At 41.0% G+C, this 70,813-nt stretch overlaps 6 protein-coding genes and 1 non-coding gene across 12 annotated transcripts; 1 reads left to right on the forward strand and 6 right to left on the reverse strand.

The window, feature by feature from the left end:
• Positions 1–1,923: 1,923 nt before the first annotated feature.
• LOC128474741 (mitochondrial peptide methionine sulfoxide reductase-like) lies at positions 1,924–6,964 on the reverse strand. Its single transcript, XM_053457135.1, has 6 exons — positions 6,871–6,964; positions 6,578–6,646; positions 5,748–5,867; positions 4,099–4,203; positions 3,402–3,508; positions 1,924–2,249 (listed from the first exon to the last, which is right to left on the reverse strand). The coding sequence occupies exons 1-6, from the start codon at positions 6,941–6,943 to the stop codon at positions 2,091–2,093; spliced, it is 633 nt and encodes a 210-aa protein (XP_053313110.1). The 5' UTR covers positions 6,944–6,964; the 3' UTR covers positions 1,924–2,090.
• A 9,568-nt stretch (positions 6,965–16,532) lies between these two features.
• Positions 16,533–18,591, reverse strand: YTHDF2 (YTH N6-methyladenosine RNA binding protein F2). The gene is made up of 3 exons (XM_053454460.1): positions 18,546–18,591; positions 18,217–18,296; positions 16,533–17,864 (listed from the first exon to the last, which is right to left on the reverse strand). The coding sequence occupies exons 2-3, from the start codon at positions 18,235–18,237 to the stop codon at positions 16,533–16,535; spliced, it is 1,353 nt and encodes a 450-aa protein (XP_053310435.1). The 5' UTR covers positions 18,238–18,296; positions 18,546–18,591.
• A 3,605-nt stretch (positions 18,592–22,196) lies between these two features.
• Positions 22,197–29,323, reverse strand: GMEB1 (glucocorticoid modulatory element binding protein 1). The gene is made up of 10 exons (XM_053454459.1): positions 29,218–29,323; positions 27,775–27,939; positions 27,290–27,369; positions 27,068–27,192; positions 26,475–26,578; positions 25,470–25,624; positions 24,924–25,055; positions 24,619–24,756; positions 24,168–24,290; positions 22,197–23,001 (listed from the first exon to the last, which is right to left on the reverse strand). The coding sequence occupies exons 2-10, from the start codon at positions 27,900–27,902 to the stop codon at positions 22,472–22,474; spliced, it is 1,515 nt and encodes a 504-aa protein (XP_053310434.1). The 5' UTR covers positions 27,903–27,939; positions 29,218–29,323; the 3' UTR covers positions 22,197–22,471.
• A 2,852-nt stretch (positions 29,324–32,175) lies between these two features.
• On the reverse strand, positions 32,176–32,311 carry LOC128476054 (U11 spliceosomal RNA). Its single transcript, XR_008347081.1, has one exon. It is a non-coding gene; the product is annotated as a U11 spliceosomal RNA (small nuclear RNA).
• Positions 32,312–32,739: 428 nt separating this feature from the next.
• Positions 32,740–40,853, forward strand: TAF12 (TATA-box binding protein associated factor 12). 2 transcript variants are annotated; one of them, XM_053454461.1, is made up of 7 exons: positions 32,749–32,816; positions 32,938–33,019; positions 35,322–35,582; positions 36,141–36,218; positions 36,317–36,431; positions 37,252–37,340; positions 40,567–40,853. In XM_053454461.1, exons 2-7 carry the CDS (start codon positions 32,951–32,953, stop codon positions 40,600–40,602), a joined length of 648 nt encoding a protein of 215 aa, XP_053310436.1. In that variant the 5' UTR covers positions 32,749–32,816; positions 32,938–32,950; the 3' UTR covers positions 40,603–40,853. The 2 variants fall into 2 exon arrangements, with proteins under 2 accessions (XP_053310437.1, XP_053310436.1); XM_053454462.1 differs by lacking the exon at positions 32,938–33,019 and having other exon boundaries at positions 32,740–32,816.
• Positions 40,854–41,055: 202 nt separating this feature from the next.
• LOC128473678 (ras-related protein Rab-39B-like) lies at positions 41,056–41,971 on the reverse strand. Its single transcript, XM_053455928.1, has 2 exons — positions 41,757–41,971; positions 41,056–41,458 (listed from the first exon to the last, which is right to left on the reverse strand). The coding sequence occupies exons 1-2, from the start codon at positions 41,969–41,971 to the stop codon at positions 41,056–41,058; spliced, it is 618 nt and encodes a 205-aa protein (XP_053311903.1).
• Positions 41,972–45,630: 3,659 nt separating this feature from the next.
• On the reverse strand, positions 45,631–69,140 carry PHACTR4 (phosphatase and actin regulator 4). 5 transcript variants are annotated; one of them, XM_053454466.1, is made up of 14 exons: positions 68,999–69,102; positions 67,884–68,020; positions 62,308–62,363; positions 54,864–55,010; positions 53,946–54,026; positions 53,739–53,846; positions 53,365–53,649; positions 52,183–52,651; positions 50,551–50,786; positions 50,211–50,417; positions 49,367–49,428; positions 47,683–47,820; positions 46,830–46,906; positions 45,631–46,748 (listed from the first exon to the last, which is right to left on the reverse strand). In XM_053454466.1, the coding sequence occupies exons 2-14, from the start codon at positions 67,934–67,936 to the stop codon at positions 46,733–46,735; spliced, it is 1,935 nt and encodes a 644-aa protein (XP_053310441.1). In that variant the 5' UTR covers positions 67,937–68,020; positions 68,999–69,102; the 3' UTR covers positions 45,631–46,732. The 5 variants fall into 5 exon arrangements, with proteins under 5 accessions (XP_053310441.1, XP_053310440.1, XP_053310439.1 ...); XM_053454465.1 differs by having other exon boundaries at positions 54,864–55,013; XM_053454464.1 differs by lacking the exon at positions 67,884–68,020 and having other exon boundaries at positions 68,999–69,140.
• Between the last annotated feature and the right edge of the window lie 1,673 nt (positions 69,141–70,813).

Here is a 70,813-nt window from a genome sequence, read left to right on the forward strand (position 1 = left end):
TTTTGTTGTTTCGGACAAACATATAACGTGTGTATTTTGGACATATACATATTTTTGGGCATCATTAACTAAATTGCTTGTTAGCAATAGACTCAAAGAACCGAGAACCACACTGTATTCAAATACATATGTTAGTGTTCTTGTGTGTTCATGCCCATTCATTCACATACGCACACCATTTATTTTTTCCAGTAATCCCCCCCTCCTCACATACATCCTCATCCTCCGGCTCCTGTCTCCAGTCTGTCTCTGGGCTTCATCTGGAATGCACATTCCCACAGACATATGGAGACAGACTGTTTTCTAAGTGTCCATAAATGTGTGAACATATTATTGTATTTGTGAATTTATACACATGTGTGAATTTTTGGGTCTTTTCATGTGTGTATTCCTGTGCGCGCTTGTAGGTCTGAACAGTAACGTGTTACAGCACGAGTTGAGCTTCATGTTGTTTATCTTTTCGTTTGGCTATATACTTTTGTTTGTATATATTTGCTGGGTATGTTGCTTTGTTGGCAAATATATTGATATTGCACTTCACACCTGTCACCTGCTTTGTGTCAATAAGACACACCCGGCATCACACAAGAACAGGAAATGCTAGTAGTCTTGTGTGTCCAGATCCGTAAGAATTAATGTCTTTATCTTCTACACAAACAGATCTCAAATAAATGAACCAGATGGGAAATAGTGTGTTCTCATATGTTCCCCATAAGGAATGACAAAGAACATACATAATGCACATACCAAAAAAAGGTAGGACTGATGATTCCCAAACGTTGGTGTGAGCCACTCGATGTATGAAAGTGTTGGTATGATAAATGTGTTCCATAGCTTTTTGTCTGGTGAAGACTAACAAGTCACACAAGTGTATTCTTCCTGCACACGTACTTGAGAATAAAAGATCGAATAAGAGGAAGAAGTTGCATTTGTTTAGACTATATGGATACTATAAGGCATCATTAGTTCATTTTCACTATTAGTGTGAGAATGAGTATACACTAAGTAATTCAGTCCCTTAATACATACTATAGAGCACCATTTTACATGTGCTGGTCTGCAATACAGAACATTTATATATGTGTCTTTGAACATTCATAATGTGATCACAACATTCCCCATGTTTCTCATGAATGCATTAAAAGATGCGTGCACTCAGCAGCTGGAATACAGTGTACAATACCTATGTACACAGCTCACCATGGTAAGTTACTCTGCTTTGAGTGAATGCAGACACCCGACCCATTATATGATCATACTGTTAGTATGAACCAGTGCACACGGTTCCTCCAAATACCACATACACTAGTGATGGCATGTCAATGTTAACAGTTTTGTGATGTGTGTAAGGTGCATTCATTTTACCATAGCACCAGTGATAATTCACTTTATTACTGTTCCATACTTGGCAAACATCATCAAAGGTCTACAATAGTAAGAGATGCGTTTGTACCACTAACAAAACACTGCAGGATCTGTGTATGTTCTTCTCTAGATCCAGCATTAATACGCTGAATGTGCATCCTCACATGCTTGTGTTTGCACTGATAACACCTCAATAGCATTCGTTGTTTAGTGGTTGCACAACATAGTTCCCCCGTCAGAGCTGAAACTCCCACACAGATCATCAAAACTTGAAGACACCTGCACAGCCACTCTACAGGTGTGCAGCAGGAAGTGTGTGGGTGTCAGAGATAAGTCCTCACACAGCATGTGTGCTTCCTGGATCTAGAACACTGAACATGTCATCAGCTATCTGCACTCAGGTGGCCACCCTCTATACAGATTCCAGAACTTTTATTTAACCCGCCCTCATAATGTGCCGATCAGCCAAGGGAATATATCACCCAGAGATTTCCCATAAATAAATCATGCGCAACACGTGTTGCTTAATACTAAAATTATGCAAGGAAAAATACACCATTATCAAGTTCCATTTAGTTATGAATGTATTTATTTGGCACACTTTAATAAAGGTTAGGTGCAATAGGTATGCATGCGTGAGGAGTAGATGCACCTTCACAGAGTTTCCAGACTAAATTAAAATGAAGCTCGTGGCACGTTACTCAGAGAGAATATTCTATGAACAATCACTTCCTTATGGGACAAGTTATTCCGGTTCCCTTGAGACCGCAATATCCATCTGGGTTTTTGTGTAAATATTGTTGGTGATAGTCCTCTGCATAGTAGAAGACCGGAGCAGGTCTGATTTCTGTGGTGACAGTGCCGCGGTTAGAGCTGCTGAGTTCCTGTATTAATATAATATGTCATTATTTTAAGTTTTCCAATACTACACGAATAAAACAGCTAATATTACATCTAAATAGACATTGAGACCATTCTTAGTGGGGTCGGAGGAAACCAAGTGATAACATTAAACAATACAGATGAACTGATCATAGTTTAGCAAATATATTTAAATTAATTCATATGTGGCGCTCCAAAATGAGGCGCTACAAAGGTGATCAATCAGTTCCCCATCAGAGGATGCAGGGAAATAAATAGTTTCAAGTAATCTCCACAATCAAGCGTAGAACATGAAAGCACCCTCCCTCCAAAAAAAAAATAACATTAAAATCACAATAATTAGGACAATATAGCATTGCTCAGATTATACAGTTGGCGTCTTGTGATATTGGAGGTATCAGTTGGAACAATCTGTTTCTAGCGGTCGGTGGTTGGAACAAGATTGAGAGCCATAGATTTAAGAGGCTCTTTGTGATGTCAGTGATCTCCATTGTACATAGTACTCTACAAAAAGATACTCAAATGCAGTATAGGCTGTTGATTTTGAAAATATAAAATATACACACACAAAATAACAACCCAAGGATTGCACCATTAGAACATTATATAACAGAAATATCAAATCAACGTAGAGACACACTATTCAAATAAAGCTAAAGCTGAAAAATGTTGGTGACCATAAAAAGTTTCAGCCAGGTATGACCGCCATAAAGATGACTTTCTACCTGGTACAAATAGGGTACCAATGTAGTCTTGGCTGCCATTAGGCTGTACTTTCACTTTTAAAGCAATTAAACTCCACTGAAAAATCTGAATCAAGATCACCTTTCCTCTAAAGTAACTCAGTGTTGTGTGTGGACTGCCTGTAGATTAAGACAGTAGATGTGCTCTGCTGGGATTGCTAGCCAAGCCCACCCCCTACTGGTCATGCAGCAATATGATTGCCCAAACTGGGCCTATATCTGCTAGTCTTTCTAGCAACTGGAAAAGACACAAATCACGCACAGACCAATTATTGCTTATAGGATACATGACTCCTGTCACTATATGTTTCAAAGGAAATAATAGAGAAAACATAGGTCCTCTGCTGGTGCTCGTATCGTCTGAAGAAAAGAGATGGACTTCCAAGATGCAGAAAATAAAGAACAACCTACCTTTTGGAATGCATCTCTTGAAAACAGAGCTGCTTCCATCTGCTGGTCACTATAGGTGTATATGACAGAACGATACTGAGAACCAACATCATGTCCCTGCTTCATTCCTGTCAATACAGAAATTTACAATGCCTATAAAGATAATTCACGTCTTGATATTCACTGGCATATTTCAGAACTTTCAATTCTATTAGAAATGCATAAACCACAGAGTGAAGAACGTTGTTTTAGCTCATTACTAGTGATTTTGAGTCATGACCATTGTAAGTTGTTATCACGCACACTGGTTCTCTCAGTGGTAGGGGATATTGCTCCCAGGTACTTATCTAAATATTTTCCCTGTGGCATAGAAGATCTTACACTGTCACATGTTTTCGTTTTCCTTATCTGAGTAAGGAATTGTGCTTGTAGTCTTTTGCGTAAGTGGTTGTAATTTTGGTACCCCTACTACATCCAGAGAAGGTTTAAACTGGTATACCCTGCAAAAATTATGTTCCACCGGTAACTAGTAATATGCCACCTTGTAGTATTTTGTTGAACTATACTCTTGTTATGCAGTGTCAGCCTCTGGTAGGTTTGTTGTTGTCCAAAAAGTGAAGTGAAGATGGGTGAGACACGGGGCCTCACCGTTCTAACTATTCACTCATGGCCAACGTTGGCTTCTGTCATAGGAGGAACTCATGGGATCAATACTCACCTTCTGTTGGGTCATGGTTCTCCCAAAATAACTTCAGTAATGTTACATAACTTATCACTTTTGGGTCGAACACAATCCGGACAACTTCAGCATGTGCAGTAAGACCTGTGATTGGAGAAAGAGCAGGAACAGTTGAGGTGGGCCTCAAATTCTTAGTTAGATGCTAAGACAGAACACTGTGTTTATGCATTGTCAAGATAAGACAAATGCATAGGAACCAAGTACAGAAATACCGAAGATAATTAGAGACCTGTTCTTGCACTAATGTGCGTGTGCTCTAATATTTTGTTATGCACCCTTCTCTACAAGCATCACACGGGGTGATATGCTACATTGCCAATGTATTGTTCACATGTCAATGAGCCATGGCTTTCTTGACACTACTGCACATGTCTATGAGATTGGTACTCAATTATATGAGTTTAAGTGATGGATCAATTAAATAAAAGGTGCCAATTTAGCACAAAAAATGTTCTGCCTTTCTAGTAATAGTATAAGTTGTATCCAATGTCAGGTGTATATTGCCTGTGGTCCTAAAGTTGTTTACCTCAACTCAGTTTTCCTGCCTTGTGCAAATCATAGTCCAGGGCATTGAGTGCAATAGAGTTTTAATGTTATTGTTAATTTTGGCCATCCTCCTATTGTAATAGCGGCATGGAATCTGATGGCCCTCTACAAATTTAATGTTATGTAGCCAAACAAATCTATAAAGGAATTGTTTTAAAGAGGGACTTTATATCTACTTGACATCTGTTTTTCAAGATTAGGCATCACTATCCAAAATGACCACGTATCTCTCGCCTCACTGTGATCTTCACAGTAAGAACAGTTTCATGAGGCAGTGTTGTCCTTGCAGTGTATGTACAGACTGTAGAGACTGTATGCACTACTGTAGAAACCACAGGGCCATGGTGCGAAATACTGTCCCCAGGGCCCTCCAGGTTCACCAAGCAACATGTCCGACAGTGTCTCCCTTGCCCCTAAACAGCTTGTAAGTACCACCTTTCCCCTCAGTGTCATCATTACCCCCGAAACAGCCTACATGTGCCATCTTGGCCCCCAGCTTCCCAGTGCCACAAACAGCTTATATGTGCCATCATTGTCCCCAAACAGTTGTCTGTGCCTTCTTTCTTGCCCCTTTCAAATATACACTCTGGCACATATGTATACACACACAAAAACTGCTAAGACACATACACTTATTCATAGTCACTTACACACACTTTTACACTCATTCTAACGCACACTCCATCTCACAAACATACACATCCATGCTCACACACATTTACACACTTATGCTAACACACACACTCCATCTCACACACATACACATTCATGCTCACATGCACTTTTACATAGGCATTCATTCTCACATGCACTCCTTATGTATGCTCATATACATACCCCCTTACCTCTCCTGCAGCTTTCGGTCCTGTGCTCACACATTGTGCAAGCAGCCTCGGTTTCACCTCAGTTTCATTTTTGAACTGGCTCGAGGAGACTGAAATAAGTGGTCGCAGGGGTCGTCCAGGCCCCTAGAGAGATGGGCCCCGTTGCGACCCCTGTAGTTACAGAGGAAAGAAGCAAGGTTGCAGTGTAGAAGAGGCAGATCCTTGGAAAAATGAATTTCAGCTGGGAACAGTTTTTACCTGTACATACTTCTTTATAAGTGGGATTGGGAGTATAACCTCCTGCATATCCCACCTGAGTGGAGAAGACACCATTCTGTTTCCAAAACAGTCGCTCTACACCCCAGAAACAGCCCATACCTGCAAATTAATAAATACAAGTCAGGATTTTTGAACAAGGTGGTTGTATAGAGTTTCTGGAGATGACCCCTAGAGGGGTGAGAAGAGCTTTTGGTTCCCTTTATACTAGGTTATGCATTGCCCCTGGAGTGTTGGTAGAAAAGCAAAGCCAGGAGATGTATTTTTACCTTTAAGAAGCACTACAGCGGCTCTGTATATTTTAAGATCAATTTTTATTACATTTTCTATTTACTATAATTATACACAAGGCCAAAAATCACATAAAGCAGAACATCCCAGACAGACATAACAGGAGAAAAACATCACATTACAAAAAGATATACCATAGACATACATAGTAAAATGCCATTAAGACTGTGTCAGAATTCACAGACAGAGCATGGAATTATAATCCAAAAATGCCAATATAAACCATTACAAATTAAGCCCACATCATCCATGGCTTTCACCCAGAAGAGCCATTGTCCTGTAAGGGGAGCGAATACAGAGAGAGAAAAGGTGTGTGGGGAATCTGTACTCCACAAATCACAAATTCACAAACAGATCCCATGTTTCGTAATGTATGAACCAATTTAGAGTAAGCATTACTGTGTAAAAGGTTTATATTGGATCTATTAAAGGAAAAACAATCACTATTGCAGCGAGTAGTGGAGAAATGCATGAAACGGATGCAAATATTCATTCCCATCTTAACTTGGGTTCACGCTCACCAAATAATGCCAGCTCCGTGCCCGCTGGGAATGGTTCCAGAACTGAATTCCCATTCACAGTATGTTTTGCTGCAGATAAAAATAATAATAACTCTTGCAGGGTCAATGGGTTTTTGCTTGCTCAGCTCAGTGAACTTTATCCTGGGTGTAAAGATGACGTTGGTAAAATGCAGGTAATGAAATTGCTGTTTGTCAGGTAATTGCACAATCTTCCATCACACAACACAATGAATCATTTGTTTGAGATATATTATACATTATGACTCAAGAAAAACAGCGAGTTTGGTAATTACCTGCTACCTGAAGAGCTTCAGACCGCCCTGGTAGAGCTTCATGCTCTGTGGGAAGAACAGTTTTGCTCGCCATGGCTGCAGGAAAGCCAGTGATGCTAAAGGAGGCCAGCTCGGCATATTTATAGTGGTAATTAGCTTGAGGGGACAGAGGTCACAGAAACAACTTTAATAAGTAACTTTCAAGATTTAACAGGGCCTCCTATATTGACAATACATGAAAAAACAGGGTAATTAAGTATTTTCCTCAGAATGCAAAATAGTATTGGAAATGCTATTAAAGAGATTATGGCACTCAACATAGATACACAGACAGAAGATAGAGATACTGACACTGTCCTGGAGGCATTACTCTGGGGGTTGAATGAACTTCTAGTTGCTATGGGAGATCAGATGTTTCAGGTGACCATTTGTACCCAGGGATAGGCAGTGTCCGTACAAGGACACCAGTGTCCGTGGGAAGGTTTGTGAAGGTCCATAGAACATCATTAACAGAGAGCACAGACAGCAGTCAATGTCCACCATGAGCAATGTTGGTGCCTACCCATTTGTACCCCTGACCTTTTTTTACTCTGGTATACAAGAGGTATGATCCTGCCACATAGAAAATCAATGTGAGGGTGTCACATTTTCAGTGTAGTAACTAAAGAAATTCTGTATTCTTGGCCTGTACCTTACTGTAAACATGCCCAGAGCTCTTTTACCTAGAGCCACTGCTCTCTGCAGCCCCTAAATTCCCCCCCATGGATTGAGTGAGGAAGGGAGAGAAAGCAAAGAGTGAGAGGAGTGAACATAAGTGTAGGTGGGGTAGGGGTACATTGTTATTATTTATTGTTTAATACAGTGTCATCATATTTCACAGCACTTTATAATGGGTAAACAGACTTACAGAAACAAGAGTTGAAGAGGGGGAGTGAGGAGGTGTAACTAAAACCACTATGAAGAGCTTTGAAAGTAAGAGCCAGGATTTTAAATGTGTGCAGTCAGTGAAGAGACTGACAGAGGGGAGATGTTAGTAAAGCGATGGATACGTTTTTTGTGCCATTGAATCGACTTGGCAGTAAAAGGAGCTACATGTCACAAGTGGGAGAAGACAGTTACAGCAAAATAAAAATACAAAATTAAAGGTTCATTCATCTAAATCATCAACCAGAATCGTCTATTTAAATGATGCCTTCAAATTATTAGCAGACACATATGCCTTTAGTCTGTAAGCACTATAAAGTTGACTAGGTACTTTCAAAAAGAAAGAGTCCCACAAGCACCATGAGGCCCAATACCTCTGTCCTTCTTTCTTCCTGTGATGTCTTTTTGTTCTTACAAGGTTTGCTGGGTATGGATATATCTCCTTTTCAACCACATGCTCACTTTTTAAAACAAATTGTATTGATTTCACTTTGTTTTTGCTTACTTGTCACCTTGTGGAGCTAAGTCACTAAATACTCCTTTGTTGGTGGGCGTGGGTGGGCTGTGCCCTTTGAACTGCAACCTTTCTTGAAGACTTCAGTAAGTCCCTCTTTCAAGGTGGAGGTCCTAAAAGATCTGGCTTTGGATTGGAAGCGAAGGAATTGGCTATATATCCTCATGAGAGTAGTGCACCCCAGAAGAGAAAGAATGGGGATCAAATTTCCACTATGGTCTTACCACTTTGGAACATTTATCACCATATTGACACAACAAGGGGAAGCACAATTTACTTCAGATTTCTTTGGCTTCTAGGATAAATAGCTATTACTAGATCAAGTCTGGGTAAAGCCCCACAACTGGCTGAAACTCCAACCACACTCCCTAAACCAAAAGTTACAGTCTTGGGCCATTTTGAATGGTGGGAAGCATGACATAATGTGTTTCAACATAAGGTTTAGTGCATAAATTACTACCACAATTACATGCCCAAGGAGGCCCACACAAACAGGGGTCCTAAGCATGGAAGCACTTTAACTGCCCCCTGATATTAGATACTGAATGAATGATTGGAGTGAATTAATTCATTTTTCCAATCCCCCCCAGCACTTTGCCTTGCGGGAGGTGTTTTGTCAACCCCACATCAGGTTCAGCAAGGTGTATGCACAGTTAAGCACCCCCCCCCCCCGCCAGGCCCAATTCCAGGTCTAATCCAGTGCTCCCACAGATTTCAACAGTCGCACTTTCCTGCCAGTTGACAAGAGTTGTATAGTGAAGTCAAGGAGGTGAAATCACAGTATGAATGAGCCACCCCAGTAAGCTTTTGCCCCAGATCTCATCTCAACTGTTTCCATGTAATGTATAGTTAAACCAGAAAGTGTTTCCCAAAGGCTTCTCACACATTGAATTATGCTCAGCTCATCTTGCAGGAAAAACTTTAGAGTTGTGCCTTCATAATGAGAGATGAAGTGGAAGTGAGGGAGACAACCATTCTCCGCTAAATTCCGCAAACTCTCCCCCATCATGAGATAAGCATTTCATGCACGCTAGAGGCCTTGTAAAGAATCTGTGTTGACGGTAGACAGCTGTGGTATAGCAAAACTAGCAACGGTTGATTGTGTTAAGCTGTGAATTTTAAGCTTGCAGTGTAAACTGGGCATTATGGAACACCAATCATGTGCCTATGTAACAATACATTATGTACGAGCAGTTAGGTGATATTCATAGTTACATAGGCTGAAAAAAGACGTGTCTATCAAGTTCAGCCTTTGCTGTTGATCCAAGTCACAACTTAGTTCCTAAACCCAGGCAGCGCTCTATGAAATTATACTTGATCCATTTAGAATCTCGTGCAGTATACATTACCATATATACAAATGTGCTACCCTTTATCCTGCTTATTTGCCCTTTGTTCCCTCATTTTGTTTCATACTCGACACTGGCTGGTGTAGCAGAAGACTGTAATCCTAATACTTGTTGCAGCCCAGACTAAAGTCTCAGCAGATGTTTTAGAACAGATGCGTCACTTTTCCCATAACCTACATTTTACAGTTCTATCTGCTAAGTACACTGCTCCAAAAATTAAAACGAACATCCTAGATCTGAATGAATGAACTAATCATATGACATTCTTCCGTCTTTACATAGTTGAATGTGCTGACAACAAAATCACACAAAAATTCTCAATGGAAATCAAATTTATCAACCCATGGAGGTCTGGATATGGAGTCACACTCAAAATCAAAATGGAAAACCACACTACAGGCTGATCCAACTTTGATGTAATGTCCTTAAAACAAGTCACAATGAGGCTCAGTAGTGTGTGTGGCCTCCACGTGCCCGTATGACCTCCCTACAACGCCTGGGCATGCTCCTGATGTGGTTGCGGATGGTCTCCTGAGGGATGTCCTCCCAGAACGTGAACTAAAGCATCCACCAACTCCTGGACAGTCTGTGGTGCAACGTGGCATTGGTGGATGGAGTGAAACATGATGTCCCAGATGTGCTCAATCGGATTCAGGTCTGGGGAACGGGCGGGCAGCAGAACGTTCTCCACGGCGTCTCCAGACTCTGTCACGTCTGTCACATGTGCTCAGCGTGAACCTGCTTTCATCTGTGAAGAGCACAGGGCGCCAGTGGCGAATATGCCAAACGTCCTGCACGGTGTTAGGCTGTAAGCACAACCCCCACCTGTGGACATTGGGCCCTCATACCACCCTCATGGAGTCTGTTTCTGACCATTTGAGTGGACACATGCACATTTGTGGCCTGCTGGAGGTCATTTTGCAGGGCTCTGGCAGTGCTCCTCCTTGCACAAAGGTGGAGGTAGCGGTCCTGCTGCTGGGTTGTTGCCCTCCTAAAGCCTCCTCCACGTCTCCTGATGTACTGGCCTGTCTCCTGGTAGCGCCTCCATGCTCTGGACACTACGCTGACAGACACAGCAAACCTTCTTGCCACAGCTCGCATTGATGTGCCATCCCGGATGAGCTGCACTACCTGAGCCACTTGTGTGGGTTGTAGACTCCGTCTCATGCTACCACTAGAGTGAAAGCACCGCCAGCATTCAAAAACATCAGCCAGGAAGCATAGGAACTGAGAAGTGGTCTGTGGTCACCACCTGCAGAACCACTCCTTTATTGGGGGTGTCTTGCTAATTGGCTATAATTTCCACCTGTTGTCTGTTCCATTTGCACGACAGCATGTGAAATTGATTGTCCATCAGTGTTGCTTCCTGAGTGGACAGTGTGATTGACTTCGAGTTACATTGTGTTGTTTACGTGTTCCCTTTATTATTTTGAGCAGTGTATATATATATGTAATAGTGTTTACAGAATACAATAAGCAATATATAGGTGCACAAGGGGAAAAATGCTTTTACTTTTCCTTAATTTACCTTTGCCCTACTGATACCAAGTTGCAAATCAGAAATGCTGACTCTGCCACAGTCTTCAACTCATGGGGGTTGAAATCAGTGGAAAATCTAACCTAAATATAGCTACAAAAAGCACAGATTATAGGAAGTTTAGGAGATTTGTTAACACTGATGGTCACCCTCTACATACAAGAAGGGATGTCCTCACACTAACGCAACATCTACAGCAGATTAAATTTGTTAATTAGAAATACGTATATATTGATTTGACATATGTATGGAAACCACTAGCCTCCGAATTATAATTTATATAGATAAATACAAATGCATATATCCAAGGAGACCTCAAAATGATTCAAGTTATACATTTGCTAGTCCATATAAAGAAAAAGAAAACGTCTCCAACTTGGGCCACTAGTATAGTCCTACTTCCAGTAGAGGCAGCAGCGTCCTCTGTATGTTCTTCCATCCAAACACTTTCCCCAAGTGCCCTTATCGCAATTTCAGCCTCTCTACTGGTGTTATCACATTCCACCTCTTTATCTTGTTATCCAGGATTTTACCGCATTCTATCAAGTCACTGTACTGTTTACTCACTAAAAACCCATCAATTCAGAGGCACATTCAACCTGCAACCTACTTCTCCAGTCCTGATGAGAGGAAAAAAAAAATCTGTGCTTGCCCACGTTTGAGAGACCTCCACATCATCCTCGCTACAATCAAGTGATCCCAACCCAAGAAGTTTCTCTCCTTCACCTCAACCTCCAAATAGAACAAAGGCTCAGAAGAGCGGGACAATCTCCTTCAGTAGGTTTTAATCCTATTGTTTGTCATTTTTCACCATGTCTATCCAACTGAAGTACCACTGGAGCTTTTCTTGCCTAATCTCTGACCAGGGGGTTCACATCTGAAAAGCAAAAGGTGTACAAAAATCAGACGGCAAGTCTTGCTTTCAATAAGAGATTTATTCCAGAAAAACAGATGTCTTGAATGAGTTGGGATGTAAATGATATGAATAGGGCCATCTAGATGGCTTAGTGAGAAGCTGTATTTGGATGTTGGATTTATTAACCCTGTAATTTAGGGTAGGCATTTCACCCCTTCTCCCCAAAAGCTTGGAAAGGGCTGCTTAACGCCAAAAACCATTATAAACACAAATTGATTAATCCACTGTATATTAACTGCATTTAGGATGTAGGCTTAAATGACCCTGGTAGCGATGTTAACTTTTTAATTTTTTTTTTTAAACCTTTGCCCAACTCTAAACAATCTATCCAAGAGTAAATTAAACATTATTTCTTGCGGACCTTGTCCAACCATGCTCCAGCTGTGTGGTAAACAAACCCAAAAAACCTGTATGTATACACAGTCACACAAGTATCAAATGAAAATAAATTGAAATTGCCGCAAAACATGGCAACATAGAGGAGGAGTTCCAAAATAAAATATCCAACTGCTGGAAATAAACGTGTGTATCCAATCTTGATTATTCGTATCAGTTTAGAAACCCAAGTTTTGACATATCCCAGCAATCCTGGTTTCTGTCTCTGAGGTTCAGGGTTGGGAGGCATGACCCTCGCTTTTTTTCTCCTGTATTATAAATTGATTTGGTCCCCACAAATGTGCGTTGGAATCATCTGTGGTTGATATGGTAGATGGTCCTAAAAAAAAAAAAAAAAATAAGAGGCATGATAAAATAGGTAGTTCAAAACTCACAGGAATGCAGGTTGTACATGGATGTTTATCCAGGCTTTAAACAAATCCAAAAATGATTCAACTAAAACAAACATCTATCAAACACAAAATGGTAAATTCTAAAGATATGGAACCAACCATTTAATGCAACTTTTTGGATGTCAAATGTTCATAACAAGACACAAATAAAATGTCCACATATTATATACACGGACCGTTACAGAAATAGCTACTCTTATGAACAGCACAGCAGGTTAACTTTATATGTAATAAACGGTTACAACACCTGGGTAACGGAGGTGTGAGAACAGGCAGCACTGAAGTCTTTAGTCATTGTAACCCATGCATTAGCTCCCCTCCTTAACCGCATATCAGTTTGAAAAGCCACAACATACCTTTGTGTTGGGCGTGCATCACATTGAACCCCTGTTTTAATGCAAACATTTCTATAGTGCCACCTTAAAAAGATAACTATTGCCCTTACAGGGTTTAGCATAATGATCCATTTACTAAAATGAGCTGCCCCCTTTTAGTTCAAACGCCTATTGAGTTCTGTCCCTTTGGGAGAAAGGCAAGATCATTTATAAACAGATGTTTGTTACACGACACAGGACTGGTGTGGGAAATAAAACCCAAATACCCGTTCACAGCACCATTTCCCTAGCCATATACTAAAATCTTGAATTCCCAGCATCTTACTACCCCGTCTCCCAAGGATATAGATGATGCAATCTGGTGCAAAGCATTTCCTAGTTTACCCCCCCCCAAAAAAAAAAACCAGATGGTATCACAATGATCTCATCGCATGTCAGGTCATTGGTTCTTATATGGACTATTGCATCAAAGTGTTATTTAATTAGGAAGAACACATAAGGCGTGCATGTATGATCTCAGAGTATAAAAGTTGTGGATTGGATTAAAGCTACATTTTTAATGAAACACTGAAAAACATTACATTTACAAACTCATGTGCGGATGACCACCACAAACAAGCTTGTCTGAGCCTTGTCTTTAACTCAAGAGCTGAGCATCTAAACAATTACACATTATAAAGGCTCAAGCCCAGCGAGAATCTGCTACAAGAAAGCAGGGCTAGCCCTGGAGGATAGATTCTTAAATCACTGATATCACTCAGAAATCCGCACATTAACTATGCATTATACAGGGCCAGCACACCTATTCTTGCAAGAAAAACTTCAGGTATGGCTCTTAACTCATAGCACAGTTGATCGAGCTCCTTTGTATTGCAACAGTTGTTCCAACTGTGCGAGTCTCTCGACAGATGGCTTCTTCCCGTTTCAAAGGATGAGTGATAGATCATTATGTTTTTGTAAAAGTACGATGGCTTGTTAAAATTTGAAACGGCAGCTTCACGCTCCAGGCAAAATCTGTTTGTCTTCTCATCAAAACCCATCACACAGACGTTATCGCACACGCCGTTTTCATCCACCAGCATATGACAGGTGGATTTACGCCGAAGATTTGCGCTTCAGAGGAGCTAAGCACTTTTCAGTTCCAAGCCTTGCCCTCTGCAAAAATATTTAGGGTGTGCGGCATATGCATCTTACTCACAAACCAGACAAAGACTTAATTGGATTAAAGGGACAGACTGCTGTCCCAAACACAAAGTACTTTAAATAGCATTCCTAAGTACCGTATTGGCTCGGATATAGGCCGCACCCTAAAAGTTAGGTGGTTTTTTTAAAGAAAAAAAATTCTGCGCCCCCCCCCCCCCCGAGATATGCTGCCACTCTGTCCCCAAGATGTCCCCCCCTCCCCAGAGTTACCGGTGCAGACTCCACAGGGTATGGCGGGGCCAGCGAGGGACATCTACACATCTAACGCGTATTCAACTTCCGGTGCCGGCACTTCCGCCGTGGGAAGTACCGGCAAGGAAGATTGTTCGCACAGATGTTCACCGGCAGCAGCAATGCGAGCATAAACAGCCTCCGCTGCCGGCACGTCTGCAAGATGTGCTTTAACAATCTTTACGATGCGCTTAGACAACCTCCCGTGCCGGTACTCCCCCCGTGGGAAGTGCTGGCAGGGGAGGCTGTCTGAGCGTATCGGAGTGTAGGATGCAGGTCCCCTGCACCGCTGCCGGGGATCTGAATCCTAACCTTGCTGCCAGCCCAGCGCCCCGAACTGCATGTCCCAGGCGTCGGGCGCTAGACCCCGAATATAGGCCGCACCCCCACTTTAAAGACTTAAAGTGGGGGAAAAAAGTGCGGCCTATATTCGAGCCAATACGGTATTTGCCTGTCCAAAGAATTCTTATGTACCTGCTGAAGACACTGCAGCTCGTGTGTGTGTGTGTGTGTGTGTGTGTGTGTGTGTGTGTGTGTGTGTGTGTGTAACACATTCCCTAGAACCAGAGCTGATGGTAGTACACAAACGTATTCAGCAAGTGTATTGAGCAGAAGGTGACATCATCATGTGTTAAAGGGCATACAATAGATGTCCGATCCATGAGGTGGTTACGATGAGGTTATAACACTAAATCTTACTACTGTAACCGACTACACTTACAGCTAAGTTTTGTCATTTCAAGATTCCATGTGACATTAAACATTGTGTACAAAGGCTCAAGGCTCTTGACAGGCCTAGTAAACCATGACAGGTGAGAAGAAATGAGTACAAAAGCATAGCATAAGATATAACAAATGGTGGAGCTTTGCAGATTTCAACTCACCTGATCTGAAGTGCTTTTAATTCTTTATTACCTATAAAAAAAACAAAGGAGGATTATGTACAAATTATGTATTTGTACTTGTCCAAAATGAGTCTAAATTCAAAGGTGAATATCCAGTAGAGGGGCTGCGTGCCCAGTGCTATATGGAAGACAGTGGCGATCACTTGCGCTGCTGCCCAATACAGAGTACTAAAATAAGGATTCATATAGCAACACTATAGTCATACAGAGCATAAGTCTCAGATTTGCGCCAGAAAAGACCAGATCTATGTGCACAGCCTGTTGCCTCTAATGCTACACTTTCTGGACCACCAGTAAAGAACTCCTCAACTGAAGCTAAATGCAAGGAGGGGAAAAACAAAAAGGGGGTAATTGCAATATGTGGGATGGAAAGGTATGTTTCAGAGGTTCTTGGTCAGTTTATGGTCGCTGTGTCACTTGTGCATATTTTAAAACATACCACAAGAAAATCAGTCTTTTCCTGCGGAGATGCACACCTACAGGTCTGGCCAAATCCCAGAAGCGAGGCACAGGGGCACAAAAATTACTGCTGCCTCCAAACCTATTGGTCATATATATTGATCTCTACAATAAATCCCAAATTATAGTACAGTTTTTTCTCTAGATACAGTCCTGACAGGTCAGTGTGAAGCACCTGGGATTTTAAGCTAGTCTACACCTTTACCATACACCCAAGCCAGTTCTTTACATTAACAGAGCAAAAAAAACAAGAAGCACATCTCATGTCTTGATTTCTGTATATTAACATATCTGTAGCCAGGTACATGGTAGAATCAGAAATGTTGAAGTTTTTTTAAACCTGCTTTTGTCGTTAGATATGTTGTAGATATAATAGTATAAGAACTGTACACTATCTATAATAACTGCCCATACTAGGGCATTAAACCTATATTTCATGTACAGCATCACTGTTGAATAGACTGATGGACATATCCAAGGGAAACGTCTGCTTTAAGAATTGCCATCTTTAGGCCAATAAAATCATACCTTTTTAACACTTTCCTCTTCCTCTTGTCTCTTCTCATAGTGCGAGAAGTCATCAAAGATTGAGGTGGTGTGTTTATAGCTGGCAATAATACGAAGCACCTGACGTGCCTTTTCCAGAGGGACTTCTTGTGTGTCTCGTGAATTGGTCACTGGCTTGTTCTCGTTGTTTTCTAGTCGGATGTGGCGTAGCTGCCCGTTGGGCACGTCCTTGACAAACAGCCAGCGCACATCAAATCGGCCTTTCCACTTGTCCTGTGACCACACGCCAGCACAGGTGTTATAGTCCACAGCCGAGCGCATTTCTGCTACCCCACAGAAATGACCACTGCCATTAACACTGAAGAGCAAATAGACTGGCCCCTTGCCATTAAGCGAGCGATAAGCTGCATCCAGACGCTTGTTACCATGTTCTGTGGAGCACCAAATGTTATATTTGATGGAACGGTGGATATCGTCCTCTGAATAGCTCTTGACAATAAATACTCTCCCATGTTTAGGACTACAGTCAAAATCCTTGGGATTGTAGTTGTTAACAGAACGCAACTTTTCCAAGACAGGATGCGGATCAGGAGAGGAAGCTGGAGCATTGGTCTGCTCTGTGCCTCTGTTACGTGGTGCTGACCAGCGTGTAGGAGGATGAGAGGCAGAGGGTATACAACCAGTAGACTGCTGTATGACTGGAGGTGATGGAAGTGGACAAATGGCAGAAGGCTGTGTCTTGTTCTCCCAAGTTCCAATCTCCATATTTTGCTTGATGGGCTGTGGAGGGAGCATCTTTGCAAGGTTTTGCTTTGCTGGTTTGCTGGCAATGTCAGCCCAGGAGGCCTGTTTAGGAGGAACGATAGTGGCAGGGGGCAGACCGCCAACTGGTGTTTTCAAGCCACTTTCTCCCAGTTTCAGCGCCCCCATGCTCTGTTCTAGGCTTCCCACGGCTTTGCCACCATTGAAACTGGTCTGCCCATCCAAGACAGCCCCTCCCAATGTACTTGGTGCATAAGTGTAACTGCCACCATAGCCTGAGCTGGGGGCAGATGCTCCAGGAGAGCCCCCTCCGCTGCCCCAGGCTGAAAAGTCCATGCCACTTGGAAAGAAATTAAAGCCAGGGTGTCCAAGGAAAGGAGAGCTACCCAGAGGACCAAACATTGGATCTGGAAGATAATGGGGCTCTGCATTGCTTAACTGACCATAAGAGGCCACATATGGCACAGTTGGTGGGGGATCACCTCCAGTTGACCAAGCTGCCTCACTCAGGGAGTAGGAGAAACCAATAGATGGACTGTAGTAGCTTGGAAGATATGAATCTGACAGGGCGGTGTAACCATTGTTCTTCAGTAGGAAGAGGGGGGGGGGAATAAAAAATATATATTAGACAGAAGCTAGATAAAATACTTTTAATATACTTTCATTATCAAACCGGACCCATCAAATGAACAAACTGTATGACCATTTTACCAAAACAGGTAAAAGGGATAGCGAAAAATCAACTATTATAAGCATTAATACACCCTTTGCTCTTTCTAGAGGGTTGAACGATTGTTTTTCGATAACGGATGCACTGTACACACGGAGTTTCAAAACAATCCAAAAGCTGTCTTGTATTACAGAGTGCACCGTAGAACACAAGCACGGCGGGAACTTACAATGTTTAAGTATTGAGTGCTGGTGAGTAGAATATTACCTGTCGTTCCTGTGTGTGCATATAGGGCTCAAACTCATCATCGTTCAAACCATCTTTATGATGGACAGATCCATTTTGCACTAAAGAGAGATTTCAGTAAGTTGTGATCATAAGACAGAGCATCGCGTATTTCTTGCATTTTAATTTTTGCTTCTCCCACTAATAACCTCCTTATTAATCTACACTTGGTGCCACGGGCAAAGCATGGAGTCAATATACAATGCTAAGCAATGCGCAAAACACTTAGGGAAGCAGTTCAAAAAAGAAAAACGGGCATTACTTCCCCTTAAACATTATCCACCCTGTCGCCTTTTCTTGCCGCCACTTACCTTTGTTTCCTTGGCCTTTAGGTCTCTGAAAAACAAGAGACACAGGAGTAAGATCTGAAATACGTACGCATAGAAAGACCACTAAAGGGTGTTGGGAAAAGACAGAGAAAAGGGGCAGTGCGAAATATGATTTACAGATGAAAAACTTGGGCTAGTAAAGGAAAAATGCGTGGTCCAAACAGTACTTAGTACAGCCTGTAAATATTTCGCCATACTGGTCCTTCTTGAAAATACCATATGGGATCAATACTCTCAAAAGACTAACAGGTAGACAATATATTGAAAGAGCGAGAAGGAGTCAACAACGATGGCGGGTAGAATGCACAGTAATAGGTAAGGGAGGATAATGCTCTTCGTGGGGGAAGCTATGGATGGAAGTGGATAAAGGAACAGAAGTACTCAGGAGCCTTAAATGGGATAGACACACTTTTGATGGCTGTATACGACATGAATGCAGGAAATTGAGGGTTTTGAAGCGGTGGAAGAGCTGCCAACCACAACTAACGTGGAAGAGCCATTACCAGTTGACAAGAGCACAACAGTGTTAAAAAAATGGACTTTAAATGAATGGATTGCTTGATCACTGTTAACTTTAGCCTGAGATGGAACTATAAGTTTGAGTTCTGCTAAATTAGGCTAAACTTTTGACAAGGAACACTGGTTTGGGGAAAAAAAGTGTTGTAGTATGGAAAAGTGAGTAGTAGTGCAAATGAAATGAATAAGCAGTGCCACATGTAGTGCAGAAAAGCAAGTGAAATTAAAATTTTCTAACATACACACTTAATGACTGTACTTCGAAAGGCATATTTCAGGCGAGAGGTGAAGGCTCAAGACCAACACAACTCTATGCATTAGAGGTAATCACAAAACAAAAGCGGTGGCCTATAATTCTTAGAGACTTCATCATAGGGGGTTTCAATGTGCAAATATATATGTATCAAGCGGTGTGATCACAGAATGCTTTTAAAACACATACAATCTGATGGGAAGCAACACAGAAAACGCAATTAAAATAGGGAATGCATGTAAAAGAATGAGGATCAAGAAGAGACTCAAGAAACACAGATGGTGCAGAGGAGGGCAGCCATACAAGTGTATAACAGGATGATGGGCACTAGATCAATAGGGCATTTTAAGGTGGTGCCAGGGCACAGGAAAACATGGCCAAAGGAGAAGTGATGCTTACAGGACAAGAAGAGGAAGGATACGAGGATAGAAAATGGGAGATGTGTGCCGGGTTAGTTGAGGAGGAGTTGGGGATAAGGGAAGGTGGTAAGCATGCCAAGGGGTTAGGCATGAAGGCCTCAGAGCAGGGGTGAAATGCTGCGCAATGTGGGCAAGAATGAGTGCCAACAGGAGAGGGAGGGAGACAAGGGTGCAAGGATCCGAACTGTAAAAGGAGGAGCCTGTGATCATATAGGAGAAAACATATAGGAATACAGATGGAAAGGCTGACCCAATGAAAAGGGAGCAAACTAGGGCTAGTGATTGGAGGAAGGAAGGATAAAAATATTGCAATGAGAGAGTACAAAGGAGACAGACCGCAAAATAATAAAATAAAAAAACAAAGAACAGAGCCAACTGAGAATATGTATGGATGCGAAGGCGCGCTATATAGCGGAGTGCGACAGAACTTCAAATACCGGCTCCAGAAGACTACTGGCGGACATGTCGGCGGCGAAGTGACCGAAGTAATGCAGGAGGAGCGCACCCTGAAAGCAGGAAAGGGGCGGGCGTTTCTGCGAGCATGCGCGTGCATTTAGAAGATTGGACGTAGCATCCACCTCAGCCATATTGGATTCGGGCAGGTGTTCTCATTTCCGCCCATTACGTGCAGTAATCTAATCACATACTACACCCTTCTTTCTATTCGTACGTCGTGCGAGCGTTTCTCGGATACCCAATACGTTATTTATTAGAGGAATTCAACTAGTGTGTATACAAGATATGAAGCAGAATAAAACATCCTGGATTCAGAGCTTTTGTGTAAAAAAAAAACAAAAAAAAACAAACACAAAACGGATAAATGCTTCCTTGGTGTATAACCTGGCTGTCCAGTATCCAACATGGCGCGTTAGCTCCATACGCCGCTGGCGAGACGTAAACACGTTAATATTTGCCGGGAGTGCGAAGTTTCTTTTTTGTTTTGTCAATTTTATTGATAACAGAATAATTTCTTAATCACATCACATATTAGGCCTAAAGCGGAATTGTTGTGCAAGGAGGAGCCATTGGTGCTGTAGTGTGTATGTAACCATGGTGACTACACCACTCGCTGTAGCCCACAATGTTATTTCTGTTGAAACGGGAATTGCTGCCGCCCTAGCTTTACATTTAATAAAACTAACTGTAGTCTCTAAAGAGTATGACTTCAAGGTGGGTTAATAGCTCATCATTTATATTACGTGCTGCAGCTCGGGCATTAGACACCGGTATGGTTACAGAGTAATAAGCACTATGCATGTATTAGAAACCCACTATGTGTATACATCCAGGAGCAGAATTGTCACGTGATTATTTCTTCTCATGCCCCTTAGATCATTAAACTTAGATCATATGCCTACCTTTCTGACTGCCAACATCAGGACAAGATCATCATTTAAGGGGGAGGGGGGGAGAATGCTCCTAAAGTACAATTTATTAGCTATGAATTTAAAAATAAAAGAGAAAGGAAATTGTGGATAGCCAAATAATATAATTCTAGTAGAAAAGGAACTACTAGTCAAATTATAGTCTAAATAATAATAAAAATCACCCCTCTTTTGATTCAGGGTTTGGAGCATTTGTATAGGATGATAACTCTTAATATCTTTCTGTGTAGGGGTTGTTTTTTTCTTTTTAGTATTGATTTCACTACATTTAATTTAATATTTAATTACTCTAGATGAACTAGTTCCCATAGTTTCGCACCTTTCTATTAGAACTATGCTAGTTGGCTATTCACACTTACCCACCGCAGTTGTCATCTTTTTTTTAATTTTTGTAAGAACTTCATATATCACCATTTGCAACAAATGTCAAATTCCCACAGGTAAACTAGCACACGCTATGAGCGGTTTTAATAACATGACTAATATCCACATGTTACCAAAAGCATGTGTAGATAATACGGTACTTTAGTAATATTATTCATCTGTTAGCAAGGCCAACTCCCTTGATTACAGATTGTATCTTCAAAATATTTTTTTCTATTATTAGTAAACTAGTATAGTCTTACAGGAAAGCATGAAACAATATAAGCAATTGTCTCAAAACAATATTTTCCTAAGTCACCCCTTGGCACAATAGTGTGTGTATGTATATAGGAAAGAATATTTACATTATCAACAAGACAGTGGACAAAAAAAATGGATTATGCATTTCCCTGGCTTCAGCTGTACAGGGGTAAAATAATTCCCATCAATTAAAACCAAATCGAAAACAATTGGACCGATTAAAAACCAAAAACGCAAGCTATGAGTAGTAGCAATACTTGAATTTAACGACGATCTATGACAATTCTGCTTCAGCGTAAGCATGTTGGCCAAGCATCAAAGTGAATTATATTATCCATATAATTGCTGATCTGGTGGACAGGTGATGTGCAAGTGTCAAGAGGGAAGCAAGCCAAAAGGTTGAGTTTATTTTATGTCAGAAATGAATCCCTTAAAATATGAGTTTATGCTACTGCCAATTTATTAGATTTGTGTGTTTTTTGTTTTACTCACAATATATGTACAGATAAATCTATAGGAGTGAACATCCATACATGGATTCTACATGAAGATCCAGTATGGCAGATGAAGACTCAGTCCTAACAATTCATAATCCAAGTTCGTATGCAGGAACTGCATTAGGTCACTTTGCAAGTGTCTTTTTCTATCAGAAATGACATTCCCTCAATGGGAGCAGGCTTCCACATGATCATGAATGCTCCTAGATCCTTTTTAGTCATCCTCTAACACAACAATCTCCACATTATGTATTCCGTCTGGGTGGCCAACACCTAAAACCTTTCCGTCTCCAAGTTCCATCACCTTTGAACCTCCCTCAGGGTCTGGTGCTGGGTCTATCTGGATGATGGTCTGCCCCTCCTCACCAACACCATCATGTCCAAGTCCTGTATCCATGGTAACCAACTCAACTGGGCTCATCATCCCGGCCAAGCCCCCAGATTCTTGCATTTCAGTTGTTAGTACTGCCAAGGTATCTCCACTTCCCGCCTTACCAAGCACAGTTGTGTATCTCAGGCCACCCAAAGAGAACTGTTGTCCTACAGGAGCCAGAGTCAGAGGGGACAGCACAGTGTAGTGAGGCTGAGAAGATGTGGTGCTCAAAGAACCAGCAGAAGCTGGGCGCTGTAGTCGAGGCCTCTTAGGTGGTTTGGGGGTGTTCACAGGCATTAGAACCACATTTTGGAAGAGAGGTGACTTGCTGCCTTCCTGCTTCTTTTGTGCTTCCAACTGGCGCTCCAGATCTGGGGGGGGGGGCAGGTTTGTACAGAAAGAAAACAAAAATCATGTCACCACACCAGTTCTCTGGGACCATTAATTCACTACACTTTTACATCCCATTAACATTATATAAAATATACACACACACACACACACACACACACACAGGTTTGGGGGTCACTTTTCATGAAAAACAAGGAAATCTGTAGCTGTGCTAACATAATTGCAAAAAGGTTTTCTAATGAGCAATTAACTTAAACTTGGCATAGCGTGCCAACACTGTACGCATATGTACAGCGTAATCAGCTGCTGTTTCCAACTAGAATAATCCTCTACAACATTAACAATGTCTATTCTGTATTTCTGATCCATTTGATGTTATTTAAATGGACATTTCCATTACATTTCTAAGGGACCTAAACATTTGATAGTGTGTAGTATATTTTATACATACATAGGCACAGACACATCTTTTTTAAATTTACCACAAAATATGTACTGCTAGAATCAAACAAAAATAAAAAACAAGGGGATGAGAAAAATAAATAATCATACAATCAGGGATGAAGTCAAGCTCATGCTAGGAACTCCCTTAGACAAGGGCTTCAAGGGATGAACATTAGAATTTGCTATGGCCTTCATATTTTTATTTATTTTTTTTAAGTGTTGATGACACATTTTGCCATTCTTACTGTAATCAACATGGTTTTAAGAATCTTGTCAAAGGCACTTTAATATATACGATAGCTGAGGCTTCAGAAGGATTCTGCAGAATGTCTCACACCTCAGTTGCCAAGCATGCAGAAGATCTGTTTGGCCAAACATCTCCTGTTGCCTAAACTCAATTGAACCAAAAAGTAATCTCATGCTGCCTGCACCCATGCGCTTTACGCTTCCACCAACCTCAAGTGTTCAGTTTGCCCCCTATCAGTCATTTAGCTCAGTGTTGAAGAAAAGTTTTTTCTGGTCCCAATAATCTACCCATAAGACATTATTGTAGACAGCTATGCAACATTCTGGGTGATCTTTGCATTAGCTTCATTCACTGAACTTTGAGACTACGGAAGGAGTTCCATATTTCAACATCCGTCTTCAGTACAGTTGGAGAGTTGAAATGTTTTATCTCGCCACAACCCTCCTACAAACTCATTGTGAAATACACAAGAAATACTTTATATGACAGTCTTACCCGCCAATGTGTAATGATACTGTTCTTCACTCTGGTCTGTCTGGTTCTTCTTCTGCTCCAGAACTCTCTTAACAGCGTCAAACAAGCCCAAGCTGTGCGCAATATTACTGAGCAACGTGGCATCTTACAGGGAGAGTGAGCAGAGAGGATCATTTGAAGTCACCCTATGCAACAAGGTACTCAAGAGTCACACGTGAAAAGATTTGCTTCCTCCTCACATAATGTGAAACATTACATATTTACATGTAATCTCTTGAAGTCTATGGCCTCTCAGAGAATATCAGTGTCTTAATGTAAAGTTGCACTAGGGAAGTCAGTATGTTAGTTCATCTAAAGTCCTGTTCCATCTATGCTGAAATGAACACTGTAGTAACTAGAACCCCCCTACCTACTACTATTGGACACCCAAATGTTTTTTTGACTTCCCCAAAAAATATAATCTAGTACCAACCTGTCACCTGGAAAGGTGTCTGGTCCATTCGTTGTTGGACTCCACTCAAAAGATCCTCTATCTCATTCTGCACCTTACTGATCACTTCATCCATAAGACCCACATCTGAGATACCCCTCCAGAAAAGCAAAGTCTCCTCTACAGGGGAAATGAAAACAAAGCTGTATTTTTCCCAAGACTGCGCTTGTTATTTCTCACTTTAATGCTACATTATGTCACAGTAAACAAACTCCTCCTGTAATTATATTGAAGTAAGGATTCTAGTACTACACAAATCTAGCTTTGTAGGTTTCCATCTGTTTTACCGGATATCTCTTCCCCTTCTTTCTTGCTTCTCTCCTCTCTGTTCACCTGCACAGTGGCAGGAAGTGCTTGGTTCCATTCAATAGCTCCGTCCTCAACAGCTTCTTCAGATACAGCAATTGAAGATAGGCTGCCTGCAGGGTACAGAAGGTGAACCATGTGAACTTTAAATCTATCAGGACTGCACACCACACTGCCATGAATAAGGCTTCGAAGACGCTTAGCATTAAGCAGCTATTGAAAAAGTTCAGTATTCATTTTTGCACAAAGAGACAAACCTCATTTTTATATTATATATATATATATATATATATATATATATACACACATACATACATACATACACACACACATACATAATGACATAAAACAAAAAAATAAAACTAAACACTAACTTGGCTGCCGTAATCAATCCATGTATTAATAATTTGATTATGTACTATTTATTCTTAAATTCCAATGCAAGCAACAAACCCTCTGGGCTCTACATCACCCAGGGGTGGAAACAGCAGACTACACAGGATTGACCAGCAGATGTGACGCTATACCTTCTCCTGTGGTGGGGGTTTGTACAACAGTGCTCTGTCCAGGTACAGGGGCACGGGCGCTGCTAATAAGGAGGTCAAACTTGGTGCTCCTGCATGTATTTGTGCAGACCTTGTCGTGCTGGTAAAAATCCATCTGGCCGGAATCCATCATTTTCCTTCCAAGAGAAACCAAGAAAACAACAAAGTAACTAAAAGGGACCCAAACATAGACCTGCACCTGCTAGGATATTAAATCATGCCTCGTATATACTGCCAAAATAAATTCTCACATTTAGATCCTAGCAAACGTTGTTACAGCACACTTTGGACACCTTTGAAAGATTTTTGTTTGTAATTTCTAGCCAGAGTAGGAAGACACAGAAAATGAAACAGACAGCTGAAAGCTACATACACAACTAAACAAACAATTAGACAAGTTACATGTTAAGTCGTTCATAGATGCATCCCATCACACCAGAGACTAAAAATCCCAGCTTTTCAATGAATACAAAGCACAAAAGGCCCTCGCGTGTAAATGTCAGGTTATGTACCTTTATTTAAAGGTACAATGTTCAATTTCATAACAGAACTGACCCAGTATACAAGATAAAGGATAGGTAGTGTGATAAATGCAGTATTGAGTTATCCTAAGTGTACCGGTTTATGTAAAACAAGTCTAAGTTCGGGAAGATGTAAGTGTGAACTGCGTTGAGACAATGTAAAAATGATAACTGTCTGTAGTTGAATGAAAACCCAATTAAGGAGTTTTACAGTTGCTGCAAGTCTGAAATAACCCTGTGCATCAATGTTTGTTCTGCCATAATTTTTTATGGCCTGATCAACAGAGGCTTTACCTGAAGTGAGATATATACGGTATATATGCCAAGAGCACTGGAAGACATGATAAGCTGTATTTACAAATGTATACCTGTTACTAACACTGCACCTTGTAAATGGATTTTTCTTTAACACTGGATGTAGGAGCGTGTGACCAGACTTCACTTTTATGCTCCCTCCCTTACCCACCTCAACATAACACCTTCCAGGCGGATGGCTCGCTTCCAGTCTTTTAATGTGGATTTTCCAGCCAAATGAACAAAGTGTTTGGGGCTGATCAGCTGTTCGTTATACTACAAACCAGAGAAGATGCAAGGGATAAGAAATATTAGGGTAGTAGGATAGTAAAACATAAGGGCTCATTGTCAGGTTTTTACATATCTTACACTCACATTGTTAAATTGACATGAAAAATGCAACATATAAACCAAGAGGCTCTTTGGCAATTCTGTGCCAAGAGAAAAATGTACAGACACCAATGAACTTTTTGCACTTTACCCCAAAACCGCTCTGTATAAATACAGACTTGAAGATGGGATCCCTTTCATACAGCTCTGTGATATCAGGCAGCACACATAAAGCAATACTTAAGCACTTGTGGCAAAATGCAGGTAATGAAAAAGCACTTAAAGTGGTCTTTACTACTGTGTCACTTTATATGTTGCTTTAGACTTCTGTGAACTCATTTCTGCCACACTCATTCCCATTTCTGTCTGCTGTCTTGTTGGGTCATGTTGATGACAGCCTCTTATCAGTGTTCTCCTCGTGTCCTATGCTCTCACCTTAACACACTTCACATTTATTCCTGGACAGACAAATTTCTTCCATAGCAGGATGGCCTTGCTCTCCCCGCATGTTATAGGATAGGCAATGTCGATGTCTTCACCGAGCTCTACTGTACCACCGTCTGTAAAAAGAAAAGGTGGCGGGAAGAAAATACTAAAAAGCAAGGTTATGCATTACATGGACAAAACTGGAGGTGGGGTACAGTAACTGTAACATACCTAATGTGTCCCCCATCTTCAGGGTGTGAGTCTCTAAGGACACAACAGCAGCATCTGCGTCTGACACCTCCCCGTAAATCCTGCGTGGGTAGAGTTACATTTAATCCAGCAGTAGGAAAGAATACATAGGAAAAGAGTGGAAGAGGCAATATAGTTGTTAGAATAGTTACATGCCTTCGGCTATAAAACATTCCAACAATGGGCTCTTGTGAGAAGAAAAAAAAAAGGTAGGTCAATCGACAGAGAAAGGGGGATCAGCACACAGCTATAGTAAAAGGAGGGAATACTTAGTTTGAAGAAGAGGGCACTGGAAGAAATAATCAACTGAACCAGTAATCACTGTTGAGATTTGAGACCGATCCAATGGCAGAGGATTTTTGATAGCATTAAAGGGCATCCAGCATGATGGATGAGAATGAAGGACAGAGAAGTGCAGGCATGCAAGAAGAAAAAAAAAACACTAGTGCCTTATCAGAACCACTTACCCATGGGAAATTGGTTGTAACTGCAAGATGACCTGTGTCTTTGTGTCTTCTGGGTCTTCTCCCTCTGTACATTCACTGGGAATCACCACCACGTCCCCCATAGGGACAGTCACCTCTGCGTTCGCCATCTGTCACATGTGTAGTTTAGTTCTATCCAGCAGCCTTCTGCACACAGAATTTGATTTAAATAATAATAAAAAAAACTGCCTATTTTTGGTAGTCACAAACAATAAGCATCCGATTTTTGCCAGAGCCAAAAGAGTGTTAATGGCATCAAAGAATGGTTACATGATAAAAATGTCATGTGACCCTTGACCTATTACACTCTGACGCTAATCACGTGAACTTAATAGACACATAGGAGATGTATTTGCATCTTTCAGGGATGTAACAACTGGCACTGCATAGGTGCCTAATCACGACGTCAGAGAAATGCAAGGGAATGAGAAGGTAATCCAACTCACGCCAAATATTATTTGCTTATTAATCTGCCCGTGTCATTTAGGCAGTCCAGTCTAGAAATATAGGGCCATACCAAGATCAACCAAAAGCCCTGAAAAGCCATATCAGCATTCAGAGCACCTCAGCTAAAATCTCTAGGCAGTTCCTGTGTTTAGATTCCTTTATGTTGAAACAGGACTACAAAGTCTGCACCTACCTATTAGAGTAACTCTGACACTATAATATATATATATATATATATATATATATATATATATATATATATATATATATATATATATATATATATACAGAATATAAAACTGCATAGAATTTATCTACAAACAATATCAATGTACATGTATTTTAATGCCCAAAACTACAGATCTCTCTATGTAGAAGCTAAACAGGATAATCATCAAAACTGCATTTTTCCAGCATTAATCTACAGAGGGAGATTTTTCAGAAAATCTGGCATTATTCCTACTGCCCATCAAACTCCCAGACACGTCCATCCAAAGCCAAGAATATAAAAGCGCAGGGCTTAAGGCTGGTAATAATATCACTCAATACATTATATATAATATTTATTTGCACATTATTGCCACGTTTATGAGATCTCCTGACATGTGATCTAGATTCACTCATCTGTTTCCTCCAGACATTATGTGCGGACTATATTATACCGCAGTCTTACCGGAAAACAGTCCCAGCCCTTTCTCCCTCCCTGCTATATACCGCTACAGCTAACAAAGTGTATATACGCCACCATACCATGCAGCCCACTGCAATTACACTTTCTTTATTGATACATATGGTGTAAATATAAAACACGCAGCGACCACGTCATGTGAACTACGGTATTCTTGGAAAACACAACACAACAACATATCCTTTCATAAGCAGCCCGCGCTCTGCGGTATTCTGTACTCTATTTATCATCCTTGTTATTGTCTCTTTCAACATACTACTTCAACAACTAAGTAACTTCTTGCAAACCACCTCACTGAGCGCTCCCGCCCTTCCTTCGTGGACGCGCACGGTCTCCGATCAGATCTCCGGTGAACGTCACCCAAGCAAGCGCGTCCCAAGCCTCCTTCTAAGCTATCGTACGTCACTTCCTGTTAGACGTAGGCGGCACGCGCAGATCTTTTACCCAATCAGCAGTCAGTTCTTAGGTATCGTGAGCCAGAGGTTTATTTGTGATGCGTTACCCTCGCCATTGTTTGGTTGGTGCGGTATGGAGTATTGGCTTCCCGCTAGAAGAAAGACATTGGTGCTTGGTACTGAGCTTCTTCCCGCATGGGTATTAAATTATCATTATATGACTATGGCTTTCAGTGAGCAGCACTCTGATGCTTACGTGTACCACACGGCTGTTGCACTGGCCATTGAAGGCTGCAGTCTTTGACAAGTGATGCACGTACCAGTAAACTCTCAGGGTTTGACCCTAGGTCTCTGGGCTTTTGCCCCAATCTCAGGGCAGGGCCGTAACTAGAAACAACAGGGCCCTGGTGCGAAAATTGCCCCAGGTATCCCCAACTTCAACAGCTGGTCTGTACTTTCTTTGCCCCTCCCCCTTTCGACATACAACATATGCAAGCACACAAATTACGCACGCACTCATCTCGCTGCAGCCCCTGTAGTTACACCAGTGTCTCGGGGTGAAGGGGCAGATTCTCAGGGTGTCACGGTGTAACGGCCTTCTTCCTCTATTGCACTGCTGTGATCGTGTAGAATACTCTCAGTTGGTGCTTTTGCTATCTTTTGGTTATAATTGATATCCCTGCTTGAATGCAGATGACTCAAGTGCATCTTTAAATAATTCAAGCTTCCCGTGAGGACCAGTATTAGAGCCATTTAGTTGGCAAATCACTACATATAATCTTTAAGATGGACTAATACTTCAACAGTCTCAGGGTCCGCTCGTTTATAAAGGTATGGGGATGCACAGAGTAACATAGCTCAGTGTGTGAAATGTATGTGTTGCCAGACAGCCCTTCTTAATGACTCACACAGCATTAAGCATTCCCTGGTATCCAGTTTTAAAATGGTTAATGCATATTCACCAACATTTCCTGGGACAAAGAGTGCGGGACCACACACACTCTCTGCATGACCCTGCAGAATTGAGCTCTTGGCTACCCAGTACAGATACTGGGTAGTTTGTAGCTCATTTACAAGCACTTAGTCTTGGGCTAGAGAGTTTAACTAAGAGAGTGCAAAGGAAAATTGAAAAAATGTCCAACTTGGATAGGACAGTAAGAGGATCAATATCCCAAATAGAGGAGTAACAGGGGCCTACTGGAACCCCGGAAAAGAGGCATTTCCACATCACCCAAAGCACCCATCTGTCTGAGGTCATCGATCCCCATTGAGCAATCCTGCCTAATATGGAAGTGAGAGAAGCAGATAAGGTTATTGAAAGGATGTCCCCTGAAATTTGGCCATGTGTTGAACAGGATAATCCATAGGACCCATCACCTTTAGCCCAGTTTCGGAGTGGAGTATCTAACCTCAGAAAAAGAGGAGAGATTCTGGAACTTTGAAGCCTTAGGGGACAGATCAGGATGTCTAGCTGATTTTACTAGTCTAGAACTTCTCAGGGTATACACATAATAGAAGATCTGCCCCGGTTTCTCTGCCTTGTCTAACATTAAGGCTAGTTTATCCGGATTATTGCATTGTGAATGCTCCAAAATATCTGAGGTCATAGACAAATTGCTAGACTAATGGATTCGTTTTTGTCTGAACTTCATTTTTGCCTGTTTTGTGCATCAACAATGAGGGGGATATCTGACAAAACTAACAAAAACAAACTGCAAAAGTAATGATTCGTCGCCACGTGTAGCCATCGTCATTGCAAGCCGTGTTGGCGCCATTACAAGCTTTTTTGGCACTCAATGAGGTAAAGTGAGAGGGACTGTGTATAGGATAGTGGATACCAATGAGTTTAGTTGATTAAGACAGTTGGCCGTTTATCTTACTAGCAAAACCTGTGATTGTGGACAAGTTGTTTTTTTATATATATATATATATCATATTTTTCATTGATGAATAAATATTGGTGACAAAAACTGGCATTGTGGAAATTCAGTCCTGCTCCATGGAGCTGCAAGTGTTCTACTACTACTGCTGCAGCACCTTTTAGACCTACCTTACTCTGGGGAAACCTTTTTATATATTTAATTTGTAAGGGTTCAGTTAATGAGAAAGAAGACAATTACAGCTAAACACGAGCGCCACAAAAATGTTAAAACACCCGTTACATGAAGAGTAACAGCAAAAGGGCCACTGACCACCTAACTAAAGGAGGTACAACAAGTAGGAAATGAATCCCAGTTAATATATATATATATATATATATCAGATATATATCAGATATATGAGATCAGAACACAAGCTAGTAGAACACTAGTCTGTGACGAAGCTGAGCCAAATCCCAGCGAAACATGCATCGGATGATTTTATGACACTATTTTCTTTCGTTCCACTTAGGGCATTATTAGGAGCGATCTCTTAGGGCCTACACTTTGTATCCTGTACTTAGGCAATCGTATTGAAGTCAGGGCTACGAGGCAGCCAGACTGGATCCACCACTATTTGTTCGCTAGTTAGGTTTCCTTAGGGGGCTAATGTTTCCGTCTCATTAGTATTTATTAGAGTCAGTGTAACATTTTTCTCTATTAGTACTTGCTTATCATACCAGGGATAAATTTGACTCTTCCACTCCTGTTCTACATTGATTTTATTTATGGTTCAACAGATTTTAATAGCTTTTCTCTTTCTTATTTGATGTCATGTAAAACCACAAAATATATAAAACTGATGGGTCCTTACGTTTGTAAAGCAAAGTCAAAACATCACCTTGCCCATTCCTAAAGCAAAACTAGGACTCCAGTATCTTTCCCATAGATAGTTTACACTTTAAACATTTTTCTATTCTTATACACATCAAATTGAGGCGCCCGGACAAAAGATCACAAGCAGCCTCGTTAGCAAAAATTATGCTTCCGAAATCTCTTGATATCGATTCCGCACCGCAGTCCCCCAAAAGGAGAACCGCGATGTGCCATGCACGGCACAAGCCCTTTTTATCGAAACACTGACTGGCGTAAGCATCAGCCGTTTCATAATCTTTGTTAAGCTTATGGTGACTTCGCGTTTGCGCACTTAAAACATGAAGTAATGCCACCCACGACCCACTAATTATACATTTCTGAAATTATTCCTTCAAATATGCTAACATTGCTTATAATAAGACTTCTCCCTGCGAGACAACAGTTAACATGCAAATATATGTAAATTAATAGATAGGTGGATTATGGGAGTTTTTGTACATTCAAAACCTTGACGCGTAGTTAACTATATTATATGCTGCAGTGTTTTCAGGAACTAAAATACTACATATAGCTTAGAAAAAAAAAAGGAAAACGAAAAATGAATCATTACGGCAAGGGAATTCCTGTGTCTAAATGTTCGTTTAAATAAAGTTAACAAAAAAAAACACCATACAATTATTGCGCGCGTGCACAGAGCTTCAGCGTCTACGGCGGACTTCCGGTGTTTGAGGAAGAGTGAGCGAGACAGTGATAGAGGAGGTGAGCACAAAGCGGTGTCTGACCTGGTTTTTAAATATGTACCATGTCTTTTTGCCCGTACACCGTGTATTCGCAGCGCACACACGCCACTGCCCAAAACTGATGCTCTTGTTGTCCGCAGACGGCTGGTGATCATGACGTGTGTGCTCAGCGGTCCCACCGCCGTGTGCGATGTCATTACAGAGCTAGATACTCAGCTGGCTGTAAGTAAAAATAATAATAATAATAATAAAAAAAAAGCGTGTGAGCATGAGCCTCTGTATAGTGATACCGAGTATCTCTATACCTGACAGCCTAATTAACCATTCGCTGTGCAGTAAACGTGTGTGTGTTTGTAGTAAGAGATCAGCATGCTTCGTAGTATAGTGGTGTTGAGTATCTACACAGCAGTAATGCATCTTCAGCACCCTATAGTAGCTGCTGTTACAGAAACACTAACACACGGCTCGCGATAACGGTGCTGCTGAGTATCTAGGCACTAATAAGACGCTGATTTTATTACTCTTCGTACAGGGCACCGAAACTTGTCACTCTGATAGTACTCGCTGTGCTAATGATGAATAGCAACCCTGGCGTGTGATAAAGAGCACAGTTTGTTTACTGTGGATTTATTGTGTAATCAAACATACCCTGATAAACCTACAACTATTAATTCAGAGTAGCAGTGAATGTATGTAGGAGATTTATTTATTTATTTATATATATATATATATATATATATATATATATCTCAGCTGTCCATGATCTGGCTACTGCACCTCTTACCCAAGTGTTGTCTAAAGGCTGTCTTGTACAGCGGGCAATTACTTTTAAGGGTTCCGTGTATAAAGTGGATATAGCGGCAAAAGGTGATAATTATTAAACTTATTTGCATGCGCCTACCCAGAATCCCTTGTGGTCGTGGCAGCACCATGAGATTTCTGAGGGAAAAAACAAGCCGTCTGGTGTCTGTAGATGAGTGTTTGATAATGCTTCTACTACCCCCTTTATTTTAGAGGAAGGGTTTTCCATCAGCTTTACCCACCATAGCTTATGTAATGAGATATATAAAATAGTCACATAAGTTTGCATGTAGTTTATTCACTGAACAATCAATGTTTCGGTCTTCTTTTGGGTAGTTTATATATGTATTGTTAGCCTGTATCCTGTTATATATAGATATATAGCGATAGATAGATATACCGTATATTAAATACCGTATGTATTTTTTAAATGTATGGGCTTAAGTGCAAGCGACCTGCTTAAACACACACGTGTGCGTGCCTTCTAGTTTTGCCTTCCCTTTTCTCTGTATCTCTATTGTAGGCTGAGTAAGAATTTTCTTTGAGGCATAAGTGTATATGCTTTAAGAATCAACATTCTGTTCTTTATAATGGAAACATTTGAAAGATTTCTAGCTGGGGGTCCCTTTCCCTTTGCAAATGCATGGGACGATTCTGCAGAATAAATATCTGCCCCTTTCCATACCCCCAGCTCTTTTCTGTGCAGAAGATGTGGTCGGCCTGACTCTTTTCCTTGCGCATATGATATACTTACTTAAAGGCAGTGCTAGCTCAGCGAACCCTGCGGTGGTCTGTTTAGACCCCCTATGAGCTGAGAGCACTTGAATTGAGTTCATTGCTGTCCTGCCGCTGATTTGGTAATACTGGCAATAACTTTTGGGCCATGCAGGAAGGTAGCTGCACAGCTGCTGCTTCTAAGGTAAGTCATAGATTACTTTAATATGCATTCTTCTTGTGGGGCTGCCAAGGACATAAAAAATGTTTAACCATCTTGCCTGTCAACATTCCGCTGTCACAAATATTGCATACCTGGTAGGCACATTTTGGGCCACAGATGCTTGACATGCTTATGCTTTGTCCATATTCTGGAACTGACGAGTAAAATCAGGCCATACCAGAGAGAGTGTGTCTTTCTATATGAGCATTAAAACATACTGTAAGAAGTACCCTGTCAGGTCTTGGAGCGGTTGAGGTGTTTGTTTCACAAAATATCTAGTTTGTCTTGTAATAATTTTTTAAGAATACATGAAGGGTGTATATATCTAAACTAACACACATTTATTTGCGCAATCTCTTGTCCTATCACAAAGGCTTGGATAACTTCTGCTAGCCACCTTCCCAAATCTAGCTTCTGCGTATAATACTGCCTTCACATGCAGCTGCCTTATAGCTCTGGTATATCACTATTGTGTTTATTTTATACAGGGCTCACAATTTACACAGTGCTTCTGAAAATGCATACATTAAGTATAGAGGGCCCTGTTCGCAGGCTTCCAATCTAGAGGAGATAGGATATATAGAAATGTTAGCAAAGAGAGTCTAGAAAAAATGTGACTATATTGTGATACTGATTTATAAACTATTCATGTACATGTGCCGTGGGCATGCTTTCTGGGTGCCCTGCTCGTAGTGAAAATGGAAACATTTAGTTCTCTTGAGCTGTGTGTGGAGTAGAGAAAAAAGAAATATCTTGACATTCACTAGTTTGTTTACCTAACCACAGCTTCTTGGACCGGGACCTCACACCCCAAAACAGCGTGCAGACGTGTCCCGATTGGGTGAGCTGAGGGCGAAAGCACTCCAGATTATGAACCAGTTCGGGGCCTCCACGCTCATAAATCTGTCAAACTTCACCACCACCACCACCTCTATGTCCACCTCGGTTGCGGTAAAGCAGGAGCAAGCTGTTGCAAACAGCACTCCAGGGGTCAAAGTACAGGGGACAGCAGCTGGAGGGGGCCGAGTAAGCCCGGATGCTAACCAGGTGAGGAGGGTACCATGAAGTACATATACCGCATTTGCCTTATTATAAGATGACCCCCCAAAAATAAATTTTTAACCCCCTAAATGCCCCCCATATGCCACTCTTACCCTCCCCCGACTTACTAGTGCATCCCTAAACTTGTCCCCGTGCTTCAGATTCCTCTGTGTCTAGTGGTGGCAGCCGGTGAAGGTCTGCGCCATGCGCACAGACAACCTTCGCTACTGCCGCCGGGTCTTCTATGAATGAAGAAGCCCCGGCAGCAGCGGAGGTTGTCTGTGCGCGTTGCGCAGACCTCCACCGGCTGCCAGACAGGAGGATCTGGGTCCCCTGCAGCGCTGCGGGGGATCTGGATCTTAGTCTTACAATCAGACCTCTATTTGAGGTCTGATTAGAAGACGACCTTGTATAGACGATGGTTATTTTTTAGATCATTTGCTCTGAAAAAACCTAGTCTTATAATCGAGCAAATACAGTATATCTGCTGCACTTGAGAAAAGATATTTGGTTCAGTTCTCTAAATGTTGAGAAAATTATTTAGTTAATGTTCACTTTCCTAAGGTTTTAACCAAGAAGAAGCTCCATGATCTGGTCAGAGAGATAGACCCTAATGAACAGCTGGATGAGGACGTGGAGGAGGTGAGTGAACAACTAAATGTTGCAGTAGAGTTTTTCTTGGTGTGCATTATATTTCTCATTCACAAATGTCATCAAATTCTGTCATGTTTTCATTACAGATGCTCTTGCAGATAGCTGATGATTTCATAGAGAGTGTAGTGTCGGCAGCCTGTCAGCTGGCCCGACACCGGAGATCAAATACACTGGAGGTCAAAGACGTGCAACTTCATTTAGGTCTGTTTACAAAAATTTGCCCACTATTGCTTAACTGTTTAAAATATATTTTGAAGTTACTCTTTTTCTGTACAGCGATCATTGTGTGAGTAATGTCCTTAACTTGAGCACAACACTGTGGGTAGCATACAGCAATTATTTAGTGTATGTGAATGTACAAAATGTATAACCAAAAGTATGTGGGCACCTGACCGTCACACCTGTATGAGCTTGCTGGACATCCCATTCAAACTCCATGGGCATTAATATGGAGTTGCCCCCTCCCCACTTCTGTGGCTATAACAGCCTATACTTTTTGGGCAGGGCATTCCTCAAGATGTTAGTGTATCTGTGGGAATTTGTTCCCATTTAGAGCATTTGTGAGGTCAGACAGTGATATTGTATAAGAAAGTATTTCAATTCAAAGGAGTGAAGCTCAAGGCTCTTTTGCAGTGCACAGGGGCACTGTCATGCTGGAACAGGAAAGGAGTAGTATTGTCTAAAATGTCTTTGTATGGTGTAGCATTAACATCACCCTTCACTGGAATTAAAGTGCCTAGCTCAAACTCTGAAAAACAGCCCCAGACCATTATCCCCCAATATTACAGTAGATACAATTCATTCCAGTAGGTAGCGTTCTCCTGACGTCCACCAAACCCAGATTTGTCCATCAGACTTCCAGATAGTGTAGCGTGATTCATCATTTTTACAAGTTTTTACTGCTCCAGAGTCCAGTGTATTGTATTTTTCTCTATTTTAGTGTTTTCAGTATAGTTGCATACTTGCATTTACCTCATTGACTACGTGATATTTTACTGTTGATTTTTTATTTGAACTTTAGAACGTCAGTGGAATATGTGGATCCCAGGTTTTGGATCAGAAGAAATCCGTCCCTACAAAAAGGCTTGCACAACCGAGGCACACAAGCAGGTAAGAACAATTATAAACGTTCATTTTGCTGAATCTCCCTACTAAGAGGAAAGGCGTTAACAAACCACAATTGCAGGTTAACCCCTTGACTGCTAAAGACGGCATGGTGCCGTCGCTAGCAGTCCCAGTCAGGTGCTAGCGATGGCACCATGCCGTCGCTAGCACTACCCTATCTTGATGGAGGTCTGTGGACCCCCATCACCACCTACCCCGGCGATCTGCCCCTCATATTGAAGGGCATCACTGGGACCACCCGATCCGGCCGGTGACGTCGCGCGTAATGGCGCAAAGAGGTCACCGCGCAACTTTATTGAAAACTGACAATTGTCAAAGAGGTATGGGGGCATGCTGCTTAGATGCCTATATCTCAGGCATCTAAGCAGCTACAGACCCCCAACATATACCGTTGGAAAGGTAATCGCCTCACCTTTTGGTATAATGCTTGTAAAAAAAGAATAAAAAATATTAAGTTAAAAAAACAAAATGTACAAAAAAAGTAAAAAAAAATGATTTGGGGGTCTCTAAAGGCAGATAAATAAAGATCAAAATTGCCTAGAGACCCCCAAATTAAATTATCTAAACATAAACTAGTTTAACTTAAAAAAAAAAAAAAAAAAAAGTATTCTAGCTAAATGATCACTGTGGTAGCCAATGTTACCACAGCAATCATATAGCTATAAAAAGTCACATTCCCTTTTTAAAAATGGCCGATACTAAATTTTAACCCCATGATCCCTTTGATCATGGGGTTAAATTTAGCCAATGGTAGAGGAAGGCAATTTTTGAAATCCTGATGAACTGCAAATATTATTAAAATCAGCCATTTAGCCTGTGCGGTACGTGAGTAACCATATCATCCCTGGAGCGCCTTGCATTTTTACTGCAAAACTTATTTTTGCTGTAAAAGTGATTTTTTTTTCTCCCTTTACCATCATTTCTTTGGGATTGTAAGGGGAAAGAATGGTGTGTGCTTCTGCGAGTGAATGTATGGAAAGAATGGTGTGTGCTTCTGTGAGTGAATGTATGGAAAGAATGGTGTGTGCTTCTGTGAGTGAATGTATGGAAAGAATGGTGTGTGCTTCTGTGAGTGAATGTATGGAAAGAATGGTGTGTGCTTCTGTGAGTGAATGTATGGAAAGTTTGGTGTGTGCTTCTGCGAGTGAATGGAGATATGAAAGGCGTATGAATGGTCAGTAATTAGGGTTGAAGCCTTGACGTGGCATTACTGCTCACGTAAGAAGTTAAATTATGGCACAAAAAGTACTTATTTGCAAAAACTACGCCCCCTGGCGCATCAAATGAGGGGCTGCATGTGTTTCTAGTACAAACCTGGAGTGGGCAAGACACAAATGAACATGTCGCTAAGGTTAGAAAAATTTTTTCTAGCCAAAGCGACATATTCCATCATTATTTGTGCACTCAACTTTTGTCCTAGAAATACATGTAACCCCTCATTTGAAGCTCCAAGGGGTGTGGTTTCTTAAATTAGGGTACATAAAGTATACATTTCAACTTACCAGATGTCTAGACCACTTTAACTTCAGATATTGCAGATTGGAGAATCTTGTTAAAAAATTGTCTTAAAATATTTAGGGGTGATGCCTGCATTTAGACAGCTGGAAAGTTAAATTATGGTACAAAAAGTATATATTTTCAGAAACTACACCCCTTGGCGCATCAAATGAGGGGCTGCATGTATTCGTAGCACAAGACTGGAGTGCGCAAGACATATATGAACTTGTCGCTTTTAATTTAATTTTTTTTTTATTTTTAGAAGTGTGATATTCACTTATTTGTTGTGCAAGTCAGATTTGTGATACAAATACAACTAAGACCTCATTTGCTGCAGCTGGGGGTGTAGTTTCTAAAAATATATAGTTTTGTTGGCATATTTCAACATCCCGGGCAGCTAGAGCTGTTTAATTGACGGCAGCCATGCATTACATTTAAAGATGTCTTTTGTGATAGTCTAGTAAATTTAACTTTTAGCAATAAAATATTAGAAAAATACAGTCTGCTGTTCTCAATTTCTGTTTATTTTAGACCGGTTACCTACTACAAATATTTAGCAACACAGCTTTTGATATTAGAGTTTAGAAAAATAACATTACGAACTAGTTTTTATTGAGTTGGAAGTGAAAAATTACACTTTTTTCCCATTTTTGGCCTTATTTTGCAAACCTAATGAGACATGCACACACATATAAAAATGGTATATTTGGAATCTGCTGGGTGTGCTCAAAAAACAATATATGGTTTGTATAGTTTATTCCCAAGAAATTTACTTCTAAACGAGAGATGCACCAAAATGCCGAAAACCAGCTTAGCACCAGGGTGGGAAATGGCTTAGCAGCCAAGGGGTTAAAGTGCATTTGAACTTTTCCAAGACTCAAACTATCTAATCATCTTTTATTAAAAGTATCATTTGCACAATTGTTCCCTTAAGCATTAAAGAGAAAAAAAAAACTTTTAAAAGTCCCTCCTTACCTGCCTGTTAAGGGACTATCTGCTTTATCGTACTGCTAGACAACAGGCCTATCTTAATTAAGGTTTGCTTCATTTGAGTGGGAAAAAGTTTAATGGCACTTTTTAACTTGATTTTTACTGATTTATTAAAATATTAAACGTGTTGCTGAAAATGCATATACACTTATAGGAGTTATGTTACTGTGCTTTGTGTCTTCTGTACCTTTTTAATATGGTCTGCCATGTAGGAGCAGAGGGGGAGCTCTGCCAGCAATGGCTTATATGTTATGTTATTCCTCTCCCTTGCTGCTTATTACCAGCTCCATGTAAGGTCCATTAGTAGCTCCATGTAAGGCCCTAAAGTATATCCCTGGCTCTCATGAGGGGCTACCAGCAAATAAAATTATTTCTATATTGGAGACGTTATGAGATGTCCTCACTTGTCAAACTCCATATATTTTCATCACTGCTCCAAAGTCATCAGTATTGTTCTTCATTGTTAAACATTGTGTAATTAGTTTTACATTATCCGGCATGCCCCAGAATACTAGTATTTTATTTACAATGGTTTACTTCCTCTTATGTAATAATACATTACAGCCTAATGCACTTAATTGCATATATTTTATTTACATCTTGATTTATTAATCACCATTTTTTTCTGTCTCTTTCCCCTCCCTTTTTTGTCTTATCCCTGCTCTTTGCTCTTTTGGTTTGTGTCTTCGTTCCCTGCACTTTTCTCCTGGATGATTTATAACAGAGAATGGCCTTAATTAAGAAAACCCAAAAGAAATAGCTGCACACCCTACCAGCTGCACGCACCATCTGCGCACTCCTGTCGAACAATTGAATGTGCAGCAAACGAGCTTGGAGACTGTTTGAAGAAAAGCCTTAGTTGGGGGACAGAAACCCGCTGTTTCACTGATTGTAGAATGTTCTTCTCTTAACCGTGTTACGGTAACCTCTGGTAGGCAATGGGTTAACACATCTTCCAGATGTTGTATGTGTATATAAAAAGGCGTTTAAGTAAAGATTTTGCCACGGTAATGACTCTGCAGGTGCGGCTTGTATATGTTAGACTGATGCAGCAATAGAATTGGTGACTGAATGACTGTCCTCGTGGTAGCTTCATCCCAGGAGTATAACACTGCTGCAGGGCCACTGACTGTAGTGTCTTGTAGGTATTAGAGTAGGGCAGGGCCCAAAGTGATAGCTGAGAAAGGTAGTCGTATAAGCTGGTGTGACCTTCTTAGCAGGCACATGTCCTCTTCTGCGTGTGCTGAGCCTCCGGTACAGTAGTACATCTACCTTTCCAGCGCTCCCCTTGTGTTTTCTCTTGCCGGGCCATTTTGAGCAGCTCTCTGCACAGAAGAGAGAGTGCAGCTGTGATGTTGCTACCCGTCCGTGCAGATGTCTCTAGGTATGGAGCTTTAAGGGTATCTGCCAGCGTCTGACCCTCCTCTCTTGTAACCGTGCGCTGGGCCCGTAAGTCACTTTTAGTTCCCAGTAACAAATAAATTAGGGGCTCAGGTCTCGTTCTCTCTATTACTTCCTGGTACCAGTTCAAGATATTATCAAAAGATGGACGCGCAGTAAGGTCGAAGAGGAGAATAACAGCAGATGCGTTCCTGTAATAGGACCGTGTTACTGCCCTAGAGAAAAGAGAATACACAATAAAACATATATCATGTCCCTTGTCTAGACTGTCACGTATAAAAAAAATCTTTTCACCTGGAACACAATGAAGAATTGATATTGTCATAGATAAAAAGTAACGTTTTGCTCTGAGTTCCTCCTCAAACACGCTAAGACCTAAGGATAATGTAAAAACACACCGGTGGAACGCTGTATCATTCCCTCCCCCAACAAAGTGACTGAGCTTCTACGTGTGCGACCCTTACATCCAGTGGTACAAGAAAACTCCCGCTCTCAGTTACATCCCCAGCTCACCGATATCGCTCTTGGCCTGCAGTGTCCCAGAACTGTAGTCGGACTTTAACACCGTCCTCTGGCTCTTCTACCCGAGAGCAGAAATCCACTCCTACGGTTTGCCCTGTGCTGCTTGAGAACTCTCCATCTGTGTACCAGCGCAGCAAAGAGGTTTTTCCAACGCCAGAATCCCCAAGCAGTAGCACACGGAACTGGAAATCCCATGCACACGCCATCCTAAGGGAGAGAGTCGATTCAATGAGGAGCCGAGGCTTACGACTGACGACGATCTGCTCTGTTCCTCCTTTTACCGGTTTCAGGTTTCCTCTTGTCTGTTGCATTCCTTTTTCCCTGGGCCATGTCTGGACAGGCACATTTCACTATGAAATAGTTTCCTCCCCCATTTTATTCCACCTTTTACGACAGTCACTATATAACATCCTCTCTGTATTCACAAACCGCCTGTGTCCCTATATGTAAATTACATGTAACAAATAAAAGCTATCAGTTTGTGGGATTCTTTACGTATATGAATAGCGTTTTATTGCCGTAGATTTTGCATAGTTGTATTGATCCGAATGCAGCTTTTCTAGACTTTCTTGGTTTCTTCAGGTAGATCGTAATTCTGTGTGCATTTCTATTGTCAGCACAAGCTTAGAAACTGTAACTGGAAAACAACAGTGATATCATAATTGCTTTTATCTTACATATTATATCTGCTTTTTATTTCGGTTTTGTTAACTATGTTGCGATTATTTTGTTACCCATGTTTTCAGGAATGCTGACAATTTCAGGCGCCATGGTTGATTAAAAGGATCATTGTTTAAATACGTTTTCTACGATATATAATTAATCCTTTTGTGTTAGTCTATACTAACTACTAGAAAGTCCATACACACACCTGGCCACATTAATCATGCAGTCTATTTAAGTTGATCACCTCTAGCTTTCACGAAAGAAAAAAAACCTTTAAAACATTGCCTGCGTCTGGTCTCCCACCTCCTTGCTTTCTGCCTGCATCTGAGCAGCGGGATAGGACATCCTTTCCCGGGACTGAGGGAACGCCAATTAAGAATGCTTTACCACATTTAACCCCTTCACAACCAAAGACGTACCTGGTACTTCATATTGACATGGTACAATAAATGCCCCCGCGTTGCCACAATTGGCAGCTTCAGGGACAGGGGAGAAAGGTTTCTTCTCTTGTTCTTTCACATATCCACTCAGAAAAATAAACATGGTAAAACTGCAGAATGGATGTGAAAAATGTTTTCTTTTTTTGTTAGACTAACTTTGGAAGGCGCCGGACTAGATTCCCGGAGCTGTCTAATTTTTGGAAATACATAGTTTTAGGGGGTTAAAATGAAATATGGGACGTCTAGCGTGTCTCAGATGAGACCTGGAACCAGCAAACTGATCTCTCAAAAGTCCATGTTTGAAAACGGTAATGCGCATGTTCCAATTTTGAATTTTGCCAAAGAGACATACCCTACCCATGTATATAGGGTATTTCTGTACTCGGGGTGTTTCTGAATACAAAGTTGTTTCAGGAATGTTATGTACCCAGGGAAAATTGCTTGAATAAAAAATGTTAAAATGCTCCCAGTAAAATACTTTTGGGATGCCAACTTTCCAAAAATATATACTTTTGTTTAGCAGTTTTTTTTTTCTGGCCCAGCAAACCATATTTTTTTTAAAAAAAAATCTTGTTTAGAAACAGCGACGCACATCATATATATTCATATTTAACCCTGTGTCAGGTCCCATTCAGGTTTCGGCGCTGTTTCTCTCTAGTTTCTCCTGTCTTGCTACAGTTCCCCCTTTGCTGTAATCCATTCCTGGATTTCCCTGTGCTCTGAAGATTACTTCTGATACTTTTTCAGTCCTGCTCTTAGCTTCAGTTTCCTTTATAAGGTGTGCTCCACCTGTTTGTCTCAGTCTGCAGTCTAAAGGTAAGTCCTTCTCTGTTCTGTGTGTAGATTTAATGTTTAGTTTCAGCTTATTAATAATTCAGTAGGCAGGGTTTAGCGCTAGGACCCACCATAATATTGTACTTTGGCGTAGTGGTAGGCTAAGCATACTATGGCCATAAGATGTGACTAAATCGCCAATTGTTATCATATAGTCCTAGGCTGGTCCTGTATTCATGTGCGCCTGTCTTTTATGTACCTTTCCCCTCTTTTCCCTGAATCATCTGAGGATTTCGGTTCCTCTCTCCTCTCCCCATGTCCCAGTTAAGATATCCTATCCTTGCTTAAAGGAGAAGCATAAGGGGATGGAGCGAGGAGCCGAGATCCTCAGTGTTCCTTGCCTTGTTCTTGCGGTTACTCTGTTCAGCTTCCCTACTCCCAGCCTGCAGCATCCTGCACATTCGCCTGTAGAGCTAGGTCTCTTGCCTGCTGAATATCACTTTTTGTTCTGGACAACATCCGCTGCTATGTCAGGGCGCTGGTACCCAGCACCAGGCCCTGTCCATCTCCGATACTGCGCAATATCTCCTGAATTCCATCAATGGGCGCTCTGGGTGATTACAGTCGTCTGTATGGACCCAGTCCCTGACAGTAAGTACCAAAATAAATGCAAATACTAGGCATATGTGGTGTTTCCCAAAACAGGACAAATTCCTAAATACACTTTTGGAGGTATTTTTTTTTTATCCATTTGCTGGATTATATATAGTTTTTATAGGTGAAACTGTGAAAATATTTTTTTTCTTAATTTTCCCCACATTTTTAGATATTTCTCTTACTAAATGATGCAATATATATATAAAATTTTATTTCAAAAGAAAGCCCTACTCGGGCTGAAGACACCATATATAATGTGTGGGTGCACTAAAGAGTCAGTGGGCAACCGTTGTTGCTTAAAGTCAGCAAAAGCACAAAAACTGCTCTGGTCCTTTAACGCAAACATGGTCCTGAAGGGGTTAAAAGCCATCTTTTTATTGTGTTTGGTATGTACATGCCAGACACATTGGCTAAACAATTTACATAATACACCTTATTTGAGTAATTGCATAGCTGATCACGGGCCTAGCACTGGTGGTTCAATCAAATTATACAAAAAATAAGCGTTTCCAAACAGAGGCACCATGGGTGACAGGCGCTGAACGCATCCCGCTAGTCCGGGGGAGTCCGGGGGTGTCCAGCCTGTGGCCCTCTAGCTGCTGCAGGACTAAATCTCCCATAATGCTTTCAGCTTAGGGGCTGGCAGAGGAGTATGGGATATGTAGTCCCGCAGCAGCTGGAGAGCCACAGGTTGGCCACCCTTGCGCTAGTCTTTACAAATAGGCAAACAAACATATACATGATGGCAAAATACATTGCATCAGATTGATACACAATAAACAGTCTCTCAAAACATAAGAAAGTGTCTGTATTTTCCAAAGATGTTCACCCATGTTCCCAACTGCAAGAAAGGGGAGAGGACTTGATCCAACAGCACCTTGGGTGTCTTACTGGAATGGAAGCTCATGAAAAAGGCTAAGCTGCAAGTAGAACAACACAGAAACAGTTCTGGGCGCAGAACTTTAACTTTATTTAAAAAAAAAAAATAATAAAAAAAAATATATATCTATATCTATAAAACAAAGTTACAGAAGTATGGTGAAGACCAGTGCATTGAAAAGACCAATGAAAAAGGAAGAGGTTAATGAAGTAGTGTGGGGTGTCCAGCTGAAACACAGATCCTCCTGTTTTTTTTTTGTATGAAGTCTCAGAATATAAATCCCAATATTAAAACACACTGGGTTCTTGTGCGCATTGTATTGATTTTAGAAATGAGAAGTTTATCTTTACCTTTTCTTTCTATTTTACGTTGTGTTAAACAGAAACCCCGAAATATAAATGTTTATGCATTGGTGTGTTTTTTTTCTTTTAATAACAAAACAAGCACATTTTCCTAAAATAATTGTTTTTTTATTTTTGTCATTAAAATTCAGATCTAGACAAACTGATATACAGACGCTGATCCAATCCAAGTATATATAAATTTATATACATACACGTTAGGACATAATATTCCAGTTGCAATTGCTCCCTTTAATGCCAAAGGGCACCCTGGGTGATACACATACACTGTGCCACCCGGAGAACCCTTTTAAAGCACATTACATTAAGGCATAGTGTTTTTAATATCTCTTAACCTCACTTATAAAACGGTTTTTATAACCTCCATGCTTTGCTTCCATTCTGCAGCCAAAAAAAAAAAAAAAAAAAAGTTTGTGGGCCAAAGAAGATGCGCCATGACACCTCGATTCTATGATCTCTCTGTGACTCCACTGGACTATAGGGAAACAATGCGGCTATACGAACATAAGCAAAAAATATAGGGTACTTCTAGTTGCCACTATGCTTCTTTAAAACGTTCTACATAATGTGTTTAGGTCATGCAGGAAACCTATATGGAAGGATAGGGTATTGTGGTCACCTGTGTTTTATAGAATATACAATCACAGTATTTATTACAGTCCATACTCTAGTAGTCCACACACATAGGTACACGAGTAAAAGGCCAAGCTATGAACATCACTTACCTGCTTGACCATTAAGATAAACCACTCGCACTACCGTTCCCTGAGAGAGATCACAAAACCGCAGACATCCCTGCAGGTGGGGGGGGGGGCGAAATGAACACCTCCCCTGCTAGAAAGAGATGTTACTTTAAGAAAGAGACAGGGCCAGCCCTTGCCCTCTTTAACATTTGTAATAAGGCACCCGCTAGGCACGAGTGGAAGAGCAGTTAATGGCAACCCATTGCAAACATTGACGGGGGCTGTTATTCCAGTTTCTAAAGACATTTCTAAAGTCCAATATGGACAGTAGGAATCCCGAGGCTAAAAAAGTCATCACTCTTCAATACCCTCAGCAAAGTAACATACATGGGGTGCAGGAACGAGGTAAATAAGTCAAAGGGTAGGGGTTGAGATTGGCACAACAGACAGGTAGGTAAGTGCTTCTAGCCCCTAATGCTTTTCCTCTTCCTCGTGTAATGGCAGGTTAGGGTCGATGGAACCTGTAATAAAAAGGAAAAAGAATTACACAGAATTCCGGGGGAGGACCAAGTTGGAAGGATTTTGTGCTTTAAAGGACGTACCGTATATATTTTCTGCTTTCTTCATGTACAGCCATCTCGGAACTCTTGAATTCATTTAGCTCCTTTCTTATTGCTGCCTGTGAGATACAGCAACAGGAACATTTCAATAAGCAAAACCATAAGCAGGTATAGCTGGGGCACCTTAACACACCACAGTACAAAGTATTCTATGGTCAAAACCATTATTTTTTTTTTTAGTTATATCATTTATATCCATTTTTGTACAGATGTGTATATATATATATATATATATATATATATATATATATATATATACACACATATGTACAAATACAAAAAGCAAAAGCCAAAGCCATACACAATCTCAAAATAAATATATATATATATATATTATAAATATATATATATATATATTATAAATATATATATATATATAAATATTATAAATATATATATATATATATCATTAATTTTTATTTTAGGATTAGTAGCTATAATACTTAACTTACTTTTGTAACCAGTGTGTTTTAAAGATACGTGTTGTCAAAGTAAAGGACTACTAAGATCCTGAAATCATCTTCCTACCCAAGGGCTTTGTGGTTCCACCATGCACCCACACTTCAAACTGCTTACAAATGCCGACCAAAGAAATGGCGGCAAATTGCCAAAAGGCTCTTTGTCAGTCATACATCAAAACAACTAAAATATATGCAGGTTATCTGTAACTGTGATGGCCACATTGTCCAATACCCAGGCTTATATGCCACCAGAAAGACAGAACAAAATAAATAAAAAGAAACCGGAGGGCTGCCAATAGTTTAAAAGGGTGGGAAGTAGCTGAGATAAGGATGGAGAGCCATCATTTCACATGGTTTCTAAAAGTCGTAGATACCTTGTCAGAAGGAGTCAGCCTGGTCCACGGTTTGTCTGCTCTCCGGTCATAGTCATGGGCATCTGTCACCTCCACATACTCATTAAACCGAAGTATCTTCCGCTCCAGCAGTTCAGCCACTGTGGGCCTCTGACTGAGCTGCAGACAAAGGACAGAAATGTGAAAATAAGCAAAGAGTTATTAGAGGCCTACACAAAAAATGCTTGTGCTTGTATATGTTTTATAACACAGTTTTATGTAGTATTTATTCTATTATTCTGGTATTAATGCATTACACAGATGTATTTAGGTAGGAGGACCATACGGTCAGTTTTCAGAGGTTTGAGTCTGTTTGGGATATGTGGACAGGATCTACGTTATCAGGAAGAAGCAACCAACAGACAGACTTGCCAAGCACTGGCTGTTCTACTGAGAACACAACACGCCGACCTAGTGGATGCCCACCTTGGTGAAGCCGTAATACGTATTACCGCGTCCAGCATTATGCCGCCCGTGGGCTTTGCACCATTGTATGACAAATTCAAACATATTTCCCTAAAAAAATATGGATTTCTTTCTCCACATGAATACAGATTATGCTGCCAACAATAATCTATTCTAAGAAAAAATGAAAATTAAGTGTGTGCACTACAGAACCTTAGTTATCAGCACCCAAGAAAGGAGACATTGTCCAATTATCTGTGACAAATTCTGTCACAGATCATGCCTAAATTGCCAATTTTTCAGCTCTATTATATATTTTCTCTATACCACGTACCAAACATAAAGAAAATGGCAAGGAATTATTAAAAAATTTAATTATCATGCCAGCGCACAAGCTGAGGTGTCCAAAAAACGACAATAATAGTTTTTACATAAAATACAATGTTTTCTAACAGCTGTATATTTTAGCTTAGTGTGACCAATCTCACTTTAATAAAAAAAAAAAAGTATATTATATTCACAAGCCTAAACATGTTAAATGTTGACACATTCCAGCCATATCAGTGAACACACAGCTCCAGATACACGGGCATTATCAGAGGAGCTTGGCACGTTAACTATTTGAGATAAAAGTGCATGTGTGAATTCCATCTACTATCAGCACCTGACCCCAGCTCGGATTTTCACATTTCCCTAGATAATTTAAAAAAAACAAAAAAAACAAGAAAACTGAAGAACCTTAGTCTCAAAGCCTGGCACAATTAAAAGACAGTCACTTTTTTTTTGAAAAGGGTGATCATTGCCAACCTTGTTTGCATATGCCTACCCAGAATCCATTGCTGAGGCGGTAGAACTACAAGATTTTTGCGGGAAAAGCAAGTATTCTGTTTATGGCAATAAAAACCTTTCATGTATAGACATTGTTGTTTACCACAGGCAGTATGATAATAGTGTTTGTCTAGTAGATTGGGCTAAAATAATAGGGCTAGAACACATACAAATGGGTAATAAGTAGTAATAAATAAAAAGATAATGCTGCACTGTGCAGAGAAAAAAACCTGTTGGGAAGCCAGTTTTCTTAGTATGTTTTATCTTTGATCTGCATACCAAAAGAATACAGATTATAAAACTACAAATGGACTCCGCCATCTACATTTACGTTGAAGACAAGCTTAGTTTTGCAAACGGAGTATACTATGCAAAAATATGGATGTTTATTAACAGAGCATACTAAACAAGAGGATGACAAACGGACAGATACCTTGCGTGTTAAACGTCTTTTGATCTCCCGTTTTTCTGCTAGCCTGTCAGCTTCATTTTTTTCTGTGAAGAAAACAGGTCCACCAGTGTTACTCAATGGCGCCTTATATGCGGCATAATGTACGTATAACCATTTCACATTCTGCCAATTCCTACCCAAAACTTATTTCACCAAGTGTCTCTATTTCCCTCCACATCCAGATAAGGTTTTTATCTCTCTGCCTTTATGTCTAGCCAACTGTTAAGAGGCCAGCAAATGTTCTGCTGTTTAGCATTTATGTTCAGAGGACAATAGTTTCCACCAACAAAAGCCTAGTTTAAGACAAATTGTGCATCCATTCATAAATACAGGAAAAAAAACCCTCTGAGGAGAAGCATTGGAGGCTAAAACCATGATGCAATTTCAGCATGTATGGGACAGCCATATGGCTATTCTAAATCTATATTAAGGATATATATATATATATATATATATATATATATATATATATATATATATATATATATATATTTATGTTCTAAATAATAAAGGTCTGAGTCTGTACATGCGAAAATCTGGTAGACTAAATGGGGCGAATAGTTATTATCTGCTCTCAAATGTTTCTAAATCAAACCAAGGTAAGAAAAGATTAAATACAGACTCACACAGACAAGTTCTTTTTATAAAAATCAATGGCTTGGGCCTGTATAGAGCATAGTTAAATGTTTGAATATAATATCCCTGATTTAAATATGCTTTATACAGGTTCAACTTGCAGGATTTAATGCATAATTAAGTTGGTGGTGCTTTTATCTTAATTCACCTGCGATAATCTTCCCCACTTGGTGCCTAGTTCCCTACTCACGTATGAGGATGTTCCTTTGCTCCAGCTCCTCTGCTGTAGGTCTCTGACTCAGTCTCCGGTTCAGTTGGGAGCCAATCTGCTCTCTGATCTGAGTCCACTCCTCTTTGCTTCGATGTGGAATCTCTGTGGAAGATTCTTGGGACCCTGACCTCCCACTCAGCTTCATGGCCAGAGTATCCTTCCTTCTGACCTTATTAGCCAGGGAGCCTGGGGGGAAATAAAAATATGTCACCAGTGACTACAACATTTAACAGTGGCCACAGCAAAACAATATAATGCCAAAATGCAGATAATGACGACATCTCTCACAAGTCAAATATTCTATCAAATAATCACTCACTTGTCTCTTCCTCATCTTCGTCATCATCATCATCTTTGTAGAGGATAGGCCCTTCAGAGTCACTGTCACTGACACCTTCATCTTCCTCATCCTCCTCTTGCAAACTGGATGGTACATTGCTTGGTATGATAGTTACGGAAGGCACATCCCCGATATACACTCTTGAGGCATGTTCAGGCTGCTCTGGAGATAAGCTATCATCCTCTGGGCTGACATCGTCATCATCATCATCAGGCCTGGTACAGTGACACAAACGATGACTAAATACAAATGCTTAAACTCGCTTACCATGTAAGCATTCCTTACTCCTGAATTTGTAATACGTGCCTACAGATCTTAGTCACGTTACATAGTGATTAAGCATTTTAAAGATACTTCAGTAATAATTTTCATTCTCATATACAGCTCACCTGGGTGGATACGGCCCAGACAAGGTACTTCATTAGAGGTCTAACTCTCATGGCCCTTGCACTTCAACTCAATACCCTGAGATGAGTAGGAAACTGAAGTGCTTCACAAGGCCAATCATGGCCCCAATCTTTCCAGGCATCAATAAAGCAACCCGGTTTCTCGCCACTATCCTTGTTTCCACATAAAACCAAGCAGTATTCCCAATGTTAAACGCTTCTCCAACAAGCCGTTGCCTCCAGAATGAACACTAAGTAAGGAGTGCTGGTCCTCTGCACGTGCATCAATAACCCCCTACTTTCAGGGGAAGTTTTACAGTTATTCTAACAATAAAATGAAATTACCAAAAATGGAGGGTGATGTACGAAGCACTAACATTTTAATACATTATATACACACACACACACACACACACACACACACACTCCTTGCTATAAGTGGAATAAGCCCCACGCAATTCATTAGACAAATTTCTATGTTTGAATAAGATACTGTATTTACATACAGGGGCTGTGGGGTGACCTACGAAAACTGTCACAAGTGCATCTGCAGTATAAAAGACTGGACAGCATGAGACAGAAAGAACAGATATCCATAAACTCTCTCCTCATTACAATGGAGGAAGATGCAGCATAAACCTATTTTAGGTTTCTCATTCTCAATAAAATGGCTTATCACGGACAGCAAGTGCAGGAAATGCTGCGAACAGCCACCTTCCCCAATTAAAGTGCGCGGAGCAGTTTCACTGCAGCCGTCCAGGTGCTGAGAGAGGCAAGAAGCCTCTGGAGCAAAGTATGTAGTGAGAAAACGTGCGATTCACAGCAAGCACAAGATCACTGTGTGACCGGTACATTCTCCGATCCAATCTTGTGAAACAGGGACTGACAAATAGTTTTGGTACTATGGAGATTGACAAGTGTATCAAAAAAGGTCAAAGGTTTAATGGTAACATCAGAAAATATTACTTTACGGAAAGGGTAGTGGACGCATGGAATAGCCTTCCAGCAGAAGTGTTAGATGTTAATACAGTAAAGTCATTTAAGCAAGCATGGGATAGGCATAAGACCAAGCTAGATATAGGATAAGGGCAGGTACTAAAGGAAAGTACTCAGAGGTTGGGCAGACTGGGTGGGCCTACTGGTTCTTATCTGCTGTCACTTTCTATGTTTCTATAATGTAAGAGAAGAGAGAATGTTACTGGGAAGAGGTATAATTAATACTTACACTTTAAGAAGCTCAATAGTAACAGGCAGAGACCTCACTCTCGTCCCATCCTCACCCGCACCTCCATTGTTGTTCATAAAGAGTAGAGAATGCGCCCTTTGACCGTTTTCCATGCTGGGCATTGGCTGAGGACTGCTCAGCGCCTGTTGAATGCGGATGTGGAGCGGTAGCAGTGGGAGGTTTGGAGGCAGCTCCCGATTTTCCTCTTCGGTGCTCTGTGTAGGAACCACAGGGGGCATCTCTTGGACAGGCGCTACTGGAATGTGATCTGGAAGCGGTGGTGATGGCGGAGATGGTACTGGGGCTTCAACTACCATTGGAGAAGGAAGCGAGATAGGGCGATGTGTTTTTTCCTTATTGACCATGACATCCGTAGGGGGCACAGCTCCACGTTTGTTGGGAAGAGGAGGGGATGGTCGAGAGCCAGCAGGTGTCAGCGTGGTGCCTCCCAAAGCCAAACTCAGCTCCGCTACAAGAAAACAAACAAGGAAAGCGTTACAGAACTAAACTACAGGTCTCAGGTCCTGATTCACCAATGATCCTTCACTGGCCCGCAGAACCATCTCATTAACACGTGTTATGTATAAACTGATTCTGGTGCAAAGTCTGGTCTTATCGCTATAACAACCAAAGTTAAAGCCTTCTAAACTTCTTCAGTAATACAGATATAAGTTTGCACTAAAGTGGATTATTTTAGATGTACCACTGCACACAGAGTATTTTTCTGTATGTATGAATTAGAATTAAAGTGACCACATTTCCCCTTTTATTGTGGTCACTTATACTGCAGGATTCCACCGAAATAATTTTCCAGTCCAGCGAATTTCCTATAAACAGGACATCTGTGCACCACTATTTAAAATCACATTCATAATATCCCGATACCTATTTTAGTACCTGTTTTTGAAATGATACATTTTTGTTATACAATTAGCATTCTTGCTATAATTATTGAAGCCTTTTTTCCCCACACATGAGCCAGTTTGTCAAGCATTAGCCCCCTGGCCCCACACAGCTGCATGCCCAGCTCGGTTACAGTCTCCACTTATCTTTCATTTAAAAAGTGTTACACTGCCAAATTTTTTGTTTGTTTATTTGCTCCCTGGCAGGAAACGTATTAGCCAGGTAGGGATTACACCGACATCAGTTACTTTTGGTTAAACTGCCCTTAGTATTACTCACCCATTAGCGGGTTGCTGTTGCGGTTCATAGGTTTAGGGGGTGGAATAGGGGGCTGTTTATGGACTGGGGGTGGGAGCTTGGTTCTAGGAGCAGGAGAAGGGGCAGAGTTCTGTTGCCGGGGTGTGACCGGGGATGAGTCAACATTTTGCTCTACATGGACTTCCTGGCTAATCGAGCTGCTGGACGACAGTGGTCTCTTTGGGGGTAAGAGGGGCTGTTTGGAGGTTTCACGTGGCACATCCTGCACAGGTTCTACTTCAGACACGGGGCGAACCACTGTTGAATCTGAAAAGAGACATAAAAATATGAATTTAGTACTGCAAATCAACTTGCTTCCCATACCCAAGAGAGGCTTTCCACTTAGAACATCTTACCTGGTCGACTATTCTTTTTTAACCCAACTTCATCCTCTTGTGGCTCAGCAGGCACCACACTCAAGTGACCATTTCTTAAGGGAGGGGAACTGGATACCTCTGGAACATCTGGAGCACATATTACATAAACATCTTATATATTTATATCATACATGGCATTAACAAAGCAGGATGAGCATAAGCAAAAATGCTGTCCATAACACAAACCTTCCTCTGGGACCTCCACCAATACGCCTCTCTTCACAAGCTCGTCCCGGGGTTTCCTCATAGAGATCTTCCTCTCTAAGACTGGAAAATGATCATGACAAGAAACAGCGTCAGAAAACGCGTAAGATGCGGTGATAAATAAATGAGATTGTAAGCAGAGGAGTAGGGAAGCACCTTTGTGCTATAATGAAAAGCTGAGAGCATGCTATCATTACTGAGAGAAGTGGAGTGAGAATAAAGGAATCAATAAGCTTAAAGGTAGAAGTGAATACCCAATATTTCATTAGTCAATAGTGGCTAAACTGCAGGTGGAAGAACGAGCTAAAAAGTGCTTGGAGGAGACTAAGGGAAGATAAAGCTGGAGATTAACGGTTTTTCAACATTTTATTTTCCAGAACAGAGTAGAATGTTCAGCAGCTTATGACCGAGCATAACCACTTCTGAAAAATAGTACAGAAGTTTCACAAAGTAGCACAGAGGGTAAGGGGCCTATTTACTAAATGAAGAGTTGACAGAAGAGTTTGGGGTTTAAGTTTCACTTCACTTTTCATTATTAACACTAGCAAGTTCATCAAGAGCGAAGGGCTGAGCTTAATTCAATGTTTAACTACACATTATACAGGGCCAGCCAAACTCTTGCTCCAGCAGAAGCTCAACTGACTGGATCTTCATAATGCACAGATAAGTTAAGGTCTGTAGACAAACCTTTACTTAATAAAACTCTAAGTAAAGAATGAACAAGGGAGCAAGTAGGTGGGTGGAAGCTAAGATATTGTGTGTGCATGCATTAGTAGAAAAGATAAAGAACAGCAAAAACGACTTGGCATATATAAGAAACTGCAGAGGGCTGAAAAGACAAACCGAGAATCTGAACAGAAGTTGGGAAATTGGAGGGCGTAAAAGAATTATGGCTCTTACTCTCTGACGTTTCCCGGAAAGTATCACTGGGCTTTCTCTTTCTCCATTTCCAAGGCTTGAAAAATTTCCCGATGCCAGCGAATTTGCTCTTCCTCTTCGTAGGGGGTGTAGGTGGTGCTGAGTGAACAGCTTGGGGGTCCCCCTCCTCTGCTGGAATGTGAGAGCAGAGAGTTATTTCAGCTTGCAAGTATACAAAGCTGCATGTATTAGCATAATGTGTAAAAATTTGAAGGATTGCTGTGGAGTATAAAAAGACTCCATAGGCTATGGAGAACATGCTTGCTGTTACTGCTACTGAACGAGGGAATAAAAGAGAATAAAAGAATGAAAGATATCGCTTTTTTCTTAAGCCACATCCTTCCATAAATGTTCTGTGGAAACCTGGCCAGAGCCCAACATAAAACCAGTGGAACATGGACAGCACCCATGCAGGGCATCTTCAGCCATAAAATCTTACAGGGGACCATGGGGTCACATGGGCTAGGATTTGAGGAATATAGTTACATTTCCATAGTAGAATCACAAAACCTTCTGTGTGCGATAGAAAACATGGAAAGAGAGGGTTAAACTGGGCCTAAGAAATAACAATGGGTGACCCAGCTGTCAGGTATACCATAATATCAAAAGTATTAGGCAGGAGATCACTGCCAGGTTTTACAACCAAACTCATTAGGAGTGCCGTAAAGTGCCTGGGCTACGCGCTCCCCTGCCACGTGACATCAAATGGGCATCTCCTAAAGACAAAGAAAGAAGATCCCTATGAGAACGGGAACATGCGAATAAACCTTTTGAATTTCTTTATTTTGTTGATAAAGGACTGGAGATTCTTATGGATTATTATACTAATATATATATATATTATTATGACATTTATGCTCAGATTCCATATAAATCGATTCTGTCTTTGTGCTCTAATTTTGAACTCATTGCGTTTGGGGAGAACGAGAGTTATCACTTTACCACTCTTCTTATTTGGAAATTTAGCTTTTTTACTAAATTGAGTTTCTGTAGATTCTGAGCAGTTCAGGGGGTTGCTGAAGCCTCCTTAGGTATTTTTAATACATTACATAGAATTTGGTGGTGGCAGCAAATAAAACTTTGGAGACATGGGGTGAATAGGTTTAGGGTTAAGGTGTAGTTACCCTGGGCCTTGCAGGGAGAAGCGAGATTGGAGGATGTGGTTTTCTTCACCATTAACACTTTCCCGCCCACATTAAGGAAACTTAGACATGTGTGGGATAGGCATAAAACAATCCTGAATCTGAGACAAGACCAAGGTATGATTAACACCATTGGGCCAAATGCTTCTTATCTGCCATCAAATAATATGGTTAAAAAGGATCTGTCACGCAATTAAAGATTATTTGAGGCATTTATCAGTGTCTTGCTTTCTGCACCAATTAAAATTATGTTTAGAAAGATATTAAATGGGCTGCCAATCAAGAAGTGTGGGTTCAGCTGTATCCTGGGATACATCAACTGTTATTGTAGGCCAACACAGACATTTTTTTGATTAACTTAATTTTTAAAATTAACTTAATTTAATCCCTTAAGGACAATGGGCAGTCCCTAAACCCATTGAAAACAATGCATTATGAGCCTGTACATGTATGGGCTTTGTCATTAAGGGGTTAATGTCAAGTTTATTGTTGAAAAAGGAACAATATGGAAGCCATGCTCCTAGTCACTTTAGGGTCTATACCCTAAAACTGAAAACTACCGGTAGCTTTTTATACTATTTACATTTCTCTCTATAGATATATCCCTCCCTGGCTCCAACCCTGAACATAACTGTTTACAGAACATCTATATTAATACACTTAAGAATACAGGATTGTGGTGGAATCTGGCCGCTGTATGTATATGGAGGAACCCAGTGCTTTTGTTTGCAGTAAGTAAATGGTTGAGCTGAAGTTGCTTTGTGTTCATACAACTCAAACACAATATCTGTACAAACTATACTCTCACGTGCCAGCTTAGCACGCGCGCACACACACACACACACACACACACACACTATAATAACAGACTTGCATACACTCTGTGTACATGTAATATGGGAGGTGGACACTGCTGGCTATGCTTTATGTGACCAGTGACAGCATGCCACCATAGTTGGCTACTTACTATGTATCGCTACCTAATAAAATAGACGGATAAAAAGTGTTCTCAAGGAATGTGTTATAGGGCACAATTACGTTCCCCGATTGTATTATATGGCAAGGTAATACATACAGTATATACTATGAGCATGCCCAATACAGAGAGACTGCCAATGCTGCAGTATTCATGGATATACATCCATTGCGTGCGCATGTTATAAAAGGTAAGGAGAGAGCGGACATTGCCGCTATATATAAAGGGGGAGTCTGACAGTTCTGAGTGTTAATTAGGCAGAGCACTGCAGTTGGGAGGGGGTATAATAATGAAGAAATCCTGCCAATAGTGCTTTTCCTATGTCGTAGGAGGCTGGCACATATATTACTCAATTGTAGGGAGTGTTCAGAAAATAATTAAGGGATTTAACCTATAATGAGTGCTCAGGGGAGGAAATATTTTTTATGAAGGACGAGGTATCACCCCTAAAGCCCCCTGTCAATAACCGTAATTGTATGCCCCCCCCCCAAGGTGCAGCGTCATAAATAGGAGGTCCGTTAGCAAAGACGCTTTATTGATCTATTATAAAAGGCAGGTACCGGGAGCCACACGTAGTACTGAGACAGGAAAAGCCACGGGTTACACGAGAGCTACAAAACATTACGGGAGTCACATGAGTTCTGGAGGAGGTACTCCGGAGAGTATGATAGCATGTACTTGTAAATGAAGACATAGTAACTTACACATCTTTGTTACACGGAGTTATACAGCTTTGCTACATGGATAGATGGGAGGGGAAGGCTATAGGAGTTTATTTTGGAAGGTGGTCTTATGCATTTGTGAAATGTAACTTGGCATTAGCTAGGAGAGAGTTTAAAACAAAGAAAGGAAATAGCAACAACAAAAGTATTACAATCACATTCATGCGTGAGAAAAAACATAACCCAGTTTTACTAAGGTACTGTATAAAACATTACTCTTTGTGAGAGTTAAAGCAAGCTTTTCACGGCAAAGACACTGCCACATACATGTTCAAAATCTACAAGAACAAAATCCTTATCACACTCTTGGCTCTGTGGTCAAGTAGGGGTTAAATAAGCACTTGCCATTCCTCTCCCTTCTCCCCTTGTATACTCACCCCGGAGAGCCGGGATCATAGGCCGAGAGAAGAGTGCTCGCCCCATAGATCCCCTCGGCTGGTGCACCCTGGTGACTTCCCCTCCGGCGCAATGCCAATGTTACAGCTACTAAAATTCCCCGATAAAGTAGAGACTTGTGGGCAGATAGAGAGAAGAGGAGGGGACCGTATTTAAAAAGAGCAGAGCAGTCAAGTGAGAAACACATACACTGGGAATTTAATACCACTGCCGCCCTCTTAACCCTTTCCACACCCAGTCCCTGCTGCAAACAGGATTAACAGGATCTATGGTGTAATTATCCCTTTGCCTTAAACAGAAACATACGCAACAAGAATGAGAGCGGCGGTTTGACGATTTCTGGAAACCCTGATCCTATTTTAAAATCTGTGATTAAAAAGGAACCCTCTAGTCCAAAAGACCGATACACTTCACATTGGAATCCATTTTGCGTGAGCTTTCTCCAAATGCACTTTACTATATATTCTTGTTTTTTTAACGAGACTTGTCTCGTTTCCTTCCGAGCAGTCAGTAGTTTAGTATGTTGCCTGCACATTGCATCATAGAATGTGTCAGCTCAGCTTGTAATGTGAATTTTAAGAAGTCAGGGGCCGTAATGTTCCTCTAAATACACCACGTAACAATTCTACATACATGTAGTCATTAATGCTACGCTTGAATCTCCATATAACCTTGCTCTAAACCCTCTCCATGTGACTTAAGGGCCAAGTCACAGAGTTTCACATGTGTGAGGTCTATACTTGTTCCACCAACCTTTGAAGTGAAAATCGCATAGAGTTCCTAAATGATCTCAATTACCCTAATGCAGTCCGTATATATAACTTCAGCTATCTCTGTGAATAAGTTCATGTTCTACATATCTCTTGTGATAGCACCTTGTAGACCTCAGCATGACCTCTTGTTACTCCTATCTCTCCATACCTCTTTGCAACATCAACCTCACCCTACAACTACCGTGAACTCCTCCTATCGTCCTGTACAATAACCTTCCCATCTCTTCCATATAACTCGTCCTATGTCTTCCATGTTTTGATAGAACAACTCCCTTTATATACAGCGCCCTTTTAGCATGGAAGAAAAGCAAGCATGCTATGCATGCAATGGCAGAACTGATTGTATTTGTGTTAAACAGGGTCACGTGGTGTGATTTCACATGACCCATGTGCTGATAATGTGTGGCTCGTTGCATGTCATTTGGATGATATTACGGCGAGTGCTGGTTTCACTGAGAAGCGGCATGTATATTTCTGTGTACGTGGTCTGTACGAGTGTGTGTTAGCTGACTGAGTGGTCAGCGGGTCTGCGTTCTTACTGGTTTTGTGCAACAGAGGGGATTCTTCCCTATGGGACATACTGAATTTCAGACCCTGGCCAAGCCTTTTTTTTCCTTCTCGATTTATATCGTACCATATCCTGCAGTACTGGATACGATACCCAGCTTATACATTATTCCTAATAAGAGCGTATAGCTGCACTCTATAATGTTTTTGTTTACTAAACCTCTTATCAATATGTATAAACAGTATCCAAGACTGATACCACTCAACTGAGCCACTCCTTCGACTATCTAGAAAAGAATGGGTTACGTGTGATTCAGTGTCTGATTCAGTCTCCACCACTCCCTCTTAGTGACAAGTCTCTTCTCATAAGCCATTCCTTGTATCACCTACACCTGTGGCATAAGGAGAAACCCCCTCTTTTAGAAAGAAATGGGCTCGGTTATTGGGAACAAACAAAACAGACCTCATGATTAAGTAGTGTGTCCCATCCAGAAGAGTTTGGAGGGGAACACTACTTGGTTATGATAGAACCTCTAAATAGCCTGTGTTATTGTAAAATAAGCAATCGTTTAATTCACATTTCATAGTAGCAGAATCTGGAAACAGATTTTCAATATTCTGATCTTCTTCCCCATTTAGTTATACTTTTTATTTCCTTAAAATATAATTCCTCATAGAGCTGTGGTTTACTATGCTCATCCACACATTAAAAGTACTGTCATACTGCACTCTTGTGGATGCTTTACAAAGATACACTTCATATAAAACATACATGTTAGGGCTTCGCCATCACCCCCCCCAGGCCACAAACAGGATTAAAGGGACACTCCAGTCACCACTTGCACTTTAAAGGGACCACTCAGCTATCATGCAGTTTAAATTGTCATGTGGATTCTGCAGGATGCCCACACATGCATTGGCCTAGTCACCAGCTTGTGGGAGCTTGTCATTGTGCGTGAGCAATATACTCGCTGGCTTCAATGGGAATTTCAAGGGGTCTAATGAGAGCCCTGGTGCACACAAATCATTCCCACTAACTTAAATTGGAACGCTTCCTTTAAAATATAGTTTTCACCCATTTGCACATGCCGGGAGGGATTCAGCAGAATTCCCCCTATGCATTTGCCTCTCTCACCAGACCCAAATACTCGGCGGAACATACCACCTCTTTCACACTATAAACATGGAGTACACTCGCAGCCAGCAGGCTTGAGCACATGAGAATCACCGGGGATATGAGACTCCCACCCCATGGATGGACTTGGATGTTTCAAGTGCAAAGTCAGACTGTGAGGTGGGCAACGCAAGGGAGCTGCAGCTTTCCTTAACGTTAGAGTTTTATCCTGCCATACAAGGTTAATGAATGCATGTTACACTGCGGTAATATGAGTCTTCATTGGTGGGGTGCATGGGACATTAGATTGCCCTTTAATGTTTCAAGCACCTCGTAAGAAGAAATGTGTTGTAAGATGCGAAAAGATGTGAAACCGCGATAATCTTGGTGCAAACTAAGCCACAGTGAATTATTAGTGTGCTATGTTCCTCCAGCAGTAGTTCTGGATTGCATGGGCCATGTGATCATAAGGGGTCAGGGTAATCATTGTTCTTTGAGATGTCAGATCTTCCAGAGCCCCTGTACAGAGGGAAACTTTCTGAGGGGATGACAACCAGCACCTACTACCAACACTATTAGGTACAGATCATTGGGCTCAACGTTGCATACCGTAATAAACTACTTATCCCTTGGAGTGCCAACAGATTTTCCTTTATCTTATGCTTTATGGGAACATACAGTTTTTTTGTTGTTTTTTTTTACAGAAGTTAATGGGACATTCCAGACATCATATGAACTCAATAGTCCAGTGCCCCCCCCCCTTAGAAATGATTGGACAGAATCCCTAGAATCCCCTCATTCATTGGCCCTATTTTTTTTTTTTGTGCATTCAGTCATACACATCTCCGGTCCAGCAGTGCTCACAGGCAGTGTACCCACCACTTGCCAGCTTCAGGGATGGCTTGAGAAAAATATTTGATTAGTGTATGCCCAATTTATGTGGTTCTACATACAAGAAGGACACATACAAAAGCCATGTAAGTGACAGCATACAACATACTGTACACTAGGCACTTATAAGATGGAGGTCCAATGATGTAATTACACCTAAGCGTTGCAATCTAGGCGTAAGACATACCAGTAGTTTACTACAATTATGCTATCTTGTTGCACATTTGGTGCACTGTTGTTTTGTGGGTAATAGTTCTGGTTACCCTTATTCTGCCTTACAAGTTATTGGAGCAATATTCTATAAGAGTAATAAAATGATGTTAAAAAGCACACATATGCTTATTTTTTTACTGGGGATTTTGCCGATGGGGGGGGAGTCTCTGATCTCTGTATGTCAGCAGGCATCAGATCACTGTTCCTGCATGCTGATGATTGTCTTAATGTTTTTTTTTTTTTGTTTTGTTTTTTTAACTTGTCGGCAAATCAAAGCTACACTGAACCAACTGTTCCAAGTACCCATCTCTGCTCACATACAGACATTATTTCTCTTATACAAGAGGCTGCCAAATTATTGCTTTCTCAATTATCGTGGGCCCCTGCACAAACATTTAAACCTGCAAGATCCTGGATTGGGGGTAAAAGCGCTGCATATTTTTTATTTGGGTATGGGATAAGTGGTTGACTTCCTAGGTCTACTGGGCAAATGGTGTATGATTTAGACATGGATGGAATTCAAACGGTTACATAATATAGGTGTGTGCATGTATAGACATAATGCTATTATAGATTACACACAGAGACTGAATTACTCAAGAGCTTACAATCTTTTACAGGCATATAAGTGGAAAGTTCCAGGTCCACAGGCCTGAACAAGGAGCAGAACAATTCACAACTCTAGGACTCACCGCTCCTGTCCTCCATTGCAGGGGCGCGGAGTGAGGGGGACAATTCCGTGGAGAATCTGTGAAAATAGAAAAAAAAAAAAAAATAGCTCAGTCATACAGAATTTCACTTTCCACAAAGACAGTCCTGTAGCGTGTGCCCCCGGAAGAGCCTTCTCAGCAGTGTTTGCCAATTTAATCCACTAATTGATAAAGAGAAACTTATCTCGTAATGCCTCCCATACAAGAGATCGCAGCGTTGTAACATTACCCCTGCACTGTGTAACAATATTTGCCACGCTATTAAAAGGTAACCCTGAAACGCCTTCCAGAGGTGGCACTATTGGGCAAGTGGGAGGGTCAATCCTCCCAGTCAAAGAAAGATTGGTGGATACGGCCATTTATGCCATCTCATCACTCTTCCTATGCAGCGTCATCACCTTGCTACAAGAACGGGCCTGTATCGAGCACGGCTGTAGCTCCTTTCCTGACAGAACAACAGCGTGTCTCGTGCAGCGTAGGTATCCGTTACTACTATGTCAAAGGCTCTGCCATGCAGTCTGACAATCTTGCACAAACCAAGGTTATATAGGTCAGTAAAGTGTAACAATGAGCGAAGAGTTAAACAAGCGGAAAGAAAAGCAGAGCTAAATAATTCAGAATGTGAAGAGCAAGTCTGAACAGGAGTGCGCTGGGTTTGTTGCAAAGCAATCACATCTCTTCATATGTGTATACGTTTATACTCAAATGCACGTATAAGGTACATACATATAAATCTGCATATACCACATAATATATATATAAATTAACAAAATGCAAAGTAAAGGAGCAAAAGAAAAATCTAAATCAAATCGGTATTAGGTGTGACCACTCTTTGCCTTCAAAACAACATTCATTCTTCTAGGTAGACTTGCACAAAGTCAGGGATTTTGCAGGCACATAGTTTGGTTTATGATTAAACAAGTGTGAATGAGCATCAATTTAATATGAAGGTTGAAACACAATCATTAACAAACAGCTATTTAGGAGGAATCAAACTGGGTGAGGAACAGCCAGACTCACTAACAAGGTGAGGTTGCGGAACACAAATGTCAAGTGATGCACCATAGCAAGACTGAGCACAGCAACAATACACAAGATAGTTACACCGGATAAGGAGTTTCCAGATGTTCAGTCTAAACTCCTTTGAAGAAGCACAATAAATGGACAATGTTGAGGGCTGTAGAATTCGGCCAAGGAAACAGATGAAAAAGACACGCAATGCTTACTTTCCTCAGAATTGGCATTAAACTGTGGGACCGTGGTACACTCATCAACGGCCAGGTAAGTCTGACCAAAGGTGCTCTTCATGGAAGACTTGCGGCCAAAAAGGCATATCTTTGAAATGGAAACAAGACCAAGGGACTCAACTAGGAACTGGGGTGCAGAAAAATGGCAGCAGGTGCTCTGGATCAATGGGTCAAATGTGAAATATTTGGCTGTGCTAGAAGGCAGTCTGTTCACTGAAGGGCGGTGGAGCTGTACATAAATGAGTGCTTGCAGGCGACAGTGCAGCATGGTTGTGGTTTCTTGCAAGTTTGGGGCTGCATTTCTGGAAATGCAGTTGGGGGATTTTGTCAGAATTAACCATCTCCTCAACGCTCAGAAGTACAGATACTTAACCATCATGCAATACCATCAGGGGGTCATCTGATTGGCCCCAAATGTATTCTGAAGCATGACAACAACCCCACACATACAGCAAGAGTCAATTAGAACTACCGGTATCTTCAGCTTGAAGAATAAAGAGCCCTTGAAGTGATGGTATGTCCTGATCTAAACATCAAGTCTGGATGGGATTACACGGAGAGAGAGAAGTAACCAAGGCTACCTAAATCCCAAAGAACTGTGGTAAGTTCTCCAAGATGTTTAGAACAATCCACCTGCCGAGCTCCTGAAAATGTGTGTACCTGGAAGAACTGAAGGCAAAGGATGGTCACACAAAACACTGATTTGGTTTAGATTTTATTTCTGTTCACTCCCTTTGCATTTTGTTAATAGATAAACTATAAACATGCTTATGTTTGAAAGCATTCTTACTTCACAGCATTGTTTCACACCTGCGAAAAACGTTTTGCACTGTACCGTTTATATTTTACACACATTGGGTGAGTAATAGAGGACTGTGTGTTTGCCTTTGGTTACTTTGCCCTGGCACACTGGCGAGGTTAATATTTATCTAGTTCTTACTGAGCCATGTGGGAGGTTTACACAAACAGGAATGTACACACATGCCTGACTTACTGCATTTTTGAAAAAAAATATTACATTTGCCTTCATGTCTGCTGCCTAAACAATGCTCAGAAGCAACTAATCATAAATCACAAATAAGTAACAAAATGAAAAACAAGAGATAGAAAATGCCACAGTGTATACTAGAACATAACTTTCTTAAGAGTCTCAAATAGTCAAAGCAAAAAAAAAGTTAAGAAATTCAGTACTGCATATAGAAAAGTGCTGAAATATGTAAAAATGCTAGCGCTTTTCTGTGCTGTACCTATGTTTTCTGTAGCCAAAGAGAACATGGCTAGGGATTCAAAAGGTCAAGGTTATCTTTTTCCATATACGTGTCTGCCTGCAACACTAGCTGCTCCGTGTACCATGAATGTCCTCTTGCAGCAGTAAATGGCAAAACTTGCAGGGCCCTTTTAATGCCCTTTGCAACCATATCAACAGTATGTCCTTAAAAGCTGTGATAAGACGCCCATTAGGACGTACCAGTACGTCCCTACTTTGTTGCAGCAGCAGAGACTCTCCCTGTCAGCAGAAGCCAAAAAGGGTGGCTTATTGCCGACGGCACAAGCGCAGGTATGCTGTTATATGCGGAACGCCCAATCTGGGATTCCTTTCCGGTAGCCGACACTGCTGATGCCGACCAGAATGTCACTAGAGGACAGGAGAGACTCAGCAGGGTCTGTTTAAACCATATAGTCCATAATATAGACCCATATTGCACTGATAACAGTGCCAAAACATCAATAAATGAAAAATAATTTTAAACCCTGACATTCCCTTGCCCCAGCACTACATGTAAGACTCCAATCTGTACACTACCTCCAAACCCCATAAACCAGAACTACTACAAATTCTACCCTCTAGGGTACTATGTGAGGGATTGACCTGGCCATCTAGAACATAAAAATACGTATGTGGGGAACATCTAATCAGAGGATGTTGCCAGGTATTATTTGGGTCATTGATCAGTTGCACCTACTGTGTAGAAGAAATTCTGAGCAAAATTACAATCCTCTAGATTGTGAGCTTGTTTGAACAGGGCCCATCTCACTATTTTTTGTATTTGTATTTTTTGAATGTTGTATACTAATTATGTCCTGTCTACCCTTTGTACAGAGCTGCGGACTCGGATGGCGCTATATAAAACAAAAAAAAAAAAGTTTTATTTTAGCATAAAACGTTTTGTTTATTTTTTTGCCACGTTTCTATGGTTTCAAACAAAAGGATGTATAACTTGTGTGGGTACATCAAACACGTTAAAGTGGAATCCTAATTATACCAACATATGGTAAAAAAAAAAACATACTGTACGTAGGGTACTAAAAGCCCCTGGGGTGGTGAAGGTTAAAAAAAAAAAGCTATTAAACTGTCTCTTTACTTTACATGAAAGCAATGGTAAAAAAAAAACACTACTGACTATTTGAGAGGAAGTGCTGTGAATTGTGGAAATTAAAAATATTGAAGAAACGCCCCTGCTAAACACGCAGAATTAACACAGTCGCAACCTATTTTTAGAAGGACAAAATTTACTGCCCTAGATTGCACAATCCGAACAGCGTTCACATAGAAACAGCACTTTGCTACTCTGACAGCCAGGTGACAGGGCTCGGTAATGAAACGGTGGCTTTTTTATTTTATTAATACATTCAAATAATAAGTAATTATTACAAAGAAAAGATGAGTGAACAGATCAGCGGGTCAAACCGTGGCACCGAATCAGCTAAACTCCTGCCTTGATGCTGTAGCCAATATGGGGCCAGGAAGTTTAGCCAGTCTGTTGCCGTTGTGCTAGACAGGTAGCCATACTCTTATTTTAGAACGGCTGCTGAGGGTTATGGGAGTTATAGCTACATAGGCCACATGTTGTCTACTGGATTTCAGGCTGCTGATCAGCAGCTTAATATTCTTTTATGGAAAGCATTGCAACACAAATCATATCACGAGGCATTATTGGTTACTGATTAACAAAGTGCCTTCATATTCTGTAGCATGGCACAATACAAAACAGAAATGGGGAACAGGACACCACGCGCAGGAACAGGGAATTGATCTTCAATCACACCACTCTTATAGAGTACTAGCGCGTTGTTGTGTTCATGTTCTTCTCCAACCAAGCTAGCTAGAAGACAATGGACGTTGATCACGTCTAATCTTTCTGTTCACCCAAATGGTTCTTGGTGCCCAACTTTCATAGAATAGATTGTAACACATTATCACTTCACCGTGCAACTTTGAGCCAAATAAACTGCTGTTATACCAGCGAGGGGGAAAAAGCTGCCAATAAAAGTATTACATTATCAGGATGCGAAATAAACCATTGGAAAAGGAGACAAAGAAGGACAAGGACTGAAGGGAAACTACGATAATAAATGGAAATTAATCTAATGGGGTCTCAGAAGATTGACTTCAGGTTTACAAATCCGTGTCCCATAGGTAAGACAGCGGGGGATCTTTACTAAGGCATGTAAATAGTAAAGTGTTTGGGTTTTATATTCTGATTTAAAACAAAGATCCGGTCAAATAAGTCAAAATCAAGTTCGTCTAAAAACATGGTTCTCAAAGATCTATAGCTTGTGACTACTAGAAACAGCATCGAAAGTCTGTGGGCTGCATTTTATGTAATATAGATCTGATACACAGAAAAAACCATTGGTGGACCAATAATTCACTTTTATTCTGGCTGGTTAAACATTTATACATTTTCTTTAATAATAAAAAATATATATTACTGCATTGCAAGCAAATCATTAACGATGCATTGAAACAGAAGGAGGTATGGGAAGTAGTTTGCCTCATATTAGCGGTGTTTACCGCATCAGAACAAATTACAGGAGTTTTTATACGAAAAGCAACGTCACAAACTGCCCCAGGGCAGCATACCACAGATTACACACAGTTTCTGTACCTTGCCTATACAAGGAAACATACAGAAACTCTTCAGAAAGAGCTTGAAGACTGTGTGCCTGCGATAAAGCCCCCCCCCACCAGATGCAAGCGATTTAATGGGAAGAAGGGATGGAACGATCACAGCGTGACCACACTGCATATCTGCACAATGATAATCAACACACGGCAACATATAATTAGGTTGGATATCTACGAATACACAACCTGGCACAGTGTATTTGAAAACCATCATTACATGAGTAACCCGTGATACTATTATTGTATCCTTCTGTGTTCCTGCAACATTATAGAAACGTACATTCGACTGCTTGCTTCATTTTTGGAATGAAGATGTTCAAAACCAGCACAACGTTAAGAGGGGACAATGCCAAATTTCATATAAATCGGGTTTATGTTTAAACATAGCCAGAAGTACTCACTTTTTCATAAAGGTGCCAAATTGTCTAACATTCAATTTTTTGGATGGCTGCATTCTTGGAATAGTGCAATCTGTGTGGGTCAGAGAGCATTTCTTACATCTCCATCACTATATAAATCTTTATCCAGGTTTATCTTGCTGTTAAGTAAAACAATAGGAGGCTCTTGTAAGAACAGGATATATATGATGGTTGAAGTTTTTAGTTTAGTTAAACGGCTCTTGGGCTGTCATGGTTATCATCACCGAGTCACTGCGTGGAACATTTTCATTGACATTTCCGAGTTTAACATCCAGGATTAAACAGACAAGGCATTTTTATTTACCATGGCCTGAATGTAAATATTTTTAAGAAAAATAATGAAACGAGGCACACAATTACATTGGTGGTTACTCGCTCAACAGGGAGATTTTATACTAGAATAATCTTATTTAATGACTCGGATGAGTATGAACCATAGACTGTGAATAGATTATATATATTATAATTAGTACATATATCCATTTACACTGAAATCTCCATATTACAGCAGTCTGGTAAGGATGTTAAAACATGAATCAGCAAAGAAAGGTTGTCTGATGGATGAGAATTTAATTGGATAAGTGATGGAAGGTTGTTTATTGTGAGCTGAGGGTAACATGGTCTTGTTTTCATCATAAACCTTACTATATAACTCCGTAAACAATAGCATTCATATAGACGCAGGGCAAATAGGCACACCTGACACTAGAGACTAGCTCTTGGTTAAATCCCAGGCCCCAAGGTTATATATATTGTTAATTGCCCCAGTACTGATCCCAGGGATAATTACACATTCCTCCCCGGAACACTCCCCTGCACTGATTAGCTATATAGGGAGCGGAACACCTGGACCCACCGCTGCAGCAAAACGGCCCTGCTCCTAACGAGAGGGACACCGGAAGCGGACATCCTGCAACACACTACAGAGAATGACGGTACAGAGGGTCGCTGCGGGTGGGCGCAAGCACAGGGCGGGGACCCGTACAAAGGGAAAGGGCAGACATAGTGAGTTAGTAATGGAGGGGAAAGCTGTGTAAAAGTACGAAAGAAAGCGTAAAAAAGACAAAGAAGGACTGCTGCCGGCTACTCGGTCTCACCCTAGTTGGTCTGGGCTGGAATTGCGCCTCACGGTGTCGGACAGACCCTCGGTTTGTCTCTCGGTAGACTTTCCGTATCCTGAGGTTCTCTCACTCTCTTCCACTGACATCATCGGAAGTCCTACCTGCTCTGCCCTAGCCACTGCCGGATACTAGGCAGAAGAAGAACGACGCGCGGTGGGTCACGGGAAATGTAGTTTCTCGCTTCACGGAATGCAGCCAATTTCCGCCAAATTCGTGGACTTTGTTTAGTACAATGTGACCCTGCGTAGAAGCGCAACGGTCGTTCTGCAAGCTGCGTACAGGGAGACCTCTGCGGTATAACACTGGGCTTTATAAATGAGCTGGCTCAGATTGATGAACTACCACTTAAAAATGTCTGAGTTGGTGTGTTTTATTATTTATGGAGTGCTGGTGCGGCCCCCTTTTTGCATCACCACCTAGGTTCATATACCCAAGTGTCCTTGTTGGGAGATAAATCGCTCTGCGCTCCTTTCCTTTGTTTATGTCCCTGTATTCTAGGAGCTCAAAGAGTTTGCAGAATATATCAGTATTCTGTAGTCCTAACAGTCAGATAATGTTCTTTTTTTTCTTCCAAAGTCTGAGGCTCCTAATGCTTCCTGCCATCATGTTAATGGTGCTCCATAAGCGGTAGGGCCACAGTGGAGACCAAGCACAGTCTCCCCACGTGATCATATGCATTTATTTCCAGTAAGCCCAAGGTGCCACATGTTTTCGGTATGTTCATAGAAAAAAAGTTAACTGGTGCAACAAATTCATAAGGCCACAGTGGATACCAGGTCCCCAATCTTCTTCTGGGGCTGCACTCCCCATGGCTGGGTGAATATACAGCTCCTTGACTCCTGCCGAATGTAGGGCCAGATCTTTTAGGGTCCCTTCACAAAGGAAGGACCCACTGAAGTCTTCAAGGGGGAATGGAGGCCAAGAGGCACCCGCCCCAAAAGAGTCTTCAGAGATTCAGTGCCACTGTGTCAATTTTCAGTGAACTAAGAATCAGTGACAACAATCAATTCAAATGTGTGCAAGGTGAAGCATGTAAAGTACCATTTCTGGCCCCCAGCCCATGGCTGGTGTAATAAAAATTCCCCACCTACCCACCAGCTGTAGGTCAGGACAATTTAAGTGTGGAGAAAAAAAAGTGGATTTGAAGGGTGTAAGTGTTAAACAATATGCTTACCAGCTGAATATGTCATAAATGCCCCCTGACATCTGGGTGCAAAATGTCTTTGGTGCCTCAGGTTGGTGTGGCTATATTGCCAACTCCTTAACAGAAGTAACACTTCTAGCCACACCCATCTTCTATGCCAACCACCCCACCTCTTTGGGCCCCAAACTTCAAGTAACATGTTACCCAGTTCCCACAGTGCCAGCTTTGCCCCCAACAGCTTGTGAGTGCCATATTTGCCCCAAACAACTAACCAGTGCCATATTTATCCCTAACCAGACTGCCAGTTCCATCTTTTGTCCCCAAACAGCATGTCAGTGCCATTTTGTTTTGTTGTGTGTTAAGGGGGGGAATCAACAGCTATCTCCTAAATTACTCTGGGAAATCATATGTATCTTTTTCAATGCTACATTTCTGTTTTTTGCAACCTTTCTTTTCATTGTATCAATGTGCAAAAAAAATTTATCCCCCCCTCACACACACACAAAATACACGTTGTAGGTGTTGGTTTCTGTGATTGGGTTGTTTAATGCTGTTATATACAATTTTGAAACTTCAATAAAAAAGATTTATAAATAAATACTAATAATAGTAAAAAAAAGTTCTGAGCCTGAGCAAGTGTTTTGCAT

This window comes from Spea bombifrons, chromosome 2 (assembly GCF_027358695.1).
Source record: "Spea bombifrons isolate aSpeBom1 chromosome 2, aSpeBom1.2.pri, whole genome shotgun sequence".
Taxonomy (NCBI): Eukaryota; Metazoa; Chordata; class Amphibia; order Anura; family Pelobatidae; genus Spea; species Spea bombifrons.

Bases quoted from the DNA above. Each gene is read 5' to 3' on its own strand.
- GMEB1 (XM_053454459.1), bottom strand. From the start codon at position 27,902: ATGGCGAACGCAGAGGTGACTGTCCCTATGGGGGACGTGGTGGTGATT. The intron at 27,193-27,289 runs GTATGTTACAGT...TTCTTTTTACAG, and splicing joins GAAGATGGGGGACACATTAG to ACGGTGGTACAGTAGAGCTC. The intron at 25,056-25,469 runs GTATAGCGTCAC...TGTACCCTGCAG, and splicing joins AACCCCCACCACAGGAGAAG to GCAGCCTATCTTCAATTGCT.
- TAF12 (XM_053454461.1), top strand. From the start codon at position 32,951: ATGACGTGTGTGCTCAGCGGTCCCACCGCCGTGTGCGATGTCATTACA. The intron at 36,219-36,316 runs GTGAGTGAACAA...TTTTCATTACAG, and splicing joins TGGATGAGGACGTGGAGGAG to ATGCTCTTGCAGATAGCTGA. The intron at 36,432-37,251 runs GTCTGTTTACAA...TTTGAACTTTAG, and splicing joins AGACGTGCAACTTCATTTAG to AACGTCAGTGGAATATGTGG.
- LOC128474741 (XM_053457135.1), bottom strand. From the start codon at position 6,943: ATGGCGAGCAAAACTGTTCTTCCCACAGAGCATGAAGCTCTACCAGGG. The intron at 4,204-5,747 runs GTAAAAACTGTT...CTCCAATCACAG, and splicing joins TTATAAAGAAGTATGTACAG to GTCTTACTGCACATGCTGAA. The intron at 2,250-3,401 runs GTAGGTTGTTCT...ATATTAATACAG, and splicing joins CAAGAGATGCATTCCAAAAG to GAACTCAGCAGCTCTAACCG.
- PHACTR4 (XM_053454463.1), bottom strand. From the start codon at position 69,111: ATGATGTCAGTGGAAGAGAGTGAGAGAACCTCAGGATACGGAAAGTCT. The intron at 55,014-62,307 runs GTGAGTCCTAGA...CTCACATTCCAG, and splicing joins TGCAATGGAGGACAGGAGCG to CAGAGGAGGGGGACCCCCAA. The intron at 53,847-53,945 runs GTTTGTGTTATG...TATGTGCTCCAG, and splicing joins GGTGGAGGTCCCAGAGGAAG to ATGTTCCAGAGGTATCCAGT.
- LOC128473678 (XM_053455928.1), bottom strand. From the start codon at position 41,971: ATGGCGTGTGCATGGGATTTCCAGTTCCGTGTGCTACTGCTTGGGGAT. The intron at 41,459-41,756 runs GTGAGCTGGGGA...TCTTTTCTCTAG, and splicing joins GCAGGCCAAGAGCGATATCG to GGCAGTAACACGGTCCTATT.
- YTHDF2 (XM_053454460.1), bottom strand. From the start codon at position 18,237: ATGCACACACAGGAACGACAG. The intron at 17,865-18,216 runs GTAATATTCTAC...TTCCTACTGAAG, and splicing joins TGCACACACAGGAACGACAG to AACAATGGTTACACCGCCCT.